At 35.8% G+C, this 72,089-nt stretch overlaps 2 pseudogenes; both read right to left on the bottom strand.

The window, feature by feature from the left end:
* Positions 1-12,534: 12,534 nt before the first annotated feature.
* LOC118597639 lies at positions 12,535-26,696 on the bottom strand (annotated as a pseudogene).
* Positions 26,697-59,734: 33,038 nt separating this feature from the next.
* The window catches only part of LOC118572968, a 12,528-nt pseudogene continuing 173 nt past the window's right edge, over positions 59,735-72,089 (bottom strand).

Here is a 72,089-nt window from a genome sequence, read left to right as displayed (position 1 = left end):
TAACTAACATGGCTATGAGTATGATGTTATCTACTTCTTCTGTCTTAAATTAACCCATTTCTATTAGTTTATACTTTGCCATATGGCTTGTGGCTTACCAGTGTCTTTACATGTTGCTTCTCATGGCGGCGGCTGGCAGTGTCTCTCTCCAGCCTTCTACTTCCCAGAATCCTCTTCTCTCTTGTCCCGCCTATACTTCCTGCCTAGCCACTGGCCAAACAGCATTTTATTTGTACAGATCTTACATGCACTTCTTGTTTTTATTTTTTATTAGGTAGTATTATTTTCTTCTTGGGTCTCTGAGGGAGTTGAAGATCAGTTAGTTATAGTTATAATTATCTTTGTTAAGGATTTCAGAAAAAGTCACTAAGAGCTGTAAGTGTATAAATTTGAAAGACGTTATAAGACAGTTCCGTAAGCTATATAAGTTAGGATAAAAAGTGAATCAGGTACATTCTGGACTTACCAAAATAGGATAGATAATGGAATTATTTTCTCTGAATTTGTCAAATACAAATGGACTAGACATTGGTTTAGGTATTTAATGTTTGTATATATGGTATATATAATTATTGTACTTTTGTATATAGTTTTTCTTATATTAGTTATAACTTTTTCCTTTTTTTCTTTTTATTAAAATAGAAAAGGGGAAATATAGTGATATTTTATTTGTATTGAAATGTGATTTTATTTGTATGTCAATAAAGTTGCCTTGAGGTCAGAGCAAGCCAGAGCAGAAGCTGAGGTGTAGTGGGGCACGCCTTTAATCCCAGAACTTGGGAGGCAGAGCTAGGCAGATCTCTGTGTGTTCAAGGACACAGCCAGCATGGCAGACACATGCCTATAATCTCAATACTAACCATAGAAGACCTGGAGGTCTGTACAAACAGGCAGTGATGGGGAGGTCATGTGGCTGGGTTTTCAACCAATGAGAAAACAGAACAGAAAGTCTTTAAATAGACAGGACACACAGAAGTAGGTCTCTAGCAGAGAGGAAGAACAGCAGAAGCAGTGAAGGGTAAGATTTTCCACTCTTGCTCTGACCTCGTGGTTTTTAACTCTGCAATCAGTTCTGTGTTTCTTATTTAACAAGCCAGTTACATCTACAAAGTGTAAATAAGCAACTTACAAAAAATGTGAGGAATGACAGAACTAGCTGGCTGCCTGAACAGTCACCCATGGTTACTCAACACTGGGCATCCATCTTTAGCCTGAATGCCTAGAATATCTCACAGACTCATCTGTCACACAGGATTTTCTGAAGGACTGCCATACTTTGTCTTAGCATATTTTGGCTCTCCTTTCTTTTGTGTCCTGCTTCTCCCTTTTGAACAGCACATTGTCAGGAGTTCAGACAATGGCATTTTCTTGTCCACTGGCTAACTTGACACAAAGAAAGTGAACTCCTTAAAGCATTTCTTTGATACCTATCATCTTCTCTGAAGTAGACTGATGCTGCCTAGAGTAGACATGTATCATATTCATAAAAATAATCTGTTATTAAAACACCTTAAATGCCATATCTGTAGATCTCTGAAGTATTGAAGAGTATCTATCTAAAATATTTTCGAACTTGAAAACATACCTAACCTTACTAAAAGTTCAGTGTAATGACTAACTACTATCATTTCTTTATATCCTAGTTAGTTTGTAATAATAACTTTCAAGGACTAGCAAATTACATTACATTGTTATATGAACTGTATATGAACTGTATATGTAAAAAAAAAAACTTAAATAGGAGAAGAAATACATATATAGTAGGATCCAACAAAAATAGTCTCAAATTTGTATCAATATACTAAATTTGTATACAATATACAAAAGTTCAATCCAATGTAAAATATTCAAAAGTAGTTTCTTTTTAAAAGTAGATTCAATAATGTACTTTTTATCACCATAGACCATAATGTAGATTAGCAAATACTGTAGCCATATTTGAATGGAGTTCTGTCTGGATGTTTTAATCCAGATAATTTAGAATAGTGATATAAAAGAGTAAAAGTCCCATAGAAGAAATTAAGAAGAAATCTCTCATTGTCTGGGATCATATCCCACTGTGAGGAAGTGACTCAGATTCTCTGAAGATTTTCTGGTTTGTGGATTCTAAGATTCTATTGCAAATGAGAATCTCCATCTCCATAAAAGATAACAATTTTGTTGGTAATATTGTGATTTCCTTACAATATATGTATGAATTTTTCCAGAATAATGTTATGTACTTCATGCAAGAATACACATAAAGACTAAACACTCACTATTTCTCTGCCTCTCTTCTCTCAATTTCAAGAGAAATTGAAGTCCGAAGTCATCATCTGAATTGATTGCTCCCATCCAGTTCCAAATAATTTGAACCACCAGAGATAACAAGGCAATGTCCAGAGATGTGTCCTTAGGAGCCATCTTGTTAAGATGTGGAAACTATTTATGGCTTCTAACGAGAGGAAATAACAGCCCATGGTGAAGCTTAAGATCATAGATCACAAGCAATAACTTAAAGCAGATGGAACAGGTACTGTTCAGTAAAATATCCAGTGTGCTCAACTGAAGCTGGGAGTTTTAGGATGAGGGGACTTTTAATATCACCATTAAAAAATGTCTTATTCCTTGTGAATATCTTAAAAATTACAGATAACCTAAGTCTGCTAGCAAACCAGTTCATTTTTTCTGCTGTCCTTCACATCTCTGTTGCATAAGTAGAGGTATATGCATCTAGAGCATTGGTTCTCAAACTTAATAATGCAATGGACCATTAATAAAGTTCCTCATGTTGTGGTGACACACAACAATAAAATAAATTCATTGCTACTTCATAACTATAATGTTGACACTCTTCTTCATTGTTATGTAAATACCATATGCAAGATGATATATCAGCTCCAAAGTTATCATGACCCACACGTTGAGAACTGCAGCTCTAAACTTTCAAATTATTTCAAGTTTGAATTCTATGAATAAAAATAATCACATTTTCTTCCTTTTATTTTGGTATCAGAAAATCAGGATAAAAAGGGAAAATATTTAACTAAAACCAACTCAACCAATTTCACATGTTTCTTTCAGAGATGTACTTTACAGGTCCAAATATAGCATATAATATACACATTGGTTCTGTAAGGACAATTAAATATCTTCTCTGATTTATACAACATATGTTAGGAAAAAATTACCTATTTTGAGAACAAATTTATAATTTACAACAATTGAGCATGTCACAATGAAGGATAACTAGCAGAGATATGTTGGATAAAATATAAATTATCTTTTTTATTTCCTTGTGACGAAACAAAATCAACTGGGTGTCCAAGTGCCATCCTAAAAACAGCAAAAGAGATCATTAGAAATTAGTCTTCAAACGTGATAATATTAAATCAGACTAATTGTGTTTATGTACTTAACACTTGTTTTCTAGACCCATTCCTATAGTAACACAAGTTCTATAATTGTGTTGTCTGAGAATGTGAAATAAAAACATCCAAGAAAGAAATTAATCAGAGAGTTAGATACAACATATTTTAATAAATATCATTTATGTGTAGATAAATTAAGGAGATAATCAGTATCACAGAAAGTTTTGAACATCTGTGCAATTTATGCCTACATAATCCATTTCTTGCCTTCGAAAGTATTCTAGTTATCTAAACTAGAAAGATCATATCACTGAGAACTGCTCAGCCATATAGTGGTAAAATTTAAGTACCAATAAAGAGGGAATTACAAATTGTCTCATCTTACCTTACAAGAAGACAGATTCTTTCCAACTTCTAAAACTCTAGAGCCATGTAATAAGGCTTTGCCTAATTAGAATCAATATTTTTTCCTTCAAACTCTACTGATGCTTCCCTCAGATATTTCTCATATTTGTCTGATATTTTGGACTCCTGTGCAATCTCTGCTGTGGGATGCTGTGAATATGTGTTGCTCTGATTGGTTGATAAATAAAATGCTGATTGGCCAGTAGACAGGCAGGATATATAGGTGGGGCAAGAAAACTTGGAGAATTCTTCAAAGAGGAGGGCTGAGTCAGGAGTTCATGCCAGACACAGAGGAAGCAAGGTAACAAAGCAGAACTGAGAAATGATACCAAGCCACTTCGTTAAACATTAATAAGTATTATGGTTTAATTTAAGTATAAGAGCTAGTCAGTAATAAGCTGAGCTAATGGCCAAGTAGTTATAATTAATATAAGCTTCTCAGTGTCTGAGTGATGACTTAACAAGCAGCTATGGGACCTCAGTGCCAAGCAAGACAGGAAAAATCCTCCAAGTACGAGTCTCTCTCTCTCTCTCTCTCTCTCTCTCTCTCTCTCTCTCTCTCTCTCTCTCTCTCTCTCTCTCTCTCTTTCTCTTTCTCTTTGAATTTTACATCCAGACCACAGATTCCCTTCTGACTTCTCCTCTCATTCCCATCCTTCACCTAACTTCTGCATGGTCCCAATCAACTGCTTTTCTATTTCTGTCCATAAAAGGGCAGGACTCCAATGGGTATCAACAAAGCATGACATATTATGTTGCTGTAGGACTAAGCTCATCCCCTTATATGAAGGCCCCAGGAAAGGCAACCCAGTATTAGGAATAGGTTACCAAGAGGGAGACAAGGTGCTAGGGACAGCCACTACTTCCTTCCTCTCTTCAGCACGATTCTCTGAGTTCTGCCTAGAGTTTTGTTGTGGGTCTCTTAATCTCTTCCAATAAGTAACTGGATGAAGCCTCTCTGATGACAACTGAGGTAAACACAAACCATGAGTATAGCAGAATATTTTTCGGCATCATGTTGAATGTTTTCTGTTGTTCTATCCTTTATCTCTGGGCCATCCAGCCTCTGGGTCCTGGTACTCCAGGCAGTGTCAGGAGTGAGCTCACTCTTGTGTCATGGGTATCAGGCTGGACCAGTCATTGGTTGCCCACCACAATCTCCATGTCTCCCTTACTCCAGGCACAACCCAAAGGCAGGAGAGAATGTGTGTCAAAAGTTTTGGTCCTGGGTTGGTGTCCCAATCCATTTACTGGAAGTGCTGCCTAGTCAAGTGGCAGTTCAGACTAGGTATCCACTTTTGCTAGGAGTCTTGCATGGGTTCTTCCTTGTAGATTCCTGGGAATTTTCCTATTACCAGCTTTTTACCTGAGCCCAGAATTTCCCCCTCCACCTTCTAGTCATCTCTTTCAGTACCCTCCCTTTCCACCTCCAAAAAGAATTCCTCATGTTCCCATCCCCAAACTCCCCCAGTTTACTCATTATCTCTCTTTTCTTTCCCCTCCCAAGGAGGACCATGCATGCCAACTTGGTCCCTCCTTCTTACCTAGATTTTCTGGGGCTGTGGATATAGCATGTTTAACCTTTGCTTTACCTCTCATTGCCACTTATAAGTTTTGTCTTTCCGACTCTGAGTTACCTCACTTAGGAAATTTTTTCTTCTTTTTTCCTTGTCTCAAATCCCATTTTATTCATTACATTAAGTGTTCAAAAGCATATATACATAATTATCATATGAAACCACAATTTTTGGCTTTTGTAGAGGCAGAAATATGTATTATACAATAAAGAGCAGAAAATCATGCCTATAAGCACTGAGTTTACACTTTCACTATATATAGTTTTAGTGATATAGTTTCACATAGACATTCTGCTAACACTAGTGACTTCAATTGTGGAGAGGTTTGGGAAAGTGATGAGAGTCAGGGTAGGAGGAGGGGTTGTAGGTTTGATGGCTGTGATAGAGGTATTGCTAGATCTTGTAGTCATATTGGAAGAATAGTGATATAGTTGTTGAAAATGATGGATACAATGATTGGTCTGGAGAGTAAATGGTGATGGACATGATAGTGCTGAGGAAGGGGTGATGCCGAACAAACATGGTAATTGCTGTGATAGTGATGTAAGGGTGGTAGAAATGATGGCAGAATTGGTGGAAATGATGGTTGGGATGGTGATCAATGTATCATGGTGGCCATGCCTAGGTTGTAGTATTTAGATGTCAGGATAGTTGTGCTGACATCTCATGGTGGGGAATGATGTTACATTGACTGTAAATTAATAACAATCATTTGTGCAAAACTATTGTCATTATCTCATGCATGTGAAATAATGTCATATTGTAGTGATATAATGTGTCCCCCAATATATTGTGCATTCTAATAAACATATCTGGGTCAGAGGCAGAACAACCACTAGATACAGAGGCCAGATAATGGTGGCCTTTAATCCTATCACTTGGGAGGCAGAGTTTCACCTGGATCTCTCTGAGTTCCAGCCACACTGGGAATAGCCAGCCATTGTAACAAGAACCTTTAATCCCAGGAGTTGATTCCAGGAGCAGAAAGGTATATAAGGCATGGAGACCAGGAACTAAAGCTGATTAAGATTTCAGGCTTTCAAGGAGCAATTCATCTGTGACTCATTCTGGATGAAGACTCAAGAGGTTTCCTGTCTGAGGAAGCAGGATCAGCTGAGGAATTGGCAAGGTGAGGTAATATATTCTTCATAAAGACATTATGTCAGGGATCCTACCATTATCCTCAATTTGTTCATGAAGAAGAAAGCAGAAAGAGATTACTTCCTTTTGTCTAAGATCACCCAGCTGGGAGGCTTTGGAAATTATACTCTGAACCAGACATTTTGCCTTTATCCTTCCTTCCTTTCTTCCTTCCATCCTTCCTTCGTTCCTTCGTTCCTTCGTTCCTTCCTTTCTTCCTTTCTATCTTTCTTTCTTTCTTCCTATCTTTCTTTCTGTATGTATGTATGTTAATTAAATTTATTAATTTATTTTACATCATAACTGAAATTTTCATCACTCCTCTTCTCTAATTATCTCCCCATAACTCCCATCTGCCCCCCTGAAATCTACTCCTCCTCTGTTGCTCTTCAAATAGGTGTAGGACTTCTATGGATACCAACAGATCATGGCGTATCAATTTGAGTTAGTACTATGTTTTTTCCCTCATTTTAAGGCTTGGTAAGGCAACCCAGTATGAGAAACATGTTTGCAAAACCTGCCAAAGTAACAACAGGCCTGGTTCCCAGTTCTAGGAGTCCCACAAGCAGACCAATTTATACAACAGTCACACATATGTAGAGACCTTAGGGTCTCAGCATGAGGGCCTGTTTGCAGTTGTTTCAGTGTCTATGAGTTCTTATGTGCCCAAGTTAATTATCTCTATGGGTTCCTTTTTGATGACCTTAAGCCCCCTGGCTCTCACAATCTTTAAATCCTCTCTTCAATAGAATTCCCATTGCAGAGACCAGTGCTTTGCTGTAAATCTCTGTATCTGCTTCCATTACTTACTGGATGAAGGCTGTCTAATGGCAGCTAGTGTAGTCACTAGTCTGATTATAGGAAATGGCCAGTTTAAGCTACCTATCACTATTGCTGGGAGTCTTATCTGGGGTTTGCTTGTAGATTCCTGGGAGTTTCCATTCAACCAAGATTCTACCTTATCCCAAAATGTACCCCTATCAAGACATCTCTTTTATTATTCACATCCAAACTAGATCACTTATGTTCCAATTCCCACTCTTCCCTTCTTTACCCAGTAGATCATTCCTAGGAAAATCTATGCATATCAGTTCTCTGTTGGAACCTCCTTGTTACCTAGTCTCTCTAGGGCTGCAGATTGGAACACGGTTATCCTTTACTTTCGAGCTAATATCCATTTATGAGCAAGTACATACCATGTTTGTCTTTCTGTGTTTGGGTTACCTTACTCAGGATGATTTTTTTCTAGTTCCATCCATTTGCCTTCAAATTTCATGATGTCATTGTTTTTAGCATCTGAGTAATATTCCACTGTGTTAATATACCACAACATACCTATGGACATCTGAATTTTGACAGAGAAGCCAAAAATGTATCAATGGAACAAAGGAAGCATCTTTAACAAATAGTGCTAGCAGAACTGAATGTCACATGTAGATGAAAGCAAATGTATCCATATTTTTGACTCTCTACAAAACTCATGTCCAAGTGGGTCAAAGACCTCAACAAAAATCCAGTTACACAGAACCTGATTAGAAGAAAAAGTGAGAAACAACTTTGAATGCATTGGCATTAGCACAGGAAATAACTTTCAGAATATAAGACTAGTAGCACAGACATTAAGATTAATAATTAATAAGTGGGACCACATGAAACTGAACAGAGTATCTAAGGCAGCAGACACTGTCTATAAGACAAAATACCAGCCTACACAATGGTAAACAATCTACACCAACCCCATATCCAACAGGTGGTAGATTTCCAAAATACATAAATAACTCAAGAATCTACACATCATAAAACTAAATAGTCCAATTGAAAAATGTGGTAGAGATCTAAATAGAGAATTATCAAGTGAAGAATCTCAAATGACAGGGAAACACTTAAATAAATTTTCAACAACCTTAGCCACCAGAGAAATGTAAATCAAAATCTTACACATGGCAGAATGGAGAAGAAAACACACACACACACACACACCAAGTGGCAGCTCATGCTGGAGAGGATGTGGAAAAAGATCACTCTTCTAACCTGGTCGTGCCTTTAATCCCAGCGCTTGGCAGACAGAGCCAAGCAGATCTCTGTGAGTTCAAGGCCAGCTTGGTCTACAGAGCAAGATTTAGGACAGGAACCAAAACTACACAGAGAAACCCTGTCTCGAAAAATCCACAAAAATGGAGACTCTTCTATTACTGGTGGAGTGCAAATTTATACAGCTACTTTGGAAAACAATATGATGGTTTTTCAGAAAGCTGGGAATTGATCTACTTCAAGACTCAACTAAATCACTCTTGACCATATAACCAAAGGATTCTCAGTCATACCCCAAGGACACTTGCTTAACTAAGTTTATGGCAGCTTTATTCATACTAGCCAAAACTTGAAAACAACCTAGATGTCCCTCAATTGAGGAATGGGTAAAGAAAATAGTTTTAATGGCTATACTGTTGAAGTATGAAATTTCAGTTATTGCATACTTTGCTTGGTTCATGTGACACAGATACACAACCTCAACAACAAGATCATCCAGATGATTACAATTTAACAGAAAGAGAGAGAGTATTATGGGAAGAAACTCCCCAGTGACTGGTGAGACCAGTGATCCTCTTTCACTAGGCTTCATCTTTCTATGTTAGACCCATTTCAACATGATTACCTTAAGAACCAATCCTTTAAACCACTAGAGTTTGGAAAGAATTGACATCTAATCATAGCAATTTAAATCTGCATCTCATGTACAAAGTTTGGTAAAATGGTAGAAGGAAACATTGTCCCATTTTAATAATTTATATAAAAATTCATTCATTTTCCTTCAAAAATTTATATGCATAATAGTGTTTGGTGCTTTTTAGACAACATATGCCCATCGTTTTCCAGTTGTAATAAAGGCAATAATATTAAGCAGAATATCTACTCAGCAGACAAATCCTTAACAATGCCTGAATTAGTTTTCAGTCTTGTTTGAAATTATTTGACAGAATTTACTTAAGCATGCAAATGTTTACTTTTTTTCATAGCTTGAAGGTAAAATCTATCTTGGTTGGAAGTCATGGGACATAATCTTGGGTCAACTGGTTCCACCACATCTGTGAACAGGAAAGCAACAAATAAGAATGCTATTGTTTAGCTCATACTTTCCGTTGTATTTCGTAAAGAAACATAACCAAAAAAAAGGATTGCATCTGCATCATTCAATCCAAAATAATTCAACAAATTTGGAATAATCCCTGATAGATATTCTTTGATTTTTGTTATCATATTTATGGTAACTGATATCAAATTGATAATTAACATTTTGCACTACAATGACCTTGGTTTATGAACACATTTCTGTGTGCCTAAACAAGATCCTTCAATCTACTTTGCAAGATAACTTCCCATGCTATATACCAGCTGTACAAACTTGCAGACATTTTTTGATTGGAGTCTGTTATGTATCTGGGATGTGAAATCCCACATTTAATGTTTCCATATATTCTGTTCAGGCTCCATTGTAGATCCTGAGTAGGAATGTTGCTGTTAATATCCGGGCATAACAAAGGAAATGTTGGAGAAATGATGTGCTAGGATTATATGATAAGCAGTAAGCAAGAGGGAATGAGTAACTTTATCATTAGAGTCATTGACTAGAAAATGTTAAGGGAAATAACCCTGAGGCATCCTCAAGACCCATGTTTTCCTTCTGTCTCAACAACTTGATAGCATGTGCAAATATACTGGGGGACACAGATGGTTGGAATACCATTCCATTCTGGATGTCAATTTTACAAGCCCAGGCATCCTGATAACAGCTAGTAATTCAAACTGTATGCTAGGGACACTTGACTCCTTTAAACACATTTTTACATACGATGTTAAAGAAGTTATTTAGAATCTTGAGTCCTTGATTGAAAAAAAAAGATGGAGGATCAAATAGTACCCACAAGCTCATATGATGTCTATAGAACTGTGTATTTTCTGTAAATCTCATGAAATACTAGAGCTCTATATAGAAGACACCTTGTTTCATCTAAGTAAACCAATTCATCTTCAAAATGAGTGATGCTTTACTTTGATGATGATTATGATGATGATGATGATTATTATTACTATTATTATTATTATTATTATTGTTATTATTTTGGTTGCAGCCAAAACAGAGGAATCAGTGTGTAGTATCTTCAGAGGCCAGGTCCAGTCTTCAAAATGAGTATCTAATATAAGTAAGAATAACTCAAATTGAAGCGAGGGGTCCTAAACTAATAGCTATAATATACACATAGATGACATGGAACAGAAGTGTGTAGACCCGGTACCTGCTGCTTCCATCTATCTGAGCCTATAGGCACCCTTCTCTTATTTGATTATGAAAACAATAGTCTCCTAACGTCCTCCAACCCTTCTGGCTCTTGGAATCTTTCTGCCTCCACTTGTGTGGAAATCCTTGAGCTCTGAGGAGAGGGATTTGATATAGATCTACAACTTAGCCGTTCTCTCTACAAAATGTCTGGCTGTGGGTCTCTATATCTTCTCCCTTCTGCTTCTGGAGGAAGCTGTTCTGATGATGATTGAATCAGGTGCTGATACATAAAGATAGATTATCCACAGGAATCATTTTATTTGTTTTCTTTTAGACCAATAGTCTTTGGTTTTACCCCTGGTTTCAGGGCTATCTAGTGTCAGATCCTTGACTATCCATTCAGTTATGAGTGTGAGTTCCATTGCAAAAAGTGGACCTTGGTTAAATTAGACATTGGTTTTCTATATCCAAAATTTCCCTTCCATCCTTGCCCTTCCATATTTTGTAGTCAGGACACAATGTAAATCAAAGGACTCTTTATTGTAGGAGTTAATAGGTCTCTGACACTTATGCCTGTTTGGGGGATATTTCTCCAATGTTAGGTTGCCCTGTCCAACTTCAATGCAATAATTTTTCTCTACCCTATTAATTTTTTTTATTTTGTTCTTTGCTCTTAGATGCCTTCTTTTTCTGATGAGAGATATTGGGGGAATAGTCTGGAAGGAAGCATATGTAGGGAGAAACCAGGAGGAATAGAGTGAGGGGAAATCATAATCAAGATACTTTGCATGAAAAAGTATCTCTATTCCAAAAAAGAGAAAGGATAACCAGAAAAAAAGTAGTAAAAGATGTGTGCATCCTAATGTAACGTTCTACATCATCCCATAAATAATGGCATAATTTATGGAATAGAGTCTCTGTTTTCTCATCATTTCTGAATTTCATTTGTAATTATTGTGGATAGTAGGACAAGTTGACTCTTCTTTAATACTCAGGTTGTTATGGAAGAAGGATTTTTCAAACCTTAAAGAATGGCTGGGTTAGAGAACAATGTGTGTGTCTATGTGTTTCTTTGTAAATGTGCACATGTATGTAAATGAGTGTTTATTAGCAGGGGTATATGTGGGATATGAAGGGCATGATATATAAAGAAGTAGGAAAATGAGAAAACTTCCTTTTCTTAACATTATGTTTTTAGTGAAACTGAATAATATCTGGACCCTCTCCCTATTCTTCCTACAGTCACTGTCACTTCACAAGACATGATTTTCAAGTTAAGTGACTCTTAATTCTTTATTATTTTTGTTGTATATCAATGTATATATGCCACATAAACACAAAATACTTGGTCCAAAAATGAAATAATTAATTTATGCAAATTCCTCTTCATCCCATATCAAATTGAATGGAGTCATCACTTAAATTCATGTCTATATACTCTCCATTGTAGTGATTTAGTAAGGAACACAACCTTATAACTGTATAAGTTATACTGGAAATGCTATATTAGATGTTAATATATAAAATTCAGACTAATGCATAGCTATTATCCAATTCAACAACAAGCATGGCTATAAGATAGGAAACCAGCCTTATAGGTATAGTAATGTCAGGTCACCAAAGTCCATGAGAATTGAGGTCTGGGCCAAATTTTATACCTCTACTTTGTAGTTTATTTTCTGCTTTGACTCATGAGACAAAGTATATACTTTGACCTAAAATTTGACAGTCACAATGTCAGTGTAGTCTTGTTGGGAAACATGTTCTAATGATAAAGGTTAATTTAATCCGTATTTTTAATTTTAAAATGTACTTTCCCAAACTTTTGAAAAGAATTTCTCTCAGGTCTTAAGAAAATAACGAAGCACTTTGGAGCAAAGATGCAAAGAAGCAGCCCAGCACTAGAGGCCAAGATACAGAACACCTCCACTGCCACCATAGCCTTGCCCTTGGTGCTGTGGTAGACAGGGAGGAAGGTAACCCATACACTACAGAACACCAGCATGCTGAATGTCAGGTACTTGGCTTCATTGAATGTGTCAGGCAGATTTCTGGCCAAGAAAGCTACAGTGAAGCTTCCCATGGCAATGGAGCACAAGTATCCCAGAACACAATAGAAGGCAATAATTGACCCTTTGTTACAGACAATCAAAATGTGGTCTTTTTCAACATGTATGTCAACATCAACAAATGGTGGGGAAGTCCCCAACCAGATTCCACATAGAATCAGTTGAATCACTGTGCAAATTGGAATGATGAAGTTAGGTGCCCCTGACATCAGCAGCCACCTCAATCTAATACCTGGAGTAGTAACCTCGAAGGCCAGTACTACTGTAATTGTCTTGGCCAAGACTGTAGAAGCAGCCACAGTGAACATCACAGCAAATATGCTCTGCTGCATGAAGCATGTGGCCTCATTGGGTTGGCCAATAAAGAGCAAAGAACAGAGAAAGCAAAGGATGAGGGAGATGAGTAGAACATAGCTGAGAGTTCTGTTATTGGCCTTGACTGTGGGAGTGTCCTTGTGCTTCAGAAAGACACCCAGTACAAAAGCTGTGAGAATAGAAAAACATAGAGCCAAACAGGCTAGAGACATTCCCAAGAGGTCTTCATAACCCAGGAATGCCACCACTTTTTTGAGACAGTGATTTCCTTCAGGGTTGGGATAGTGATCATCAGGGCACTTCACACACTGATCCATGTCTGGTACAGGAATAAATGTATCATTAGGTTTAATATTTATTTTATTTTATAGGATATATTATATGGATAAATTTTAAAAAATCTCCAGAAATTAGCCTTTTTTTGAGACAGGGTTTCTCTGTGTAGCTTTGGAGCCTGTCCTGTAACACACTACGTGGCCCAGACTGGCCTCAAACTCAGAGATCTGCCTGCTTCTGCCTCCTGAGTACTGGGATTAAAGGTGTGCACCACCACAGCCTGGCAATTAGCCTTAATTTTTGAGGTAGACAGAAAGTTATGTTTTTATTTAAGAAGTAATAGCAATAACAAAATCTACTATTTTAATGCACAATTTTGAAAATCTGTCATTTATCATTTACAGCCAAGACCTTTTAGTTATTTGTCAAAATTAACATGTGACAGCATATTGTTTACACAATAAAACACTTTTTTGAGTACAATATAGAAACACATATTTATTCTTAACAATTCTGTAGGTTACAAAGTATTAAATCATAAGAGCATATTCTTCCTTAGATACATTTGTCTTTCTATCAGCTGCAAGGCAAGTACTATATAACAGTGCCCTTTTGTAACTGCTTGGGTACTGAAACATGAACAACCCATATATTGCTTAAAAGACTACATGAATAATGTCAGGGAAAGCAGAAGATTCATGAACCATTTCCAACGTAAAGTCTTTACATGTTAAATATATCACGTTTATTATTAGGTTTCTTATGTATTTTGGTAACAAACAGAATCTACCCATTTACTAATTTCTATAAGTTTGGACCATAATAGAAAAATGTTTATTGAGAAAGCAACATGATGAAGATATTTTCCATATTTTTAAATTAAGAAAATTATTCATTTATTTCACTTCCAGAACAGTTTCCCTTTCCTTCTCTATTCCCTTTTACTTCCCACAGCTCTCGTCTGCACCATAATCCATGTCTCCTCTGTTTCTCTTCAGGAAGGGACATGCCTTCCATGGGTACCATGGAAGCCTGGCATATCTAGATGAGGTAGGACTAGGATCTGCTCGTAACAACATAGATAGGGCACACAATAAAGAATAGAAGGAAGAGCTTTCTTCCACCCATATCAGGTAGTTTATAACATCATATTTTTCAACTGCATTCAATTGACTAAATCAATAGAGCAAACTTTAAAGTAACAATATTATTCTTTTTAAGAGTCTTTCCATTTGTGACTGTATATCCTTACCAATTACTTCTGTTCTCTCATATTTTAGAATGTGATATTGTCCAAACAATTGGACTAAAACATTCATATTCTTTTATTATTCTAATAAATTTATAATTATTATTTTCTATAAAATCGTTTATTTTCATTATTTCGAAAATACACATAAGCAGTTACCAATTTTTTTAAAATTGGTACATTGTTTTTATTTTCAATTACTCTAAAGTTAATATATGTAAAACATAGTTTTCATCAATTTGCTTTTTACTTTGTATTCCATGAAACTGTTTTTCCCATTATTCACTTGGTCCTCTACAAAATATTTTTAATATTTCAATAGAATTATTTGTATGTAAATTCTGCACGAATCTCCATGCTAATGTTGTTTAAATTATTTAGAACAATTTACATTCTCTTCTGCAGATTAAATAAAACAGCAATTTTATTTCTTAGGTTTGTGTTATTACTCCCAAAGCAATTAATTCCTCTTTTCAGTTACCTGCTATGGTACTTATAACATCCCTATTAAATGTTCCATGGGTGCCCTGTCACTAAAAAAATATCCCCACCTATTCAGTCTGAAAAGTTTCCATGCATACTTGTTTTCAACATTGAAATGTTAAAATAAATGTTTCAATTTTGAATTCTATATGTTGTCTATAAACTCACCTGTGAACTAGTCTACAAATGAAAATACAACAAAACAATTGACAGCATGATCTACATAGGACACATAAGAAAATGCTTGCCTCTTAATCAGGAGGCATCATCCATGAACATCTACAAATTATCACAAATCTCACATATGCTATGTAAATAAGAATTTACAGCTCCCATGTCTTAGGAAAGAAGAAAAAAAATAGATATATTATGAAGGACTAGATTCCAGGCTAAGATAAATGCGACAGTGATATTTAGTACTCTAAAACAGTTACCAAATGAAACTACTATGTGAATAGGTGCTGGAGTAATGATTTAAATATGTGTTTCAGCACATGGGTTGTGATGCTCAAAGACAGAATTGCTGCTCATATGATTACATGATGGATTTTATCTTTTCAGTTCCCAGAAGGTATCATTGAGACAACCGTAATTGACTAATCTAATGAATCTGTTGGTATGTTGTATATTTACCTGACATATTGGAAATTTCATTCTCTGGGCAAGGGATGCAATCAAAGCAGCACACAGCCTTTCCATGTTGAGGGGATTTTCTGAATCCTGCACTGCAAGGCACACTGCATATTGAGGATGGAATCTGAGTAAATATCAAATGGAATATAATGAAAAAGCCTTATATACCTGGGAATAGTGATAAAAATTTAGAAAATGGTACTGTTGTAAAAACCTTTTACAAATATGCAAATAAATTAAAAAGTAACATTTATTTTATATTGTAGTTATATATTGTACATGTATTGTGATTTATATAATATGAAACTTATATGTGTATGTGTGTGTTTCTATTTAATCTATATTTATCTATCTGTTGTAGACATAGACACATAGACATAGTAATATGTAGCTATGAAGTTGGAAGACATTGGTGGCTAGTAAATGTCCAAGTCTCCCTACGGCTTGGCAACTTATCTCAAAAGCTCTATAACATGTGGCTCCCTTCCTCCAGAAGAATTTCCTGCCCCTACCTACCCTTATTTAGGGAATGTATCTGAGACGGCAGGATTGAAAAGCTGTGTCTAAACCAGATGTCTCTCTCTAAAACAGATGCTGGTTCATCTTCGGCTTGAACTTTGGCACAGATTCCTTCTAGAAGATTCCTGCTAGGATTTCTGTATAGGACCCTACTGCTACAGAATAAGTCTTGTGATGACAGTTTGACACTTAATGTAAATTATCACTTGTCCCCAGTCTCTCCAGTCATATACATATATATATACATATATATACAATATATATATATATATATATACACAATATATATATATACACACACACACACACATATATATATATATATATATATATATATATATATATATATATATTTCCTTGTATTCTAGAATAAATTTTGGCTGATTCATCGAAGTCTGTCTCCTGAAGGGTTGTCTCTGCTCATGCTCAAGGACCATGTACAAAGCTTTCTGTCAGAGCTACTGACTTTACCCTCTCAACTTTGTGGCCAACAAGCAAAGAGGAAAAGAAGACCCCTCACAAATTATGCATATTCATACTACTGAAATAAAATGTGTCCTGAAAGAAAAATCGAGAAATGTAAGAAAGAAGTTAGTGACTATATTTGAAAATACTCTATCTCAGGAGGGTGCTGAAGTCAACCTAGAGATTTTGGTTACTTATGTTGCTTATAGAGTAGTAGTACAGGTAAGTCCAACAAACCTGACTACAGTCTATGGTCCACTTTATCATTTCTTCAGAGATATACAATTGTTGACCATGTAGCAAATGTTTGGAAAACTTTCCTATTTTCACCTTCAGTCCAAGATTAGGCAAAAACTCAGTGCTGTAGTGAATGTCATACTCCACATCTTGGTTTACTTTCTGATTCATGTTTACTTGGTCTCCAACAGGGTTTATAAATTGTATGTTCTTCAGGAAATGGACCATCTGAAACATTTATTATGTTAGTTTCAAGTATGCCTACACATTAGAAGAAATATTTAGAAGTGTAGATTGCCATTAATTATCATTAATCTTTCTAGAAATGTGACTTAATACCAAATACTCATGTAGTAGATGGAAAAATCCAAATAGGGATAATAACAACATTATGACTTGGAAATACCAACTTTTTAGTGATATTGATTATTTAACAATTGCACACCTGAATGATATTCATGGAGGGTAGAGAGATAATACCCACAGTATTTCTTCTAAATGTTACCTCATAATTAGCTAAGGAAGTGAGGTCATTGGTATGTTAAAAAAACGTGTTGAAGAATTAATTGCTGTTATTTATAATCTATTTACTTAATTGCTGACATACATTTTGATCACTTAAAAGGACATTCAGTTTCTTGTTGGCTTTCAAATTTTGATGGAAAGAAATAGATTACTGTTTCAAATATATATATGTGGAAGAATTATTATGGGAAACATTCTTGGCATATATCATGAATATCTGTCTGAATGTCACTGTTGCCAGGATTAAGGTCTATAAACAGTAAATTTCCCATGAAATTCTGTCTAAAGGATACACAATTGTGTATGATAGAAATGATCCTGGAATTCTTTGAGAGAACAAACATTAACCATTATGAAATTATATTTACATCACTACATTACATTCATTGGAATACTTATTACCTTCCAAGAGTCAAACTCCAGTTTTTCCACAGAATACTTTGACAATGTATCAACTTCTTTTAGCAGCATCTCATGGAGTGCATGGGCCACAGCATGCACAGTATTGTATAGGACATAACCTGTATGACTCACAGACAATTCAAAATGGTGCTGGAATAACCAGTGAATTCTTTTTTCTAATGAGTAATTTTTAAGGTTCATTGAATTAAATGAAGTCAGAGAACAATTAAAATAAATCCACCATAATTTGGTAAGGGAAATTTCACTACTATACTTGGAATCATGTACTGTCTCAATAAATGTTTCAAAACCAGATAATTCAGAAAAGTGAAGTAAAAATGTAAAGGTCCCATAGAAGGAAACAAGAAGGAATTTGCCATTATGTGTGATCATATCCCACTGTAAAGTAGTAACCCAGATCCTCTTGAGGTTTGATAATCTGTAGAGACTAAGGTTAAGTTGTAGATGAGAGTCTTTGTCTCCATAAATGATAACAACTTTGGCTGATGATGTTGTGATCTCATGATAATAGATATTTGTATTTTTCTGGAATAATATTTTATCTCCCATGACAATATGCACAAAGGCTAAGCAAGCACTGTTTCTTTGCATCTCTCTTCTCAATTCTGAGAGAAATTGAAGTACTAGGTCAACATCTGAAATGATTGCTCCAATCCAGTTCCATCTGAAATATACCACCAAAGATACAATGGCCAAGGCCAGAGAAGTGTCCTTAGGAGCCATCTGGTAGAGATGTGGAAACTGTTCATGGCTGCTCAGGAGAGGATGAAATGGCATGTGGATTTTCATGTCATTATGAAATCTTATGTAATTTCTTGTGAATATTTTAAAAAGTACAGAAGAGCTAAGTTTGCTACTAAAATACTTCAAATTTCTCCTTGTCCTTGGGTCTCTTTATGCTAAACTACTGGTATGTGTCTATGCTTTCTGAGTATATATGCTTTGAATTCTATGTATCAGAATACACATATACATACTTTTTTAAAATCTGGCTTGGTATCTGAAAATCAGGATGAATGGTGCCAATATTTATTAAAACTAACTCACCCATGCTTACCTCTGGTCTATTTGTGATGTACAGGAGTGGTCCAAGCATACCAGATGATAACCATATTGGACCTGTAAGCATGATTAAATATCTTCTCTGATTTATACAGTAGTAGTTAGGAAGAAATTCACCTATTTTTGTGGAAAAACTATTCATTTTCCAATCATCCAGGAGGTTACATTCAACTTTAACTAACAGAGAAATGTTGGGTAGAATGTGAGGGTCTTTGTTGATATTTTCAAGAGCAAAATAAAGAGACAAAATCAAGTGGATTTTCTTATATGTCAACCTGAAAAGAGAGCAAAGAGATCATTAGACAATGGGGTCCATACATGATAATATTAAATTAAACTAACTTTATTTTTGAGAAAGTATTTATCTGTGTAGTTTTAGTGCCTGTTCTTGATATCTCTCTCAGTAGACCAGGCTGGCCTCAAACTCATAGAGATCTGACTAGCTCTCCCCTCCTGTGCAGGGATTAAATGTGTTTGACACCACTGCCCAGCCTTAAACTAATAGTTTTCATGTATTTAATGCTTGTTTCTTCCCATTGCTTTGGAGACATAAGCCCTGTTACTGTGCTGTTTGAGAATATGAATTCTCTGAAATTAAGTAAGAATTCTTAAATGTTTAGGAGGTGAATCTCATTCATGTTGGATGCTTTGATTTTTAACTTTCATACAGCTTTATTTTTTTGTCTGTGAGCATGGTGAGAATAAAGTCTTAGAAGACATTTAATCTGCTCATCCCTTTATTGCAGAACTATAGTAAATAATGTAAGTGGAAAATAAGTGGATATTATCTTCTATCCAGATTGTGAAGGATTTTTACAAAAAGCAAATGTTGACAATGCCCTGACTTAGTTATGAATATAAGGAATTGCTAACAAAATATATCCCTCTGTATCACCATCTCTGGGATTCTTTAAATTTATAAGCAATATAAATACCATAATCACTTACATTTTTTCTCTTTATTTCATGCACCTTTGTCCTTTTCCATTCCATTTGATGCTCTATAATCTTCAATAACATATTCTTGTTTATAACAATGACTTTTACTACAAAGAAAAAACCCTCTTCAGATGGGCTCTTGCTATGGGATGTCTTTCTGCATGCTGTGAATATGTTTTGCTCTGATTGGTTAATAATTACAGTCATTTGAACTATGGCAAGTCAGGTGTTAGGTAGGCAGAAAATTGAAGAGAGAGACAGGAAGAAGAAAGGCAGAGAGGAAGAGCCGTCACCCAGCATTCCAGAGAGCAACATGTAATGGCACATAGGTAAAGACACTGAACACATGGCGACTTATAGATTAACAGAAATGTGCTGAGTTTAGGTATAAGAACTAGCTTATAATAAAATTATGTCATAGGTCATGTCCATATAATTCATAATTAATATAAGTCTCTATGTGTTTATTTGGGTCTGAGTGACTGAGGTACCAGGCAGGACACAGGAAAACTGCCAGCTACAGCCTCTCAGGTTGATGGTGAACAATTTAATTTTTATTTGTTCATCGGAATATGTTAGTCTTATTTCTAGATTCCTGTTGCTTTGTGATAATTGTCAAAACATTGTCCTTCTCTAATATCTTAACTTTTAGTCTCTATGCTGTTCATCTGATATTAATAGTGGAGAGGGTGAGTGAATTGGCTTGCATCAATAATCATATTGGTAAATACCCTAACTGATAGAAGCAGATGCAGAGATCCTCGGCCAAGTACTAGGCTGAACATCAAGAGTTCAGTTGAAGAAAGAGAAGAGAGATTCCTTTATCAAGGGGCATCAAGATCATGATAGAGAAATGTACAGAGACTATTTGTGGGATCTCATTAACTGTGGACCAATAGCTGTGGATCTCCCATGGGATTCGACTAGGTGCTCTGCTTATGTAAAGGAGTTGTGTAGCTTTATCTGCTTAAGGACCTTCCTGCTTGTAAGATCAATATCTATCACTGGTGCATGTGTGTGCTTTTTTGGAGCCCAGTGCCTCTGGTGGGACACATTACACAGCCTTGGTGCAGAGGGAGGGGTTTAGACACGCTACAACTGAGTGTACCAGGCTCTGCTGACACCTTACTGTAGGCCTTGTCTTGGAGGGGTGAGAATGGGGGCTGTGTTGTGGCAGAAGGCTGGCAGATGCAATGAGTAGAGGAGGGGAATCTGTGGTAGATATGTAAAATTAATAGAAAATTTCTTAATAAGAAATAAAGAAAATCATATGTAACAATTTGTTAATAATTTGTGTCATTTTCTGTTTTCCTTTGATTGTTTCAGCCATTGTTTCCTCTCATGTGTATTCTCTTGCTTTAGGACAATGATCCATATCTGAGTGCACTAGCCTATTTTGTTGCTCTAAAGCTAATATTCAGTTGAATGAATAGTATAGTTTCCCTATAATTTGTGTTGCTAATGCTTGAATAATTTTACTCTGAAGTTTCTAGTCTTTTATTTCATAAAATTTTCAGTTGGATTCAGAAATGACCAAGCCTGAATTGTTTTTAGTTTTAGTACTCTGCCATTTGGAATGGATTTTATTTAAGTATGGTATTTCCAGTTTTAAATTTGAATTCTCTAGTTTAAGCAACAAAGTTACTATTATATGACATTAATATCTAAAATTACTAAAATCATTTTTCCAAATAAAGTTTCAGAATTTATAATTCTTATTCTTATGGATTTAAGTCATCAGTTTCCATGAACACTTACTATCCATTCATCTTTCATTGAAAGTTTTCACAATTTTGGAGATTTAACCTTCTGTGAATGCAGTTCAATTGCTATTCCTGGCATTGCTATGCATCTAGATTGGAGAGAGTGAAGGCCAAAGCATTCACATAATGTCTTGGGTAAACAAGAGAAAATAGTAGAAAATAAATTAGGATTCTACAATTCCAACAGAATACATTATCTCCATATAAATTGTGCCAAAAATAAAGTGTCAAACTGAAGTTTCATTCATTATTGTTCAAGAATTTTAGTGACCATCAAATGAAATCTATAATAATTCTTAATATATAAAGAAATAGAATACAGTCTCCCAAATGTGTTTGGACCAATAGAGCCTTTATCCAGTAACAGATGGAAGCAGATGCAGAGAGATCCACAATCATGTACCAGGCCAAGCTCAGAGAGTCCAGTTGAATAGAGGAAGAAGGATTATAAGAGCAAGGGTGGGGGTCAAGATCATGATGAGGAAATCTACAGAGAAAACTGAATCAAGCTCAAAGTAACTCATGAACTTTGGACAGCTGTAGAACCTGCATGGCACTGGACTGTGCCCTCTGCTTTCCAGAGACAGTTGTGTGTCTAGGAATGTTTGAAGGGGCCCTAGCATTGTGATTAGGGTCTATCCCTGGTGAATGAGCTGGCATTCTGGATCTCATTATCTATGGTCAGACATCTTGTCCACCCTTGATTCAGTGAGGAGAGGTTTGATCCTGCCTCTACAAAACGTACCAGGCTTAGCTGTCCCCATCATGGGAGAACTTACCCTGCTAGAAGATGGGATGAGGGATAACGGAGGGAAGGCAGGGGTGTGGGGAGTCGAAGGGGTGGGGAGTAGAGATATGGGGGAAGAGAGGAAATGGGAGGAGGGGTGACAAGGGGACCTGTGATGAGTATGTAAAATGAATAAAAAAATTTAAAATACATACAATTTACTACCTTTCTCTCATCAATCAATCCAATCACAAGTTCTAATGAATTACTGAAGCCACAATGTAAAAAGCCTCTGATTAATCACAGAAATTCTGATTATGTCTGTCATAAAAAAAGTTGGAATATGTGAAATCTAATTTATGATATTCTACATCAAAAATACTGATTATACTCTGAAGTAACCTGGACAGACAGACAACTAATAATCATTTTTAGTGATGGTATTTTGAAAGCTGTGATGTATAAACTGAATGAAAATATTTCTTAATAAAAATAAGAAAGAAAAACCAAACCAAACAAACAAAGAGAGATTAACTCTAAAACTGTTCGAGAGACAACATGAAGTTCAAAATCCAGTAAAGCATGTAACTTCATTCCTACAGGCATCATAAAACATTTTGGAGTCATTGGTAATTTTGAGATGTTTGGCCAATTCATGAGTAAACAGGCAACAGAAGAAAAATGCCTGGTTTATTTCATTTTAAAACAAGGGTACTCCACTGAAGATGAAGAATATGTGACCTGTGTGTTTTTTCTGGTATTTTCTAAAATCTCCTGTATACAAATTTATATCCTGTTAAAACAAAAAGTTTTTGGTATCATTTTTTCAACCAACTTTTTTTGTTTGAGAATTTCATGCATGCATATAGGATGTTTGTATATCCCTTTAACTCACATGTTCCTTTTAAGTTGGAATATGCCATCTATAATTGTTTGAAATTAACAACTATCTCAATATAATAATATAGTTAAATTAAAAATTTTAAAAAGGAAAACTGTGGGTGCTGAATATTGGTCTGGTATATTGAAGCAATTCTTCAATTCAAGTTTAAAATGAACTCATAGCAAACATTTCATTCTAACACTATAATTTGTCACAATATCAATTACTGATGTTCTACAAGGCCCATGAAAAGAGGCAATGGCTAGTGTTGTCACATATTGACATATGCTACAGTCAAACATGTTTTCTACAATCAATAATCACATGAACATTTCTTCTGGGAGCCAATACAAATCAAATTTAAATGACATTTGCCCATCTTGTAATCTGTCTTCGAAAGGAAAGTTGTAAAATAAAACAGAGAGAATGTTGGAGAGTGTTTCATGCAGTATTAGATTATAAAATTGAGGAATAAACACATGGATTTCAAATATATTTTAGCAAATTATAAATGCTAAATGTTTGAAGTTGCTAATGAACAACAAAGGGTGAAAAAATTTTAAATTCAGTTCATAGGATATAGGGGTTTTTGAAAATAATATAAAATATCATAAAAATATTATTAATAAGTATTTAGTCAGAATGCCTACTCATAACACAAAAAATTAAAATAGATAAACATTTTGAAATGTATATGAATATATATTGCTTGTATATATGTGCATATATGTATATGTTTATTATATATGTTTAATAAATTACTTGTATTATACTTGTGTTTTAGAAATGCATAATTTATTGCCTTCACTATAAAATTAGATCTCAACTCAACTTGTCAAACAAACATGTAGGTAACTTTTGCTCAATTTTTTAATTTTTACAACATCATTTTCTTCATCAACTATTATGTTCGTTTTTTATGATACACCTGTATGCTGTGTTGGCACAACGTATAATCAGAAATAACACATTTAGAAACATTCTTCTATGACATTTTATGTAATAAAAATATAATTCAAAAAGTATCAGATAATTCAGTGCCTTTTTTGTATGAATGTTTATTTACCTCTAGCATAACAGGAATATGATCAGTACCATCTAGCAACTTTTGTATTTCAGTTGCTTTTATGCCTATGTTCTCCATTTCTTGCCTTAATGAATATTCTAGTAATCTTACTGAGAGAGAGCTGTCATTGAGGAGTGTTTAGCCATAAACTGATGAGAATTTAGAACGAATAAAAAGGGAAATTGCAAGTTCTCTCCTCTCTACTTCCAAAAGAAAGTTTCTCTCCAACTACAAGAACTCTAATGACTGATAGAGATCTGACAAATTGTGCCTAACTTAAGTGAAGATTTTCTCATTCATGCTGTACTGAAACTCCTCTTAGATATTTTTTAAATATGTTTGGTATTTTGGACTCCCAAGTCATCACTCTTTTGATCCCTTTCACTGTGAAAATTGCATTGTCAGTGTGAAAAACATGTGATGTCACATAATGTCATTCCCCATTGTCCTTCATCACTATGGTTTTGTTTTTCACTGAGACCAGGTTTATTGTTGTTCTTCATTATTTCCTTAATCTCTTGAAAATTTCTCACATCTGTTCCATGATCCCAAACATCATCCTCTGCTTTGAATTGCATTCATACATATTTATTAATAAATGAATACAAATTGTCTCAAATATTAAAACTTCATTGTGGTATTCCCCACAGAGAGTACAATGCTCACTTTGTACATGTTTATTACCAGATATTTAGAATGTTACTTGTGACAATTTGCTTAGCATGCTACAGGAGACATTGCTACAATTATCCTAACCAAATATCAAATCCAGTACATACCACCAATCCAGTTTAATTATGTTCAAATGTACAAATCTACAGTATGTTGCACATATTCCCACAACATAGGAACACACTCTTTATAATTGGAAAAAAAAGGAAAAGAGAAAAAAATGTGGAATAAGTACAAGAGATTAAAGTTATGGAACAGAGAATCAAAACATGAAAATATAAAATCAATAGTAAGAAATGTGATCATATTGTGTTTAATAAAGTTCTTTCAAATTGTGGCATATGCTGCAGACAGAAACTTTCATTCTAGCAATTGACAAAGAAAATATAAAGTCAATATTTAAGGTGATATACTATAGTTGTGTTTTTCTTTGGGCTGCCAGCTTAAAAAAAATTACAGGGTGACATATAAATTATAAAAGCTCAGCCTTAACTTAGGCTTATTTCTAAAAGGCTCTAATAACTTTAACACATTTCTGTTAATTTACTTTCTGCCTTGTGGCTTTATAACCATATCTCTTCACTGCCTATCTTGCTTGCTCTCCATCTCCTGTCATGTCTGTCTTATTCTTTCCAGCATTCTGCCTACCCAAAAATCGTGCCTAGACATAGTGGACATTCTGCTTTTCATTAAACCAGAGTGATACATCCTCACAGCATACCCTCTTTATCAAGTACACAAACTGTCTCCTGAAATTGTGTAGATGGGGATTATACATGAACAACATAGAACTTAAAAGAAAAAAAAACCACTACAGATATTGCCATTAAAAAATATCTGTCTGTACATGTGCACAACTAATACAAAATTTAATGCAACAAATAAAATTACCACAGTGAATGATTTTTAAGTTTTTATGCTTGATTTCAGCTGCAGGAATCATACAACACAGCAGTTTTTAAATGATGGCATAAACAACATTTAATAAAAATGCAGTATACTTTTAAGAAATGCACCCATGAAGCATTTAAGAAATACCAATTTGGGCATTCCAACATGATTGAAAAAACACTAGCATAACACTTACAGGAAAATTTACTCAGCCTCAAAGAAATGGACTCCTGTCAGTGCCTTGGATTTTGTTTTTTTGGAAAAATCACTTGCCATTATAAAGGAAATCTCTCTAGAAGAAATATAGACAGGGTGTCTTTTTCAGCTTTCAGCCTGGACAATCTGACTCTATAAAGGTTAATCAGATAACCATTAAATCACCTAAAATAGGGTAAAAATCAGCATAAAAAAGAAATTTTGGTCATGTCCTAGATAGGAAGGTAGGGCAAAACAAACAGAAAACATGAAGAATGATGTTTTGAACATACTTGGGCCTTCTAAGTACATATATTGATGACCAATCAAAAACAAATAAATGAAAGGCATTTACTTCTTATCTAGATTCCTGGTTAAATATTCGTTCTTGATGTGACCATGCTTTGTGTAAATAGAAAAAAAGCAATCAGTGTCTTTATCTTCACCCCAGGTATGTGGATCTTTTAAGTCTCAGAAAGCACCTGGAACGCATCAAACTGCAGAATAGGAAGGAAAGCTTCACAACCAAGAAGAAAAACATCAAATAGAACATGTTTATAATGTTACCAAGAATGGAACCTAGGTGAAAGTGTAAATATGCAGAGTTTCACAGAAAATACGTTTCAAATGTGCCTGCACACACATATGTGTCTCTTTTACCACTCTAGTAGTTAGAAGTGCATTTTATTTCCTAATATAATTCTTCTCAGCTTATTATTCTCTGGAGAACTCTTAAACATTATCACTTCATGGTCTGCATCTGAGTTATTATGCTCAGGTGCAAGAAAATTTTATTTAAGTAATTATCTTCATTTCCAACTATGATTCCCTCCACATAAGTAGACATGAAGGCCCCAGGCTAGCTCCCTCCTGAGATATTTGTGTAACAAACCTAATCCACATGATCTCTTTTCTTATCAACATGTGAAATATTTGAAGCACATAGCATTTGAAATTCCAAAACACCTGGAGCTCCACCTGGCCAATGACAGAGAAATGGATGACATCTACATGAACAACCTGGACTACACTGGGAGTAATGAAGGGCAATGTTTGAGGGAAAGAAAGCTTAAGGGAGCAGGAGATCCTAGCTGGATGAAGAACAGAAAGGGAGAACAAGGAATAACAGACCATGATAAATGAAGACCACATGAGAACAGTAATAGGCAGAGTACTGGAGAGGTCCCCTGAAATCGACAATGATACATCCTCTGTAGATTGCTGGCAATGGTCAAGAGAAAGCCTGATCTGACCTAGTCTGGTGATCAGATGGCCAAACACCCTAACAGTCAAGCTGGAACTCTCATCCAATAACTGATGAAAGTGGATGAAGAGATCTTGGGAATGGACGGGAGTGGATGGGGGAAAGGTGGGAATGGGGGTGGGAGAGGGGAGGACAAGGGAATCCATGGCTGATGTGTTAAATTAAAACACAAATATAATAATAATAATAATAATAATAATAATAATAATAATAATAAAATTCCAAAACAAGTATGATAGGGAACCCATTCTAGACAGAGTTAACTACAGATTAACAATTATTACATCTACACATGCTTATGGTTTGGTATATTTTATAACTATTTGGTTTCCTGACATCCACAGTGCATGCATTTTACACACACACACACACACACACACACACACACACACACACACACAGAGTATCCACAGGCAGCACAAAATCCCCTACAGTTGCAGAGATGAGAGAACCAATAATCATCCTGAAATCATAAATTTCAATCACTATCTCAATATCAATGCAGAAACTAAACAGCTTTTTTTATAGTTCTATTCATTGGCTGAGCCTCACTTCCTGTTAATTGATGTCTCATGATCATGCACTTCTGTATCTACAATATTGGTTATCCACCTTATTTATTCTTTGCATTGTCTAGTACCCTAATTTACTCCATATTTTTGAATGACTTCTATGTGAATAAAATAGTACAGAACTTGATTTCTTTTTGTTTCCTTATTTGTTTGGTGAGTTGGTATTTTTAATTTATTTGAAAATAACTCCTTTTCTTAAAAATATATACTGAACTGGTTCCTCACCATCTACTCTTCTATTTCCCCGCATCCTTGTAACCAGATATTTCCTGTTTCTGTTTTTCATTAGAAAAAACACAGTATTTAAGGGATTAAAATATAAGAAAATGTAACTTAATAAATTTAATCTGAAACCAACACATAGAAATTAAATAAAAAGTAGAAAAGGAAGAAAAATAGCTCAATGGAAGGGACATGAATCAGAAGTTCTGTTGATTTAACACATAGACTCTTATAAATACAAATCTTATCTATACAAAGGAAATGTAGCATAAATATAGGGAAAACAAATAAAAATATAAAAGACAAAAAGAAAGTGTCAAACTTTCAAAAAAATGTAAAGTCCTGACATGACATTGTGAGACAAATAATTTTCAAGGAGGACATGGAGTATGTTTTCTGCTGGCCATCTATTGCTGTGCATGCAACCAAGCCTTAAAATAGTTTGCACAGTGATGTCCCCTTGGAAGTAATTAACAAATTAAAGATTGATTTTGGCCTAGGAATGGGGGCATGTTTCTACATCTTCTTTTAGCTCTAGGTCCCCATTTGGTGGAGACTCATGAAACATGCATGCATGCTCTGTCAGTGAGTGCATATGTTCATCAATTAAGTTGAAATATAGGTTCTTGATTTCTTAATGTCCTTCATCCTCTCTAGCTTTTATACGTTCTGAGAGGAGGCATTTGATAGACTCAATACATTGAGGACCAAGTCTTTCAATGTTTCTCACTCTCTACTAATGTCTTGCTTTGGGAATCTGTATGAGTTACAATCTGCTGCAGGAGAGGAACTTTGGATGACTGTCCAGGCTGCCAGCTGTCTCTGTCTACTCTTGCAGGACTTCTGAATGTTGCTTTTATCCTTTTCCCATTTCTCAGGTAATAGTATATCCTTGTGAGGTCTTTGGTTTAGTTGAAGACTACATAGTTACAATTTTCCTTTGTTATGATAAAAGATAAGTTAGATATGAAACCTTAGACTCACAAATATATGATAGACAGGATATCTTCTTTAATTTTGCCAAATACAAATAGACTAGATATTATAAATAGACTAGATATTGTAACTGTAATTCTTGCTTGATAATTGTGTTATATGTAATTTTAGTATGTAAAAGTTAAAACCTTCCTTTCTGAATAAAATGAAAAGGAGAGTGCTTTGGATATCCCTCTGTATAAATAAAATGCCAATTGGCCAGTAGCCAGGCAGGAAGTATAGGCAGGACAACCAGAGAAGAGAATTCTGGGAACAGGAAGACTGATTCAGGAGATACTGCCAGCCACCTCCATGAGTAAGAACATGTAAGACACTAGTAAGCCATAAGCCATGTGGCAAGGTATTGATTTATAGAAATGGGTTAATTTAAGATGTAAGAACTAGATAGCTAGAAGCCTGAGCCATTAGGCCAAACAATTTAAATAATATAAGCGTCTGTGTGTATATATTATAGTGGGATGCAGGACTGCACACCTTGGAGGGAGTTGGATAGAATCTCTCCAGCTACAGGAGGAAGTTTCTTTGATGATGGCTGAGAAAGGTGTTGAACCCTGAGTATAGAAGATTGCCATTCAGAATCTTTTCATTAATATAGACTTTGGAACAGTTGTATTTGGCTCTACTCTAGGTCCCTGGGCTATGTAGTCTCATGTTCTTAGTCATGCAAGCAGTGCTTAGTATGATTACTATCTAGTGGAGTTTGCCTTAGTCAGATTGGGTATTGGTGGGTGACTACCACAACATTTATTCTACCATTGAACTAGCATGCACTATAGGCAGGATAACAGTGTAGATTAAAGTGTTTCAGGTTGTGTTGTTGTTTCCCCTTTGATTACATGTAGAATACTTTCCTGTACTGAAGATTCTAGCATATCAGAGTGAATGTTCCATGTAGACACCGGCTTAACATCTCCATTTTGAGTGAGTTGTATAGGTGTTGTCTTCAGCAATGGGACTTTGCTATCAGTGTGTGAAGAACACTACTTGATGACAGATGGGTTGTATTGGGTTTGCTGTGGGACCCCATTGTTTAATGCTTCAATTAAATGTAACCTAGTCCTGGGACTGGAAGCTTCATTAATGAACAAATTATGTCCAGTTGAGGCTCTATCTTCCTTATTATTGGCTGATTTCATTTAGATAACATTCATGGATGTGTCTATTTTAGAAAGCTCCTATTTTCTTAGATTTCCATATAGCAGCAAGATAGCCTCAAGTTTAATTGTTTCTCTGTGTATACCCATCCTAGTCCCATACTCTGTCTCTTCTTGCAATTTGATATTCCCATTCCAGCCCCTTCCCCATTCATCTGTACATATCTAATCTCCATCCATTTCCTAGGAAAATATATCTGGCCTTCCTAGTCCATTATTTTGGACTTGGCCTTTCTATGTCTGTGGATTCTAGCTTGCTTGTCATTGACTCAAAAGCTAATATCTACATATAAGCTATTGCATGCCATAGTTATGTATTGTATCTGGGCTACCTACTGAAATGATGTACCTGTGAATTTTATAATTTTTTTTTTTTTTTAGTTAAATGGCTGAGTTATAGTATATTGTACAATTGTACTACATTTTATTTATCCAAGTATTTGTTGAAAGCCATCTAGGTTAATTCCAAATTTCTTATTATGAATAGAGCAACAATGTGATTGGTTGAGACAGTGTCAGTGTGGTAGGATGAAGCAAACTTTGAACATCGGCTCAAAAGTGTTATAGTTGGATCTTAAGGTAGACCAATTCCCAACTTCCTGATTAACTACTAAAGTGAATTCTCTAGTAGGTATACAAGCTTGCACTCCAACCTATAATGGATGAATGTTTTCTTTAGTGCACATTCTTTGTAGTGTGGGTATCACTTGTTTTATTCATCTTACTTATTCTGACAAAACACATAGAATGTTGAACATATCTTTAAGTGTTTTTCTGTCATTTGAGTTTCTTCTTTTGAAAATTCTCTGTATTTGTACTTCTTTATTTCTCATGTTTATGTTTTCTTGATATATACCAACTTGGGGCTCTGTCCCTCCCATTATTGAGTAATTTTATTTAGGTTACCTTCATGCATGTATATATTTAGGAAGTACTTATTTTAGTAGATTTCTTTTTTTTTCATTTAATTTAATTTTACATATCAGCCATGGGTTCCCCTGATCTCCCACCTCCTGCCCCCGACCCTGCCTTCCCTCCAGCCCACCCCCCCATTCCCATCTCCTCCAGGGCAAAGACTCCCCTGGGGATTCAGCTCAACCTGGTAGATTCAGAACAGGCAGGTCCAGTCCCATCCAACCAGGCTGAGCAAAGTATCCCCACATAAGCCCCAGGTTCCAAACAGCCAGCTCATGCACTAAGGACAGGTCTGGGTCCCACTGCCTGGGTGCCTCCCAAACAGTTCAAGCTATTCAATTGCCTCAATTATCCAGAGGGCCTGATCCAGTTGGGTGCTCCACAGCTTTTGGTTCATAATTCATTTGTTTCTCTTAGTTTGGCTATTTGTCCCTGTGCTTTTTACAGTCTTGGTCTCAACAGTTCATGCTCTTACAATCCCTCCTCTTTCTCACCAATTGGACTCCTGGAGCTCCACCTGAGGCCTGGCTGAGGATCTCTGCAACCACTTCCATCAGTTATTGGATGAGAGTTCTAGCACCACAGTTAGAGTGTTTGGCCATCTGATCACCAGACTAGGTCAGTTCAGGATTTCTCTTGACCATTGTCAGTAGTCTACAATGGAGGTATCATTGTGGATATCTGGGACTCTCTCTAGCACTCTGTTTCTTCCTATTCTCATGTGGTCTTCATTTATCATGGTCTGTTATTCTTTGTACCCCCTTTCTGTTCTTGATCCAACTGGGTTCTCCTGCTCCCCTAAGCTCTCTTTCCCTCAAATCTTGCCCTTCATTAAATCCACTCATGTCCAAGTTGTTCATGTAGATCTTATCCATTTCTCTGTCATTAGCCAATCCCTGTGTTTTTCGTATGGTCCTGTTCTAGGTGGCTTCCTTAGAGTTGTGAGTAGCAGTCTAGTCATTTTGTTTTATTTTTAGTATCCTCCTATGAGTGAGTACATACCATGTTTTTCTTTCTGAGTCTAGATTACCTCACTTAGGATGACTTTTTCTCAATCCATCCATTTGCCTACTAATGCCATGATGTCATTGTTTTTCTTTGCTGAGTAGTACTCCATTATGTATATGTACCACATTTTCTTTATCCATTCTTCAGTTGAAGGGCATCTAGGTTGTTTCCAGGTTCTGGCTGATATCAACATAGTTGAGCAAATGCCCTTGTGGTATGATTGATTTTCAGGGAATTATTTTAGTTTTTCAATTTAAGTTAAGGTTGACTATGGTCTTTCTGTAAACTGCCTTAGTCAATTTGAGATATGTACCTTGTACCCCTAATCTCTCTATAGCTTAAATCATGAAGGAATCTTGGATATTTGTCAATGTTCTTTACTACCTGTAATGTGATGATCATGTATTTTTGTCTTTGATTATGTTTTTCTGGTAGAATACATTTATTTATCAATTTATTTATATTGAGCCACCTGTGCATCTCTGGGGTTAAGCTAAATTGCTCATGGTGGACAATCTTTTTGAAGTGTGCTAGAATTCAATTAACAAGTTTTTTGAAGCTATTTACATCTATATTCATGAGGAAAATTTGCCTCTACTTCTCAATCTCTATTGCATCTTCATATAGTATTGGTATCAGGAGAAACAGAGTTGTGGTGATACTTTGTTTGTACTCTAACAAATAAAATTTGTTTGAAGATCAGAAGGTAGAGCCAGTGAGTAGATTAGCCAGAAGACAGGCATTGGAGGCACACACCTTTCATCCTTGCACTCAGGAGGCAGAGAGCCATCTAACTTGTTTGCACTCTCAACTCTGACATGTTTTTACTCCCTTCTTCTATTTGCTCTAATTTTGGAGATTGGGGGAGGATGGGGAAGCATTATTTCATGAAGTCAGTGACTAATCTCCTAAACTTTAAGAGCATGTGACTTTCAGTTTATATTTCCTTGCTTCAACTTGAGATATCATCAGAACAATAGATTATTTCACTCTTTTATACAGAATTACATATTCACTTGATACCAGACTCTTGCAAAGGGAATTATGTTTTCAAATTGAACCATAGTATCAGTCCTTGGGCATACATCTAGCCAATTTTTTCAGGAATCAGAGAAATGAAATCCCATAGAGGCAATATAATATATATATATATATATATATATATATATATGCCCAGATCATGGGGAACCAAAAAAGACCACCTCAGAGACCAATTCCTACATGTAAAAGCAAAGGGCCTTTATTTCAAGCCCAGAGCTTGGCCCCTCTGTCTGTCAGAACAAGTGATGAGAGCAGAGAGCCCTAAACTTGGATGAGGCAGAGTTTTTATCATGGTAGAGGTTGAGGTGAGGGGATTTCCAGGGTCCAGGACCCTGATTGGCTGACAATTGGCTAGGGGTATCTGTAAAACAAACAAAAAAATAGATATGTTCTAGACTCTAGGACATCTGGCCACCTTAACTAATGATTGGAATGTTTGGGATTTCAGGTAGTTCCTCACCCCTGGGTAGATCCCTGGATGGTATCAGCTTAAGGCTTTCCATGGATCTGGGTGTTGCCTGCCAGTAAACTTGTCAGAGAAGCTGTATCTGGGCCCCTACACCTGTCATGGCTGCTGTGTGGTCAAGCTATTTTGGGTCCCATTCACCTACACTATCAGTGAGATATCTAATGCAGAGACACAATCATGAGAAGAGATCTCCTATGATGCAATAAATGGTTCTTTAGTTAATTTTTCTCACTCTGATAATTTATGATAGATGTTACAGGTTTTCCATTCTTCTTTGGTTTACCATGTTCCCTATTATCTTCCTGGGGAAGATATTTAAAAAATGAGATGTGATTAAATGTTTCCCCACTACACTTCTCCCTTATATTTTCTAAATGTTCTGTCAACTTCTTTACTTAGTTTTTGATACACCCCATATCCTCTTAATATTGCTAATTTGTGGATGTATGTGGGATCATTCATGGAACATTGGAATATTCCTAGTGTTTAATTAAATCAGAATGTAATTAATTGCTCAATAGTATCATCATTTAAACCTTCTCAAGTTCTAGGACACACCCAATCTCATGTAAAAATATTTAATTAATTTATGTAACTTCCTGGTTGTTCCATATCAAAAAAAGGATCTCTTTAGTTAAAGAGATATATTCTCCCACTGTGATTACTCATTATAGAAAACCACAATAACAATTAATTTCTACCTGAAAATAGAAGTTAATTTATGCCAAGTGGTGGTGGTACACACCATTAATCCCTGTACTTGGGAGTCAGAGCCAGGCAGATCTCTGTGAGTTCAAGGCCAGCCTGGACTACAAAGTGATTTCTGGGAAAGGCACAAAGCTACACAGAGAAACCCTGTGTACAAAACCAAAAAAAAAATTTAATTCATAAAATCTATTTCACAGCTTTTACCAAACTCAGCTACAAACAGAAATGAAGAAGACAACCAACCTTACAGATGGAAAAATGTCTGATCATAAAGTTTGTTCCATGAGAACAAAGTCTAGGCCTAGTATTAGAACTCTAAACATAGTTTATTTTCTGCATCTGCTCATGAAATTCAAGTACCAATTTTCACATAAATTTTGAGACTAAAAATTGTTAGTATACACTTGTTGAGATAAATGATCCTATGAGCAGGTCTGGAAAGTTTAATGAGCATTTTCAACTTTAAAATGCATATTCCTGAACTTCTGAAAAAAATTTCTCTCAGGTCTTAAGAAAATAATGAAGTACTTTTGAACAAAGTTGCAAAGAATTAGGCCTGCATGGGAAGCCAAGATAGAGAAAATCACCACAGCCACCATAAGCCTTTCTCTTGGTGCTATGGTAGACTGAAAGGAAGGTGATCCAAACAGGGTAGAACACTAGCAGACTGAATGTCAGTACTTGGTTTCATTGAATGTGTCAGGCAGACACCTTGATAACAATGATTCAGTGAAACTTCCCATGGCAATGGAACCCAAGTATGCCAGGACACACTAGATAGCAGTGATTGAAACTTTGCTATAGACAATCAAAATGTGGCCTTTTCCAACATGTATATTGGTATCAAGTAATGGATAATTTCCCAACCAGATTTCTCAGAGAATCAGTTCAATCAAGATGCAAATTGAAATGATGAAGTTGGGTGCTCCTGACACCATCAACTTCTTGATCATTCTACCCAGAGTAGTAAACTTGAAGGCCAGTACTATAATTTCAAGATGAAGTTTCAATTCTGAACATTTATGCTCCAAATACAAGGGCACCTGCATATGTAAAAGAAACATTACTATTAAATCACATATAAAACCCCACACATTAATAGTGGGAGACTTCAAGACCCCACTTTTGCCTCTGGACGGTGGTGGTATTGTGTTCCCCAAAATATTGTGCACCCTAATAAATTTATCTGGGGTCAGAGAACAGACAACCACTAGATACAGAGCCAAAAATGGTGGCTACAAAATGGGTCAGAGCAAGCCATAGCAGAAGCTGGGTGGTGGTGGTACACACCTTTAATCCCGGCACTTGGGAGGCAGAGTTAGGTGGATCTCTGTGTGTTAAAGGATACAGCCAGCATGGAGACATACACCTTTAATTCCAGAAAGAGAAAGATATATAAGGCATGAAGACAAGAAGCTAGAAGCAATTTGCTGGTTTAGCATTTGGCTGGATACGCATTCATGCTTTCGAGCAACAGTTCAGCTGAGAGCCATTGGCATGAGGACACAGAAGCTTCAAGTCTGAGGAAACATAATCGGCTGAGGAACTGGAGAGGTGAGGTAGCTGTGGCCAGTTCTGCTTCTCTGATCTTCCCAATAACTGGACTAAGGTTTAATTTTATTAAAAAGAACTGTTAAGATTCCTGTTACACTGGACAGATCTGCCAAATTGAAACTTAACACAGAAATAAAGGACTTGACTGATGTTATGACTCAAATGGACTTAATCAATATCTAAAGAACATTCAATCTGAACAAAAAAGAATATACATTCTTCACAGCACCCCCATGGAACCTTATCTAAAATCAACCACATACTTGACCACAAATCAAATCTCTATAGATTCAAAACAATTGGAATAACCTCCTGTGATCTATCAGAACACCATGGTTTAAAGTTAGATTTCAACAACAACAACAAAAAAAAATCAGAAATTCTACAATGTCATGGAAACTGTATAATGCTCAACTGAATCAGCAATGGGTTAAGGAAGAAGTAAAGAAAGAAATTAAAGACTTCCTAGAGATCAATGAAAATAAATGCACCACATACCCAAACTTATGGGATACTATGAAAGAAGTGCTAAGTGGGAAATTCGTAGCACTAAATGCCCACATAAAGAAGTTGGAGAAATCTCAACCTAGTGACTTGACAGCACACCTGAAAGCTCTTGAACAGGAAGAAAGAAAGTCTCCCAGGAGGAACAGATGCCAGGAAATTATCAAATTGAGAGCTGAAATCAATAAAATAGAAATAAAGAGAACAATACAAAGGATTAATGAAACAAAGAGTTGGTTCTTTGAGAAGATCCACAAGATAGACAAGCCCTTATCCAAACTAACCAAAAGACAGAGAGAGAGCATCCAACTTAACAAAATCAGAAATGAAAATGGGGACAAAACAACAGACAATGAGGAAATCCAGAAAATCATCAGGTTATACTTCAAAAACTTCTCCACAAAATTGGAAAATCTGAAAGAAATGGATAATTTTTTGGATAGGTACCACATACCTAAGTTAAATCAAGACCAGATAAACCATTTAAGTAGTCCAAAAATACCTAAGGAAATAGAATCAGTCACTAAAAGTCTTCCAACCAAAAAAAGCCCAGGACCAGAAGGTTTCAGAGAAGAATTCTACCAGATCTTCAAAGAAGACTTAATACCAATACTCTTTATATTGTTCCACATAATAGAAGCAGAAAGAATATTACCAAACTCCTTCTATGAGGCTACAATTACACTGATTCCTAAAACAAACAAAGAAGAAACAAAGATAGAGAACTACAGACCAATTTCTCTCATGAACATTGATGCAAAAGTACTCAATAAAATACTGGCAAACAGACTCCAAGAACAAAACAAACAATTATCCACCATGATCAAGTAGGCTTTATCCCAGGGATTCAGAAGTGGTTCTATTTACGAAAGTCTGTCAATGTAATACACCATATAAACAAACTCAAAGAAAAAAAAACACATGATCATCTCACTGGACACAGAAAAGGCATTTGTCAAAATCCAACACCCCTTCCCAATAAAGGGCTTGGAGCAATCGGGAATACAGGGAACATGCCTAAACATACAGCAAGCAAACAGTCAACAGCCAACATCAAATTAAATGGAGAGAAACTCAAAGCAATACCACTAAAATCAGGAACAAGGCAAGTCTATCCCATCTCCACATACTTATTCAATATAGTACTTGAAGTTCTAGCCAGAGCAATAAGACAACATAAGGAGATTAAGGGGATACAAATTGGAAAGGAAGAAGTCAAGCTTTCCCTATTTGTAGATGACAAGATAGTATACAAGTTTGACCCCAAAAATTCAACCAAGGAACTGATACAGCTAATAAAAACCTTCAGCAACATTGCAGGATACAAGATCAACTAAAAAAAAATCAGTAGCCCTCCTATATACAATAGAAAAACAGGCTGAGAAGGAAATCAGAGATATATCATCCTTTATAGTAGCCACAAATGATATAAAATACCTTCGGGTTAGTCTAACTAAGCATGTGAAGTACCTAATGACAAGAACTTTAAGTTCCTTAAAAAACAAACTGAAGAAGATGTCAGAAAATGGAATGATTTCCCATGCTCATGGATAAGCAGGATTAATATAGTAAAAATGGAGATCTTACCAAAAGCAATCTACAGATTCAATGCAATCCCCATCAAAATGCCAACACAATTCTTCACAGACCTGAAAAAAATAATACTCAACACCATATGGAAAAACAAAACAAAACAAAACAAAACAAAACAAAACAAACAAAACAAAACAAACAAACAAACAAATAAAAAAACCCAGGATAGCCAAAAGTATCCTGTACAATAAAACAACCACTGGAGACATCACGATCCCTGACCTCAAGCTCTACTATAGAGCTACCGTAATAAAAACAACTTGGTACTGGCATAAAAACCAACATGTAGAACAATGGAATCGAATTGAAGACCCTGACATTAACCCGCACACCTATGAACATATAATTTTTGACAAAGAAGCCAAAACTGTACAATGGAAAAAAGAAGGCATCTTCAACAAATGCTGCTGGCATAAAGGGATGTCAATGGGTAGAAGGCTGCAAATAGATCCATATGTGTCACCGTGCCCAAAATTTAAGTCCAAGTGTATCAAAGACCTCAACATAAATCCAGTTACTCTGAACTTGATAGAAGAGAAAGTAGGAAGTAGTCTTCAATGCATTGGCATAGGAGATCACTTTCTGAATATAATACCAGTAGCACAAACACTGAGAGAAATAATCAATCAATGGGGTCTCTTGAAACTGAGGAGTTTTTGTAGAGCAAAGGATATAGTCAACAAGACAAAGCAACAGCCTACAGAATGGGAAAATGTCTTCACCAACCCCACATCTGACAGAGGGCTGATATGCAGAATTTAAAAGAACTCAAGAAATTAGACATCAATGAAAACAAAAGTACAAATACTCAAACTTATGGGACAGCATTTAAGCAGTGCTAACAGGAAAATTCATAGCTCTAAATGCCCACATAAAGAAGCTGGAGAAATCTAACCCTAGTGACTTAACAGCACAATTGAAAGCTCTAGAACAAGAAGAAGCAAAATCACCCAGGAGAAACAGACACCAGGAAATTATCTAATCGAAAGCTGAAATCAATAAAATAGAAACAAAGAGAACAATACAAAAAATTAATGAAACAAAGAGTTGGTTCTTTGAAAAAATCAACAAGATAGACAAGCCCTTGTCCAAACTAACCAAAAGACAGAGAGAGTGCATCCAAATTAACAAAATCAGAAATGAAATTGGGGATATAACAACAGACAATGAGGAAATGCAGAGAATCATGTGGTCATACTTCAAAAACCTGTCCTCCACAAAATTGGAAAATCTGAAATAAAAGTATGATTTTCTGGATAGATACCCCATACCTAAGTTAAATCCAGAGCAGATAAACTAATTAAATAGACAAATAGCCCCTAAGGAAATAGAAATGTTCATTAAAAGTCTCCCAACCAATAAAAGCCCAGGACCAGATGGTTTTAGTGCAGACTTTTATCAGATCTTCAAAAAAGAGTTAATACCAATACTCTTTACATTGTTCTACACTACAGAAACAGAAGGAATATTATCAATCTCCTATGATGCTACAATTACCCTGACTCCCAAGCCACACAAAGATGCAACAAAGAAAAAAATTATAGCCCAGTTTCCCTCATGAACATTGATGAAAAAATTCTCAATAAAATACTGGCAAAACAAATCCAGGAACACATTAAAAAATTATTCACTGTGACCAAGTAGGCATCATGCCAGTGATGGAAGGATGGTTTAACATATGAAAATCTATCAATGAAATACACCATACAAACTAACTCAAAGAAAAAAAAAACACATGATCATCTCAATGGATGCTGAAAAAGCCTTTGACAAAATCCAACACCCCTTAATAATAAAGGTCTTAGAATCATCAGGAATACAAGAAACATACATAAATATAATAAAAGCAATTTACAGCAAGCCAAAAGCCAACATTAAATTAAATGGAGAGAAACTCAAAGCAATCCCACTAAAATCAGGAACAAGATAAAGCTGTTCACTCTCCCCATATTTATTCAATATAGTACTTGAAGTTCTAGCTAGAGCAATAAGACAACTAAAGGAGATCAAGGGGATCCAAATTGGAAAGGAAGAAGTCAAACTTTCATTATTTGCATATGATATGATAGTGCACATAAGTGAACTCAAAAATTCTACCAGATAATTTCTATAGCTGATAAACAGCTTCAGTAAGGTGGGAGGATGCAAGATTAACTAAAAAAAAATCAGTAGCCATCATGTATACAAATACAAAGGGGGCTGAGAAGGAAATCAGGGAAATATCACCCTTTCCAATAGCTACAAATAATATAAAATATTTGGGGTAACTCTAACTGGGCAAGTGAAAAAAGACCTGTATGATAAGAACTTTAAGTCTCTGAAGAAAGAAATTGAAGAATATATCAGAAAATGGAAAGATCTTCCATGTTCATGGTTAGGAAGAATCAACATAGTAAAAATGGCAATCTTACCAAAAGCAACCTACAGATTCAATGCAATCTCTGTCAAAATCACAACACAGTTCTTCATAGACTTGGAAACAAAAATACTTAACTATATATGGAAAAACAAAAAACCTAGGATAGCTAAAATAATCCTGTATAATATAGCAGCCTCTGGAGGCATCATGATTCATGACCTCAAGCTCTACTATAGAGTTATTGTAATAAAAACACCTTGGTACTGATATAAAAACCAACATTTTGACTAATGGAATCAAATTCAAGAGCCTGACATTAATCCACACACCTATGAACATATGATTTTTGACAAAGAAGCCAAAACTGTACCATGGAAAAAAGAAAACATCATTAACAAATGGTGCTGGCATAACTGGATATCAACATGCAGAATATTGCAAATAGATCCATATCTGTGGCCATGCACAAAACTCAAGACCAAGTGGATCAAAGACCTCAAGATAAACCCAGATACACTGAACTTGATAGAAGAGAAAGTAGGAAGTAATCTGGAATGAATTGGCACAGGACAACTTCCTAAATATAACACCAGTAGCACAGACATTGATAGCAACAATTAATAAATGGCACCTCCTGAAACTGAGAAGCTGTTGTAGAGCAAAGGTCAGTAATACCAAATGACAACCTACAGAATAGGAAAAGTTCTTCACAAACCCCACATTGGAAAGACGCCTGATCTCCAAAAATATATGAAGATCTCAAAGAGGTAGACATCAAAATACTGAACAATCCAGTTAAAAAATGGGCTACAGTGCTAAACATATAATTCCCAATAGAAGAATCTAAAATGGCTGAAAAGTAATTAAGGAATTGCTCAACATCCTTAGTCATCAGGGAAATGAAAATCAAAACAACTCTGAGATACCATCTTACATCTATCAGAATGGCTAAGATCAAAAACACTGAAGACAGCTTATGTTGGAGAGGATGTGGTGCAAGGGCAACACTCCTCCACTGATGATAGGAATGCAAGCTTGTACAGCCACTCAGGAAATCAACATGGTGGTTTCTCAGACAATTAGGAATAAGTCTTCCTCAAGACCCAGTTATACCACTCTTGGGCATATACCCAAGGAATGGTCAAAATTACCACAAGGACACATGCTCAACTATGTTCATTTCAGCATTATTCATAATAGAAAGAACATGGAAACAACCTAGATGCCACTTAACTGAAGAGTGGGTAAAGAAAATTGGGCACATATACACAATGGAGTACTACTTAGCAGTAAAAAACAATGACATCATGAAATTTGTAGGCAAATGGATGATGGATCTAGAAAGTATCATCTTGAGTGAGGTAACCCAGACTCAGAAGGACAAACATAGTATGTACTCACTCATAAGTGTATACTAAATGGGAGAGAAGGGATGGCCAGATTGCAATCCAAAACTCCAGAGAGACTGCCTAACAGGACAAGACCCTAGGAGGGACACATGTATGATCATGTGAAGGAGAAGTGGGAAAGATGTACATATACAGTGTGGCAGGGAGTGGTGGTGGCAGAAGGTGAGGAGTGGGGGATGAGAACATAGGGAAATGGGAGGGACAAGCTGGAACAGGGACAGAATGGGAGGGCATGGAGGAAGATACCATGATAGATGAGGACATCATGGGAATAGGAAGAGTAGGGTGCTGGGGAGGCTCTCAGGAATCCACAAGATTGAACCCACCACCTTGGTCTGCTGGCAGTGGTCCAGAGGGTACCTGGACCATTCTACTGTGGTGACAAGCCCATCTGTCATCATAGAGCCTTTGTCCAGTGACAGATGGAGGCAGATGCAGAAATCCATGGCCAGGCACCAGGCTGAGCTCCAGGAATCCAATTGAGGAGAGAGAGTGGAGAGATAGTATAAGCAAGGGACATAGAGATTATTATTTGAGGATGTGTAGAGATGACTGGCCACACTAGTGGAAGCCCATGAACTGTGGAATGGTGGCTGTGGAGCCCCCTTGGTACTAGGCCCTCTGGATATGGAAGAATTTTGGTTGGCTTGAACCTTTTGGGGGCCACGTAGGCAGGGTGATCGGGATCTGCTCCTGGTCTATGGGCAGGCTTTTGGAATCTGGTGCCTGTGGTGTGACATAGATGAGCAAATGCCCATGTTGTATGATTGAGCAAGCCTTGGGTATATGCCCAAGAGTGTAATAGCTGCCACTCGGGGGAGATGGATTCCCAATTTTCTAAGGAAGCACCCTATGGATTTCCAAGAGGCTGTAGAATCTTGCATTCTCACCAGCAGTGGAAGAGTGTTCCCCTTGCTCCACATCCTCTCCAGGATAAGGTGTCTTCTGTGTTTTTGGTCTTAGCCATTCTGACAGGTGTAAGGTGGTATCTCAGAGTCATTTTGATTTGCATTTCCCAGATAATTAGGGATGTTGAACAATTCCTTAAATGTCTTTCAGCCATTTGAGCTTCCTCTGTTGAGAATTCTGTTTAGTTCTATAACTCATTTCTAAGCTGGACTGTTGGGAATTTTGATGTCTAATTTCTTGAGTTCTTTATCTATTCTGGATATCAGCCCTCTGTCACATGTGGTATTGGTGAAATCTTTTCCCATTCTGTAGGCTGTCATTTGTCTTGTTGACCATGTCTTTTGCTCTACAAAAGCTTCTCAGTTTCAACAGGTCCCATTGATTGATTGTTTCTCTCAATGTCTGTGATACTGGTGTTATATTTTGAAAGTGATCTCCTGTGCCAATGCATTCAAGACTACTTCTTACTTTCTCTTCTATCAGGTTCAGAGTAACTGGATTTATGTTGAGGTATTTGATACACTTGGACTTTAGATTTGTGCATGGTGACAGATATGAATCTATTTGCAGCCTTCAAAATGTTGACATCCAATTATGCCAGCACCATTTGTTGAAGATGCTTTCTTTTTTCCATTGTACAGTTGTGGGTTCTTTGTCAAAAATTGCATGTTTATAGGTGTGCAGGTTAATGTCAGGGTCTTCAATTCAATTCCATTGGATCACATGTCTGTATTTTTGCCATTACCATGCTGTTTTTATTACTGTAGCTCTATAGTAGAGCCTGGGGTCGGGGATCATTATGCCTCCAGAAGTTTTTTTATTGGACAGGATTCTTTTGGCTATCCTGGGATTTTTTTCTGTATGAAGTTGAGTATTATTCTTTCCAGGTCTGTGAAGACTTGTGTTGGTAATTTGAGGGGGATTGCATTGAATCTGTAGATTGCTTTTGATAAGATCACCATTTTTACTATGTTAATCCTGCCTATCCATGAGCACGGGAGATCTTTCCATTTTCTGACATCTTCAATTTCTTATTTCAGGGACTTAAAGTTCTTGACATATAGGTCCTTCTTCTGCTTATTTAGAGTAACCCCAAGGTATTTTATAACGTTTCTGGCTATCTGATGTAGCTATGATTGCCTTCTCAGCCTGTTTTTCATTTGTATATAGGAGGGTTACTCATTTTTTTGAGGTGATCTAGTATCCTGCTATGTTGCTTAAGGTGTTTATAAGCTGTCAGTTGCTTGGTTGAATTTTTGGGGTCACTCATGTATACTATTATGTCATCTGCAAATAGGGAGAGCTTGACTGCTTCCTTTCCAATTTGTATCCCCTTAATCTCCTTATGTTGTCTTAGTGTTCTTGCTAGAACTTCACATACTATATTGAATAAGTATGTGGAGAGGGGTCAGCCTTGTCTTGTTCCTGATTTTAGTGGCATTGCTTTGAGTTTCTCTCCATTTAATATGATGTTGGCTGTTGGCTTGTGGTACATTGCCTCTATTATGTTTAGGTATGTTGCCTGTATTCCTAATCGCTCCAAGACCTTTATCATGAAGGGGTGTTGGATTTTGACAAATGCCTTTTCTGTGTCTAGTGAGATGATCTTTTTTTTTCTATTAGTTTGTTTATATGGTGTATTACATTGCTGGACTTTCATATGTTGAACCACACTTGCATCAGTGGGATGAAGCCTACATGACCATGGTGGATAACTATTTTTGATGTGATCTTGGAGTCTGTTGCCACTATTTTATTGAGTATTTTTGAATCAATCTTCATAAGGGAGATCTATCTGTAATTCTCTTTCTTTGTTGCATCTTTGTTTGTTTTAGGAATCAGGGTAATTGTAGCCTCATAGAAGGAGTTTGGTAATATTCCTTCTGCTTCAATGTGTGGAACAATTTAAAGAGTATTGGTATTAAGTCTTTTATTAAGATATGGTAGAATTCGGCACTGAAACCATATGGTCCTGGGCTTTTTTTTTGGGGGGGGGGCAGATTTTAGTGACTGATTCTATTTCCTTAGGTGTTTTTGGACTATTTAAATGTTTATCTGCTTATGATTTAACTTAGGTATGGGGTACCTATCAAGAAAATTATCCATTTCTTTCAGATTTTTCTAGTTTTTGGAGCAGTGGTTTTTGAAGTATGACCTCATGATTCTCTGGATTTGCTCATTTTCTGTTGTTATGTCCACTTTTCATTTCTGGTTTTGTTAATTTGGATGCTCTCTCTCTCTGTCTTTTGGTTAGTTTGGATAAGGGCTTGTCTATCTTGTGGATCTTCTCAAAAAACCTACTCTTTGTTTCATTAATCCTTTGTATTGTTCTCTTTATTTCTATTTTATTGATTTCAGTTCTCAATTTGATAATTTCCTGGCATCTGTTCCTCCTGGAAGACTTTCCTTCTTCCTGTTCAAGAGCTTTCAGGTGTGCTGTCAAGTCACTAGGTTGAGATTTCTCCAACTTCTTCATGTGGGCATTTAGTGCTATGAATTTTCCACTTAGCACTGCTTTCGTAGTGTCCCATAACTTTTGGGTTATGTGGTGTGTTCATTTTCATTGATCTCTAGGAAGTCTTTAATTTCTTTCTTTATTTCTTCCTTAACCCATTGGTGATTCAGTTGCACATTTTTCAGTTTCTATGAGATTGTAGGATTTCTGAAGTTTTTTCTGTTGTTGAAATATAACTTTAAACCATGGTGGTCTGATAGAATGGAGGAGATTATTCCAATTGTTTAGTATTCATTGACATTTGCTTTGTGGTCATGTATGTGATGTATTAGTCTTAAGAGCTAATATGCTCAAAAGGATTCTGCTCTGAGTCTTTCATGTCCACTGATAGGATCTAATTATCCAGAATGGGGTAGGAAGGATGATTCTGAATGCCAATTAACAGTTGGTATATGCACTTAGACATGAAACCAGATAATCAGAGTCTTAGGAATGAGAACTCCACAGAACAGCAAACTGAGATGAAAATTATTTGGAAAAATCATTGTACTTCTTAGTGACTACAGTAACAAAAATAGACATATGTATGTGTACAGGCATATTTGACAAATGGTTTTCTATAAAGCTTTACTGTTGCAATTTTAACAAATGCTCCCTTCTTGTTGACATGACAAAAATGTTCTCTTTGATGTTCTTGTTCTTTGTCCTAAAGGTTTTTTGTTTGTTTGTTTTTCTTCAGTTTAAGCGCTCTAAAGTGTTTTTAGAGATAAAAAAAATGTGTGTGTGGGGGAATAAAGAAATTGTTCCTTTTTCTTCTGAAAACTAAATGTTACATTAAGAATGTAGATAAGGTGGCTGGAGAGATGGCTCAGAGGTTAAGTGCACTGACTGCTCTTCCAGAGTTCCTGAGTTCAGGTCTCAGCAACCACATTGTAACTCACAACTATTTGTAATGAGTTCTGTTGCCCTCTCCTGGTGTGCAGGCATACATGCAGACAGAACAGTGTATACATAATAAATAAATAAATAAATCTTTTTTTAAAGGAAAATAGATAAATTAGTACTTTGTATTTATTTTATTTTCATTAATTTTTTGTATAAAGAATATATAGTATGACTGTTCATAGGGTGGCCACCATTATTTGCTTCAATTTACACTCCCTGATTACACAGGAAATAAGCTAATTTATGTTATTCTACTGCTGATCACTTCCCTATTCATGGTGGTTTAGATGGTAACTTGAATATCATTCTAGACTCACTTTTTTTCTGACTGAAATCTGAATGACACATACTGTCTACTTTTCTTCTATATGGATACACGTGATAGTGGCAGTTCACACTGTATTGTGTCATTTGATGTCCCTGAGAAGCACAATCCAGAGCACTGCCAAGAGTTTATATCTTATAGACTCAGCAAATTTTTCTTTCAATTGTCTGCTGGCATTTCTAACATCACGATGGAATGTGCAATTCCTGTGAAGAGAGGACATTTATATTTCTGCCTTGTTTCATGGGAACATTTCTTAAGATAACACTATATTTTTATAATGAGGATATTTACCAATTGTGTAAATATCATTTGTATTTAAGCACCAAAAATGTTCCTGTGATTATTGTTTGTCATAAAAATCTTTGAGTGTGGCATATTTGTGGTAGTAATGTGACATGCTACAGAGAACAAAATATCATCAAATTGTTCCTGATTCTTTCTGCCAAACATACTATTCTATCACAGTTCACAAAGTAGATACATGATAATATTGGGCATTTCTTGTTCTTCACAGACCTGTATAAAATCAGGAATTTTTTGTGACAATAGAGTATTTAAAGACAGCATACAATATGAATTTATTCTAATCTTGAATTGAATTATTCATTCAATGTACAATAACAATATTTTGCACCCACATGTTTTACAAGTACAATCCCTCAAAAAACCTTTTTGTTTTATCTACTTTCTGGCCAAGTCAATACACTTTGAGTATTTCTTGGTGTGTGGTTTTCCAAATAAGATTTCACATATGCCAACTCCTCTGATGATTTATGTAATTAGAATTTCTGTGAATGATAAAACATTTTTCTTCAACATTTGTTATGAGTTAAAATGCATTCTTTAAATAATAGAAGAAAGAAAGTGGGGCTTATTTTATGTATTTCATTTATTTGTTTTTCAAGAATTTCTATAGATTGGATATGAAAGTTACTAAGGTGTTGGCATAATGAATGGCTGAGCTTCAGTTTGAAAGTCTCTGTACATTGTACATGTTATAGTGAATTAAGTTATTCACAATGTGCTCTTTTGATATTGGGATTATGGACCCCATATCTTCCTGACATACTCTTCTTTATCTATTATGTGATGTAATTAGTTTGGCTCCTGTTATCTCCCAACTAGGTGCAAAATGCTGTCATGAAAAACAAGCAAGCAATCAAACCCCATTCAGATTAATTCTAATTCCCAAGATTATGAGATTGCTAAAACCTGTCCTGCAATGGACTGGATTGTGTTGGGTACTCTTTTATCACTTATTTAATAGTTTTATACAATAAATTTTCATGACATTGGCTCTCCTGTGACTCTTTCTTAACTCATCAAATTCAATTTGTACTGCTGATATGTTCTTGGACATGTGGCCTGTCACTAGTCTCTTTTTGACTCTCTAGAATCCCACAGCCTTTCACCTTCTTTCAGCACTTTTCAAATGCCAAAATTGATCAATTTATAGTCATTTACTTATATAGGGAGGAAGAGTTGGGTCTAGTTTCTTTATTCTCTTTATAGATAATGAGTTTGTACAGTACATCAAAGTCATAAATTTGAATAAATCAAGGAAAATATAAATGTATTCAAGGAAATGCATCACAAAATGTTGAGGCATTAGAAATCAATTCAGGTTTGGGTGTCGCTGAACAAGAATAAAACTATTAGGAAATAGAGGAACAAGACATAACACTGCACAATGAAGTAATTCAGGCATGAGTAGGACAATTATAGGACACATACATTGTTCTGTCCTCTAGACACTAACTGCACAGCAACAGTGTGAGCTAGTGTGCTAAACTATGTTAACATGGCCATAAAGCAATAGCATACACATGAGAGGAAGCAAAAGCTGAAAGACTCATTAAAAAACAATAAAATAATACAAGCTATTGTTAAATACAATTGTCAGATTTAATGAGAAAATATATACCAAACCATCTACATGGACATTAAAGAGCTTGGGGGCAGAAAACAATATGGTATATCAAAGAGAACATGATCATCAGCTGAACTACAGCTTTTCCATAGATTAAAATTAATACCACAAACCAACAAGTAAAGGCTATCAAATTGATGAGGAGATATGGAAATATTGACTGTTACAAGGAAATAAAGATTCTCTTTAATGTGAACACTAAATATCAACGATTTGATATAGAATTTTTTAAGTACAAAATAGAGGAGAAAGTAAGAGTCTATGGGAATTTAAGGAAAACTCCATGAGTAGGACAAAAACAAATTCCAAAAGTTAATTTGGTAAAACAGTATGATTCTAAGTTCAGTTGGCTGAATCCAATTTAGTAATGTATAAAAACTCTCTGCAATAATGACCTAAGAGCCCCAAAAGCCTTATGCCATTTTTAGGCTTCTTTTTTACCTTTAATTTATTTATTTGTGTTTCATTTCCTTTTATTTTTTATATGGGTTTTCCCTGTGTATAACCCTAGATGATTTGGAACTTATTCTGTAGTCTAGTCTTCCCTTGATCTACAGAGATCTGCTTGCCTCTTGAGTTTTGGTGTGTTCCACTACCACATGGAAATACCATTTTTATTTTTATAATTTCATACTATTAACTTCATACCTAGATGACCTTCTCCTTTTTATGAATCCAATCTGCTTACAAGACCTGTTCTAACTTTACTATATCACGGCATATTTGCTCATGCCAGAACTGTCCAACACTAAGTATTGATGTAACCTTAGTTCTTAATTTTTTCTGTCCTGCAAGCTGCTCCCCAAATAACCACTCAGAGACTTAATATTAACTGTAAATGGTCAGCCCAAAGCTCAGACATGTTACTAGCCAGCTCTTACATTTTAAATTAACCCATACTTACATCTACCCTCTGCCACATGACAATAATTTCTTTCAATGTGGCACATTCATCTTGCTTCTCACTGCATCTGCTCAACTCCTGAAACTCCTATGACTCCACCTTTCTTTCTTCCCAGCATTCCTTATGCATATGTTTGGTTTTTCCACCTACACCTCTTGCCTAGCTACTGGCCACTAGGCTCATTATTAATCCAATCAGAACGTGCTTTGGCAAATAATTATCTTCACAGAGCAAAAAAAAAAAAAATTCATAACACTGATCTCTACCTAATCTTTGACTGTGGCACTCTGTATCTGCTCCCAGCAGTTGCTAGATAAAGTCTCTCTGGTCTCTCTGATGATGATTATGCTAGACTATGGCCCTAGGACACTTAGGTAAAAACATATATCAAATGTTTTGTGGCCACGATGGTATCATAATCACTTGAGTATTGGTAGAAATATTAAGGCAACTCCATGTAGTTAAAAGGGAGGTTTATTTGGGGGTTTTCCTTACAACAAGTAAAGGAATAGGTTACAGAGTCCAGGAGAGGTGAAGTGCAGACCAGCAGTGTTCTCCAGAGAACTCCACTCGGCCTACCATCCAACATCCAGAATTACCAGGAACCAAGAGAGCAGCACATCTGGATCTCAGGTTTTAAAAGCATCCATCATGGCCCCACCTAAGGGGCAGTTGATAGGTAAGCTTGACAGTTATTGGAAGCCTCACCTATGTTAGTACTTCAAGGTCAAAGCTAGAACAGCTAGCTGCAATATCAAACCCTTTTGTCTAAATAAGGAAGTTCGAACCCAATACAAAACTATATACACTAGGAAGGATAATAAAATACTGTCCAGGAGGAATAAGGTGAATTACCGATACAAGATGGAACTACAAACAATTTGAACAAAAATAAAAAAAGACACATACAAAAATCCAGAAAAGTCTGGAGCATAGGTAAATGGAACATAACAAAGATCATTTCAAAAGGTGTCCTATCATAATGAACCACCTAAATCTAATACTTAATATGTTCTAGGAAAGATACAAGAAGATTGTCCATTCAGAAAAAAAGTGAGTCTAAAATGATATTCAAGATACCATCTAAACCACCATGAATAGGGAAGTGATCAACAGTAAAATAACATAAATTAGCTTATTTCCTGTGTAATCAGGGAATGCAATTTGAAGAGACTAATGGTGGTCTCCCTATGTACTATGTATTCTTTATAACAAAAATTAATAAAAATTAAACAAATGAAAAGAACTTACTTATCTAAATCCTTTTTTTAAAAAAAATATTTATTTATTATGTATTCAGTGTTCTGTCTGCAAGTATGCATGTACACCAGGAGAGTGCACCAGATCTCATTACAGATATTTGTGAGCCACCATGTGGTTACTGGGAACTGAATTCAGGACCTCTAGAAGATAGTCAGTGCCCTTAACCTCTGTGCCATCTCTCTGGCCACCTTATCTATATTCTTAATGTAACATTTAGTTTTCATATGACCATGCACTTCATAAATAGAAGAAAAAGGAACAATTTCTTTTTCTCCACCCCACATTTTTTATCTCTAAAAACACTTTAGTGTAGTCAAACAGAAGAAAAACAACAACAACAAAAAACAATAGAACAAAGAACAAGAATATCAAAGAGAATACTTATATCATGTCAACAAGATGGGAGCATTTGTTAAAATTGCAACAGTAAAATTTTATAGAAAACCATTTGCCAAATATTTCCGTACACATACATATGTCTATTTTTTGTTACTGTAGTCACTAAGAAGTACACTGATTTTTCCAAATAATGTTCATCTCAGTTTGCTATTCTGTGGAGCTCTCATTCCTAAGGCTCTGATTATCTGTTTTCATGTCTAAGTGCAAATACCAACTGTTAATTTGCATTCAGAATCATCTTCCTTCCCCATTCTGGATAATTAGATCCTTTCAGTGCACATGAAAGACCCAGAGCAGAATCCTTTTGAGCATATTAGCTCATACGACTAATTCATCACATACATGGCCACGAAGCAAATCTCAACAGATACAAAACAACTGGAATAACCTCCTGCATTCTATCAGACCACCATGGTTTAAAGTTAGATTTCAACAACAAAAACTACAGAAAACCTACAATCTCATGGAAACTGAAAAATGCTTATCTGAATCACCAATGGGTTAAGGAAGAAATAAAGAAAGAAATTAAAGACTTCCTAGAGATCAATGAAAATGAATAGACCACATACCCAAAATTATGGGACACTATGAAAGCAGTGCTAAGAGGGAAATTCATAGCACTAAATGCCCACATAAAGATGTTGGAAAAATCTCACACTACTGATCTAACAGCACAAATAAAAACTCCAGAACAAGAAGAAGGAAAGACTCCCAGGAGCAACAGATGCCAAGAATTTACAAATTGAGAGCTAAAATCAATAAAATAGAAATAAAGAGAACAATACAAAAGATTAATGAAACAAAGAGTTGGTTCTTTGAGAAGATCAACAAGATAGACAAGCCCTTAACCAGAAGACAGAGAGGGAGCATCCAAATTAACAAAACCAGAAATGAAAAGGGGGACATAACAACAGACAATGAGGAAATCCAGAGAATTATCAGGTCATACTTCAAATATCTCTGCTCCACACAACTAGAAAAATGTAAAAGAATGGATAATTTTCTGGCCAGGTACCACATACTTAAGTTAAATCAAGACCAGATAAATCATTTAAATAGTCCAATAACCCCTAAGGAAATAGAATCAGTCATTAAAAGTCTCCCAACAACAACAACAAAGAGCCCAGGACAAAATGGTTTCAGTGCAGAATTCTACCAGATCTTCAAAGAAGACACAATACCAATACTCTTTAAATTGTTCCATACATTGAAACAGAAGGAATATTACCCAACTCCTTTTATGAGGCTACAATTACCCTGATTCCTAAACCAAACAAAGATGCAATAAAGACAGAGAACTACAAATCGATCTCCCTCATGAACATTGATGCAAAAAATACTCAATAAAATAGTGCCAAACAGAATCCAAGATCACATCAAAACAATTATCCACCATGATCAAGTAAGCTTCATCCAGTGATGCAAGGGTGGTTCAACATATGAAAGTCTGTCAATGTAATATACAATAAAAACAAACTCAAAGAAAAAAACCACATGATCATCCCACTGGACACAGAAAAGGCATTTGTCAAAATCCAACACCCCTTCATGATAAAGGTCTTGGAGCTATCAGGAATACAGGGAACATACCTAAACATAATAAAGTAAATCTACAACCAGCCAATAGCCAACATCATATTAAATGGAGAGAAACTCAAAGCAATGCCACTAAAATCAGGAAAAAGGCAACGCTGTCCCCTCTCTCCATACTTATTCAATATAGTACTTGAAAATCTAGCCAGAGCAATAAGACAACATAAGGAGATTAAGAGGATACGAATTGGAAAGAAAAAGTCAAGCTCTCTCTATTTGCAGATGACATGATAGTATATATGATTTACCCCAAAAATTCTACCAAGGAACTGATACAGCTTATAAACACATTCAGCAACATATCAGGATACAAGATCAACTCAAAAAAATCTGTAGCCCTCCTATATACAATAGACAAATAGGCTGAGATGGAAATCAGAGATACATCACCCTCTACAGCAGCTACAAATGATATAAAATACTTTGGGTATTCTAACTAAGCAGGTGAAGGACCTATAAGACAATGACTTTAAATGCCTGAAAAAAGAAATTGAAGAAGATGTCATAAATTGGAAAGATCTCCATGCTCATGGATAGGCAGGATTAACATACTAAAATTGGCAATCTTATCAAAAGCAATCTACAGTTTCAATGCAATCCCCATCATATTACCAACACAATTCTTCACAGATCTGGAAAGAATAATACTCACCGTCATATGGAAAAACAAAAAACCCAGGATAGCCAAAAGAATCCTGAACAATAAAACAAATTCTGGAGGCATCATGATGTCTGACCTCAGGCTCTACTATAGAGCTAACATAATAAAAACAGCATGGTACTGGCATAAATACAGACATGTGGACCAATGGAATCAAATTGAAGACCATGACATTAACCTGCACACCTATGAACATACAATTTTTACAAAGAAACCAAAATTGTAGAATGGAAAAAAGAGAGCATCTTCAACAAAGGTGCTGGAATAACTAGATGTGAACGTGTAGAAGGCTGTAAATAGATCTGTATCTATCACCATGCATAAAACTTAAGTCCAAGTGTATCAATATCAACATAAATCCAGTTACTCTGAACCTGATAGAAGAGAAAGAAGGAAGAAGTCTTGAAAGCATTGGCACCAGAGATCACTTTCTAAATATAATACCATTAGCTCAGACACTGAGAGAAACAATCTATCAATGGGACCTGTTGAAACTGAGAAGCTTTTGTAGAGCAAAGGACATGGTCAACAAGACAAAGCAACAGCCTACAGAATGGGAAAAGGTCTTCACAAACCTCACATCTGACAGAGGGTTGATATCCAGAATATATAAAGAATTCAAGAAATTAGACATCAAAATGCCCAACAGTCCAGTTAAGAAATGGCCTATAGAACTAAACAGAGAATTCTCAACAGAGGAAGCTCATATGGCTGAAAGACATTTAAGAAATTGCTCAACATCCCTAATTATCCGGGAAATGCAAATCAAATCGACTCTGTGATACCTACCACCTTACACCTGTCAGAATGGCTAAGATCAAAAACACAGAAGACAGCTTATGCTGGAGAGGATGTGGAGCAAGGGGACCTGTCCTTCACTGCTGATGGGAAAGCAAGCTTGTACAGCCACTTTGGAAATCAATATGCACTTCTTTAGAAAATTGGGAATCCATCTCGCCCTCAAAAAAGGCTGCTCAACCACCAGGGATGGATCCAAACAGGTCAAGCTAAACAACTGTCGCACATTTTCAAGTCCCATGGGCATTACACAGGTATTAATTCATGGTTCATGGTAGTCTACTTGTGTGTTTTGTCTTCTCTGTACATTTTCTCATCATGATCTCAATGTCCTTTGCTTACAGAATCCCTCCTCTCTCTCATCAATTGGATTCCTGGAGCTCAGCCTGGTACCGGTCTATGGATTGCTGCAACTGCTTCCATCAGTATCTGCATGAAGGCTCTATGATGATGGTTATATTATTCAGTAATCAGGTTACCTGAGTAGACCAGTTCAGGCATCCTCTGGACTATTGCCTAGTAGTCTAAGGTGCGGTCATCTTTGTGGATTCCTTGGAACTTCTCTAGTACCCCGTTTTTTCCTATTCTCATGGTATCTCTTTTCTTGCTCTCCCATTCTGGCCCTGTTCCAGCTCAAGACTCCTGTTTCCTTCTGTTCTCATCCCAAATTATTTTCCTTCCCTTACTACCCCCTCACTCCCAGTTTGCTCTTGTAGATCTCATCTATTTCTCTTTTGGTGTGCTATCTGTGTGTCCCAGTTAGGGTTCTTCTTCTTAGTTAGCTTCTCTGGAGCTGGGGCTTATAGTCTGGTTATCCTTTGCTATACATCTAGTATCCACTTATAAGTGAGTACATACCATGTTTGTCCTTCTGAGTCTGGGTTACCTCACTCAAGATGATATTTTCTAGTTCCATCCATTTGCCTGCAAATTTCATGATGTCATTGTTTTTTACTGCTGACTAGTACTCCATTGTGTATATGTACCACATTTTCTTTACCCATTCTTCAGTTGAGAGGCATCTAGATTGTTTCCATGTACTGGCTTTTAAGAATAATTCTGCTATGAAAACAGTTGAGCATGTGTCCTTGTAGTAAGACTGAGCATTCCTTAAGTATATGACTAAGAGTGGTATAGCTGGCATTTGTGGTAGATTGATTTCCAATTTTCTGTGAAACTGCATGCAATAATTTTTTAATATAACAGTAACATACATTTTGTAATGGGAAACTGACAGGTAATGAAATAATGTACAAAGTCCAGCACCAATTGTCAGATAATACTGAAATCAATAATAGATAATAAGAATAGTATGAAAGGTATAGAATTGGCTTATTTTAATATTATCCAATTGAACTGAGGTACAGGTTTTGTGTTGTAACTTTACAATACAGCTTATTTTCTGTAAGATCAAACTTCATATTTTTTAAATTGTATTTGGTTCCCAGAAAGGAGACTTGTTATTTTGTAGGCATGTCTGTTAGAGGATTTAAGTTAGTAAAATTTAATGGATATGTTCAGCTTTAGAATGTCTTTTTTTTTTCATTTTTCTTTATTAAGAAATTTTCTATTCACTCCATATACTATCCACACATAGCCCCTCCTCCCTCTTCACACTGCCCAGCCCTCTTTCCCAAGCCAACCCCCATTCTCACATCCACCAAATTGAAGTCTCCCATGGGGAGTCAGCAAAGCCCGGCACACTGAGACTAGGCAGGTCCAAGCCTCTTCCCACTGCACCAAGGCTGTGCAAGTTATCACACCACAGGTACCAAATTACAGAAGGCTGCCCATAGACCAGGGACCAATCCCAATACCCCAGCCTGAGTGCCCCCAAACAGTTCAAGTTACAGAAACGTCTTCTGTGTCAAGAGGGCCTAGTTCAGTCCCATGTGGGCTCCATATCCACAAGTCCACAGTTCATGGGCTTCCACTAGTGTGGCTTGTAATCTCTTCATATCATCCCATCATGGTCTTGGCATCCCTTCGCTGCAGAATCCCTCCTCTCTCTCATCAATTGGATTCCCAGAGCTCTGCCTGGTGACTGGTTGTGGATCTCTGTATCTGCCTCCATCATTTTCTGTGACAAAGGCTCTGTGATGACAGCTAGGTTATTTCTTAGGTCGGTCACCAGTGTAGACCAGTCCAGACACCCTCTAGACCACCACCAGCTGACCAAGGTGGGGTCAACCTTGAGGATTCCTGAGAGCCTCCCCAGCACCCTGCCTCTTCCTATTCCTATGATGTCCTCATCTATCATGGTATCTTCCTCCCTGCTCTCTCACTCTGTTCCTGTTACAGATTCACAATTTCCCTATTTTCTCCTCCCCAATCCTTGCCTTCTGCCACCCCCCACCACCCAGTCTGCTCATATAGATCTCATCCACTTCTCCTTCACAGGGTCACCCTTGTGTCCCTCCAAGAGTCTTTTCCTGTTAGCTAGCCTCTCTGGATTTGAGGGTTGCAGTCTGGCCATCCCTTTCCATCGCATTTAGGATCCACCTATGAGTGAGTACATAACATGTTTGTCCTTCTGAGTCTGTGTTACCTCACTCAAGATGATACTTTCTAGTTCCATCCATTTGCCTGCAAATTTCTGTCTTGTTCGAAATTATGTAACAGAATTTACTTAAGAGTGGAAGTGTTAACATTTTCCATAGCTTGAAGGTAAAGTCTGTCTTGGTTTGGATGTCATGTGACATGATCTTGAGTCAACTGGTTCTACCATATCTGTTAGCAGGAAGTCAACAAATAAGAATGCTATTGTTTAGCTCATACTCTCCACTGTCTTCAGCCCGAGAACCCAGACAAAAAAGGATTGCAATTGCATCATTCAATCCAACATAATTCTACAAATCTAGAGTATTCTCTGATAGACATTCTTTGAGTTTTGTTATCATATTTATGCTAACTCATATCAAATTGGTAAATAACACTAAGTACTACAATGACCTTGGTTTACCAACACATTTCTGTGTGCCAAAACAAGATCCTTCAATCTACCTTGCATGGTAACATCCCATAGTATCTAACAGATGTACACACCTCCAGAAGTTTTTTGAACGGAGTCTGTTATATATCTGGGCAATGAAATCCCACATTTAATGTTTCCATATATCCTGGTCAGGCTCTATTGTAGTTCCTGAGAATGGAATGTTCCTGGTAATATCAGGGCATAGCAAAGGAAATGTTGGAGGAATGATGTGGTAGGATTATATGATAAAGAGTGTACTAGAGGGAAAGAGTAACTTTGTCATCAGAGACATTGACTAGAACAAATTAAGGGAAAAAAAACAAGGTGTTCTCAGGACCCATGCTACCCTTCTGTCTCAAAAACCTGAAAGCATGTACAAATATACTGGTGGACACAGATGATGTGGAATATCATGTCTCCTTGATGTCAATTTTACAGGACTAGGTATCCTGATACTAGCTAGGCAATTCAAGCTGTAAGCTAGGGATACTTGACTCCTAAAAATACATTATTACATACAATGTTAAAGGACTTTAATAAGAATCTTGAGTCCTTTATTGAAGGGAAAATATGGAGGATAATATAGTAAACACAGTTCACCACATGGCTTAAGCAACTGTGTATTTTCTGTAAATCTCATGAAATCCTAGATATCTATATAGAAAACATATTTTTCTAGCTAAGGAAACCAATTCATTTTCAAAATGAGTGATACTTTCCTATGATTTTTTTTTTATCCCAAACATAGGAATCAGTATATAGTATCTTCAGATGTCAGTTGCAATCTTCAAAGTGAGTACCTAATATAAGTAAGAATAACTCAAATTTGGAGTGAGGGGTTCTAAACTAATAGCTATAATATACACAGAGTGTGTAGACCATGTGCTTACTGCTTCCATCTATCTGAGACTATATGCACCTTTCTCTTATTTGATTATGAGAACAAATGTCGCCTAATGTCCTCCAACCCTTCCAGCTCTTAGAATCTTTATGCCTCCATTTGTGTGGAATTCCATGAGCTCTGAGGGGAGGGATTTGATGTATATCTCCAACTTAGACTTTCTTTCCCCTAAATATCTAGCTATAGGTGTCTGTATCTTCTCCCTTCTGCTTCTAGAGGAAGCTGTTCTGATGTTTATTGAATCATGTATTGATCCATAAACATAGATTATCCACAGGAATCATTTTATTGGTTTTCTTTTTAGAGCAGTAGTCTTTGGTTTTACTTCTGGTTTGGGGGCTCTCTAGCCTCAGGTCCAGTGATGAGTGTGAGTTCCATTGCAGGAAGTGGACTTTGGTCAAACATAGGTTTGCTGTTTAAAAACTTCCCTGCCATGAGTGCCCTAGCATATTTTGACAGTAGGACACAATTTAGATCAAAGGCTCTTTAGTGTAGGAATGAATGTGTCTCTGACACTTATGTTTGCTTTTGAGTCTCCCCACTCCCCCAACCCAGTTTGGTTTCATTGTCCAAATTCAATGTAACAATCTTTCTTTACCTTATTATATATGGTTGTTAGCACTTAGAAACTTTTTTTTTTCTGATGACATATATAAAGGGAGTGGATCTATAAGGGAGGGTAGTGGGGAGAAACCAGGAGAAATAGAGTGAGTGGAAATTATAATAAGGAAAATTTGCATTAAAAAGTTTCTATGTTCAATAAAAGAAAAAAAAATAACGAGAATAAAACTACTAAAAATGTATGCATCCTAATGAAAAGTTCTACATAATCCCATATAAATGACATAAGTTATGGAATAGAACCTCTGTTTTTTCATTATTTCTGATTTTCATTTGTGATTATTGTGGGTAGTGGTACATGCTGACTCTTCTTTAATACTCAGATTGTTATGGAAGAGGATTTTAGAAACATTAAAGAATGTCTAGGTTAGAGAACCAAGTGTGTGTGTGTGTGTGTGTGTGTGTGTGTGTGTGTGTGTGTGTGTGATTGTATGTAAATGTGTATGTGTATGTAAATATGTATTCATATGCATGGATATATGTGGTATGTGAATGGCCTGATAGTACAGGAATGAGGATAATGAGAATTTTTTTCTTTTCTTAACAATATGTTTTTAGTGAAATGGAATAATATTTTCCCCCTCCCTTTCCTTCCTCCAGTCACTGTCACTCTTTTCTATATCTAAATTTCAATTTAAGACACTCTTAATTTTTTATTATTTTTGTTACATATCAATGTATAGATGTCATGTAAAATCAAAATACTCAGACCAAAATGAATTAATTAATTTTATGTAAATTCCTCTTCATTTCATATCAAATTAAAGTGAATCATCCTTTAAATGCATGACTATATAAGCTCCACTGAAATGATTTAATATGGAACACAACCTTACTGTATAAGTTATACTGGAAAAGCTATATTAGATGTTATTATGTAAAATTCAGATTAATGTGTAACTATTATCCAATTCTACAACAAGCATGGCTATAAAGAAGAAAACTAGCATTACAAGTATAGTAACACCAGATCACAATGTTTGGTCCATGAAAACTGAGGCCTGGTCCAAATTTTAAATCTCTACTTTGTAGTTTATTTTCTGATTTTACTCATGAGAAAAAGTACATATTTTTACTTAATTTGAGAGTAACAATGTCAGTGTAGTCTTGCTGGGAAGTATGTTCTAATGATAAAGGAAAATTTAATGAGAATTTTCAATTTTAAAATGCACTTTCCCAAACTTTTGAAAAGAATTTCTCTCAGGTCTTAAGAAAATAATGAAGCACTTTGGAGCAAAGATGCAAAGAAGCAGCCCTGCACTGGAGGCCAAGATACAGAACATCTCCACTGCCACCATAGCCTTGCCCTTGGTGCTGTGGTAGACAGGGAGGAAGGTAACCCAGACACTACAGAACACCAGCATGCTGAAAGTGAGGTACTTGGCTTCATTGAATGTGTCAGGCAGATTTCTGGCCAAGAATGCAACAGTGAAGCTTCCCAGGGCAATGGAGCCCAAGTATCCCAGAACACAATAGAAGGAAATAATTGACCCTTTGTTACAGACAATCAAAATGTGGTCTTTTTCAACATGTATGTCAACATCAACAAATGGTGGGGAAGTTCCCAGCCAGATCCCACATAGAATCAGTTGAATTACAGTGCAAATTGGAATGATGAAGTTAGTTGCCCCTGACACCAGCAGCCACCTCAATCTTCTACCTGGAGTAGTAACCTTGAAGGCCAGTACTACTGTAATTGTCTTGGCCAACACTGTAGAAGCAGCTACAGTTAAAACCACAGCAAATATGGTCTGCTGCACGAAGCATGTGGCCTCATTGGGTAGACCAATGAAGCAAGGAACACAGAAAGCAGAGAAAAACAATGACATCATGAGGTTTGCAGGCAAATGGATGGATCTAGAAAAAAATCATCCTGAGTGTGGTAACCCAGACTCAGAAGGACAAACATGGTATGTATTCACTCATAGTAGGATACTAGATGTAAATCAAAGATGACTAGACTGCTACACAAGTCCTGGGAGGCTACCTAGAAAACAGGACCCTAGAAAAGACCCAGGGATTGTTCAATGACAGAGAAGTGGATGAGATCTACATGAACAACCTGGATTACAGTGGGAGTAATCAATGGCAAGGTTTGAATGAAAGAAAGCTTAAGGAAGCAGGAGATCCCAGCTGGATCAAGAACAGAAAGGAAGAACAAGGAATAACAGACTATGAAAAATGAAGACTACATGAGAACAGGAATAGGCAGAGTGCTGGAGAGGTCCCCTTAATTCCACAATGATACACCCTCTGTAGACTGCTGGCAATGGTTGAGAGAAAGCCTGATCTGACCTAGTCTGGTGATCAGATGACCAAACACCCTAACTGTCATGCTGGAATTCTCATCCACTAACTGATGGAAGTGAAGGCAAGGATCCTAGGCCAGGCCCCAGGTGGAGCTCCAGGAGTCCAATTGTTGAGAAAGAGGAGGGACTGTAAGAGTCTGAATTGTTGAGGCCAAGATTGGAAAAGCATAGGGACAAATAGCCAAACTAATGGAAACACATGAATTATGAACCAAAAACTGTGGAGCTCCTAACTGGATCAGGTCCTCTGATAAGTGAGACAATTGAATAGCTTTAACTATTTGGGAGGCACCAGGCAGTGGGACTGGGACCTGTCTTTAGTGCATGAGCTGGCTGTTTGGAACCTTGGGCTTACACAGGGACACTTTGCTCAGCCTGAATGGAGATGTCTGGACCTGCCTGTACTGAATCTACAAGGTTGAGCTGAAACCCCAGTAAAGTCCTGGCCCTGGAGGATATAGGAATGGAGGAGAGGGGCTGGACAGAAGGTGGGGGCTGAAAGTGGGCATGGTGGTGGGAGGGGGTAGGACAGTAGAATCAATGGCTGATATGTAAAATTAAACACAAATATAATGAAAAAGAAAAAATAAACAAAAAAATGCCCATACACTTTTACTAAATTTTAAAATACTTGTACATTATTTTATTTTATTTTACTCTCAAGTTAATATATGTAAAGCATAATTTTCATCAATTCATTTTCTACTTAGTATTCCATGAAACTGTTTTTACCATTATTCATTTGGTCCTCTACAAAATATGTTTAATATTTTAATGGAATTGTTGTATGTAAACTCAACATTCATTTCTATTTTAATGATGTTCAAATGATTTAGAACAGTTCACATTCTGGTCTTCAGATTTAATAAATCAGCAATTTTATTTTTTTAAGATTGTGTTATTACTCTCAAAGCATTTAATTCATTTTTTTCAATTACCTGCTCCGGGACCTATAACATAATTATCAAATGTTCCCTGGGTGCCTTTTCACTAAAATTATATCCCTACCTAGTCAGTCTGAAAAGACTATCTGCATACTTGTTTTCAATACTGAAATATTAAAATAAATATTTCATTTTGGAATTCTATATTCTGCCAAAAAATCACCTGTGGACTAGTCTACAAATTAAAATACAACCAACCAATTGACAGCATGATCTACAATAGGTCACATGAGAAAATGCATGCCTCCTAATGAGGAAGCATCATCCAAGATCATCTACAAGCTATCACAAATCTCATACATGCTATGTAAATAAGAATGTGCAGCTCCCATGTTTAGAAAAGAAAAAAAATAGATATATTATGAAGGGATGAATTCCAGATAAGATCAATTCTACAGTGATATTTAGTACTCTAAATCAGTTTCCAAATGATAATACTGCATGAACAGGTGCTGGAGTAAGGATTCAAAAATGTGTCTTAAGACATGGGTGTGATGCTTCGGAGGTAGAATTTGTGCTCACTTGATTACATGATGAATTTTCATCTTTTCAATTCCCAGAAGATGTCATTGAGATGACAGAAATTAACTAATCTAGTGAATCTGTTGGTATGTTGTATATGTACCTGATGCATTGGAAATTTCATTTTCTGGGCAAGGGGTACAATCAAAACAGCAAACAGCCTTTCCCTGCTGAGGGGATTTTCTGAATCCTGGACTGCAAGGCACACTGCATATTGAGGATGGAATCTGAGAAAATTAACAAATGTAACATAACAAAAAATGTCGTATTTACTTGGTAATTGTGATAGAAATTTAGAACATGGTACTATTAAAAACATCCTTTTACAAATATGCAAAAAATTAAACAGTAACATTTATTTCATATTGTGGTTATATATTATAAATGTATTATGACTTATATAATGATAAATTTATATGTATATATGGTTTCTTAACACAGGGTTTTCTTTGTAGCTTTGCTTTGCTCCTTTCCTAGAACTCTATCTGTAGACCAGGCTAGCCTCAAACTCATGAGATCAGCTTGTCTCTGCCTCCTGAACACTGGGATTAATTGTGTTTGCCACCACTGCCCATCTTGTGAGTGTATATTTAATCTATATTTATGTATAAATACGTTGCTATGCTGTTGGAAGACAGTTCTGGCTGGTAAATGTCAAAGCCTCCCCATAGCCTGGCAGCTCATCTCAATAGTGCCATATATGGGGTTCCCTTTCTCCAGAAGAATTTCCTGTCCCTACCTGCCCCTATTTTGGGAATGTACTTGAGCTATAGTACTGAAAATCTGTCTCTAAACCAGAAGTCTGTCTCTAAAGTAGATGCTCATTTGTCTTTGGCTTCAACTTGGGCACAGATTCCTTCTAGAAGATTCATGCTAGGAGTTTTGTAAAAGGATCCTACTACCACATACTAAACCTTGTGATCACAATAAGCCACTGAATGGGAATTATTTTTTTTGCCAGGCTCCCAATATTATGTGTTCCCTATACTGTAGAATAAAGTTGAGCTGATTCATCAAAGTCTGTCTCCTGAAGAGCTGTCTCTGTTCATGATCATGCTCATGGGCCATGTGCAAAGCTTTCTGTCAGAGCTACTCACTTTGCCCTCTCAACAATTTGGCCAACAAGCCAAGAAAAAGTGGACCATTCACAAATTATGAATATTCATACTACTGAAATAAAACATGCCCTGAAGGAAAAATCTAGAAATGTGAGAAATAAGTTAGTGACTATATTTGAAAATACTCTATTTTAGGAGGGTGCTGAAGGCAACCTTGGGATTTTGGTTACTTATGTTGCTTGTAGAATTGTACAAACCAAAGGCTGTGGAGCCCCCAGCTGGATCAGGCCCTCTGGATCAGTGAGACAATTGAATAGCTTGAACTGTTTGGGAGGCATCCAGGCTGTGGGACCAGGACCTGTCTTTAGTGCATAAGCTGGCTGTTTGGAACTTTGGGCTTACACAGGGACACTTTGCTCAGCCTGGAAGGAGGGGACTGTACCTCCCTGTACTGAATCCACCAGGTTTAAATGAATCCCCAGGGGAGTCTTGGCCCTGGAGGAGATGGGAATGGAGGGGAGGGGATAGGCAGAAGGTGGGAGGACAGGGGAACCCATGGCTGATGTGTAAAATTAAAACACAAACGTAATAATAATAAAGAAAAGAATTGTTCAAGATAGTCCAACATACCTGACTAAAGTCTATATTCCACTTTATCATCTCTTCAGACATATATAATTGTTGACCATATTTCAAATGTTTGGAAAACTTTCCTATTTTCACCGTAAATCCAAAATTTGGCAAAAAATCAATGCTATAGTGAATGTCATACTCCACATGTTGGTTTACTTTCTGATTCATGTTCACTTGGTCTCCAACAGGGTTTATAAATTGTATATTTTTCAAGAAATGGACCATCTGAAACATTTAATTCTTTAGTTTCAAGTATGCCTCACTTTAGAAGAAATAATTAGAAATGTAGATTGCCACTAATTTTCATTAATCTGTCTTGAAAGGTGTCCTAATACCAAATACTTATATAGTAGATGGAAAAGTCCACATATGGATAACAACCACATTATGATTTGGAAATACCAGCTTCTCACTGACGTTGATTATTTAACACTAGCCCACCTAAATGATAATCCTGGAGAGTAGAGAGATAATACCCACATTATTTCTTCTAAATGTTACCAGATAATTTCCTAAGGAATTGAGGTTTTTATTATGTTAAATAATGTGGAAGAATTACTGGCAGTTATTGAAGATCTATCCACTTAATTGCTAACCAATATTTTTATCACTTAAAAGGACACTCAGCTTCTTGTTGGCTTTTAATGTTTCATGAGAAATAACTACATTTTTATTTCAAATATTAAAAACATGCATATCTGAAAGAAGTATTATGGAAAACATTCTTGGAATAGATCATTAATAATTGTCTGAGTGTCAGTGTTGGCTGGATTAAGGGCTATAAACAATTAATTTTCCATGATATTCTGTCTCAGTAACACAAATTGTTATGTATGAAAGAAATGAGCCTGAAATTCTAAGATAGAACCTATATCATCCATTATGAAATTATATTTATGACAGTTCATTACCTTCATTGGAATATATATTACCTTCCAAGAGTCAAACTCCAGTGTTTCTTCAGAATACTTTGACAATGTATCTACTTCTTGTAGCAGCATCTCATGGAGTGCGTGGGCCACAGCATGCACAGTATTGTATAGGACATAACCTGTACCACTCACAGACAATTCAAAATGGTGCTGGAATAACCAGTGAGTTCTTTTTTCTAATGAGCAATTTTTAAGGTTCATTGAATTAAATGAAGTCAGAGAACAATTAAAATAAATCCACCATAATTTGGCAGAGCAAACTGAATTGGTATACATGGAATCATGTGCTGTCTCAATAAATTTTGTGAAACCAGTTAATTCAGAAAAGTGAAGTAAAAATATAAAGGTCCCATAGAAGGAATCAAGAAGGAATCTGTCATTATGTGTGATCATATCCCACTGTGAAGTAGTGACCCAGATCCTCTGAAGGTTTGCTAGTCTGTAGAATCTAAGGTTAAGTTGCAGATGAGCATCTTTGTCTCCATAAATGACAACAACTTTAGCTGATGATGTTGTGGTCTCATTATAATAAATATTTACATTTTTCCAGAATAATACATTGTCTTCCATGACAATATGCACAAAGGCTAAGCAAGCACTGTTTCTTTGCATCTCTCTTATCAATTCAGAGAGAAATTGAAGTCCTAGGTCATCATCTGAAATGATTGCTCCTACCCAGTTCCATCTGAAATATACCATCAAAGACACCATAGACAAAGCTAGAGATGTGTCTTTAGGAGCTATCTGGTAGAGATGTGGAAACTGTTCATGGCTGCTCAGGAGAGGATGAAATGGTCCATAATAAAGCTGAATGTCATAGAACAGACAATGATTTAAAGAATGTGCAATACATAGTGATAATCTAAAACTAATGTGTTCATCATAAGCTGGAAATATTAGGGCATGTGGATTTTCATCTCATTATTAAATCATACGAAATTACTTGTGAATATCTAAAAAAGTACAGATGAGCTAAATCTGCTACTGATATATTTCAAATTTCTCCTTTTCCTTGGGTCAATTTATGCTAAAGGGGTAGTATGTATCAATGCTTTCTGAATATATATGCTTTGAATTGTAGGCTTCAAAATACACATACACATACTTTTTTCTTTAATCAGTCTCAGTATGTGAAAAATAGGATGAATGGAACCAATGCTCCATTAATACTAACTCACCCATGCTTACCTCTGGTCTATTTGTGATGTACAAAATTGGTCCAAGCATAGCAGATGATAACCATATCGGACCTGTACGTGTGATCAAAAATCTTCTCTGATTCATACAATAGTAGTTAGGAAGAAGTTCACATAATTTTGTGGATAAACTATTCATTCTCCAATCATCCAGAAGATTACATTCAATTTTAACCAACAGAGAAATATTGGGTAGAATATGTGGGTCATTGTTGATATTTTCAAGAGCAAAATAAAGAGACAAAATCAAGTGCATATTCTTATTTGTCAACCTGGAAAAGAGAGCAAATGAATCATTAGAGATGGGCCCCAAACATGATAATGTCAAAAAAACTAATAGTTTTTTGTATATTTAATGCTTGTTTTTCCCATTGTTATTATGACACAAGCCCTGTTACTGTGCTATATGAAGTTATGGGATTTCTTAAATTATGGAAGGAATCTTCAAAGTTTACAAGGTGTACATCACTCATGTGGTATGCTATTATTTGAACTTTCTTACAGTTTTATTCATTTGTGTGAGCACAGTGAAAAGAAGTTACCAGAAGACATTTAATCTGCTCTTTCCTTCATTGTAGAATTATAGTTAATAACATAAATGGAAAATAGGTGGATATTATCTTCTACTGAATATGTGATAGAGTTTTACAAAGAAGCAACCATTGACAGGTCCATTAATTAATTATAATTATAAGGAACGGAAATGTTTTTTAGTACTCTGCCATTTTGGATGGATTTTATTGGTGTGTGGTATTTCCAGATTTAAATTTGGATTCTTTAGTTCAAACAATGAAGTTACTATTGTATGATATTAATTTCTAAAATTACTAAAATTCATTTTTCCAAATAAAGTTTCAGAATTTAAAATTGTTCTTCTTATGGATTCCAGTCATCAATTTCCATGAACTCTTACTATTCATTCATTTTTTATTTAAAGGTTTCTATATCACATCTATGACCAATTAGTTATTTACATACTTTTAAAAAAATCATTTTCCAGGTAACATCATCAGTATTTCCACATTTCCTATTATGATTGAACACCAGTGTTGGATGTTCATTTTAAATCTATGGACAATCTGGAGTATAACTGAATTTTATTTGCTTTTCAATTCACCCCATTGCCTTCTGGTCCAAAGCATGAATGTGATAAAGTATTGTCAAACTTGAACCCTATTGGTTTTCAAGACCAAAACTTTGTTGCCATTTGTTTATAAGCTAATGAAAATTCCTTTAATGTCAGAATTTGTGTTGGTTAGTCCTACTGGGGGAATCCTCATTTCTTATTTTTTCCATTCCTCTGTGTTTTTGTAGGTATCTCTAGTTTTATTTGAGGTCATGAATTTTCTGATTTATGTAAACCCTTTATACATATATAACAAATAATCTAGACACAAATCTCATTCACCACAGAAAAATATCCATAGATAAATATAGAGCATTAATCCATTCTTGAAAAATAAGACTCAGTTTTCTTTAAGAGTATGACCCATAGTGCATCATTCATTACCCAGTGGAAGGACTCATGTTCAAAATTAATCAGAAGCACAAATTATACTTGATGGGTTAATAAAAAAGAGTAGTGAAGGAGAGGAATGAACGGCATCACAATGCATTATACCAAATTCTTAAACAACTAATAAAAATTGTACCTAATACAATTAGCTTCAAATCATGACAGTTATATGAGTTCACAATTTTGGGATTTAAATATGTGAATGCAGATCAATGGATATTCTTGGCAACACTTTGCATCTAGATTGGAAAGAGTGAAGGCCAAAGTATTTACATCATGTCTTGAGTAAATAAGAGAAAATGGTAGAAAATAAATTAGGATCCTACAATTCCAAAGAATATCTTATCCCCATATTAACTGTGCCACATATAAACAGTGTTCAAGAATTTTAGAGACATATCTATAATAATTTTTAATATGTAAAGAATTAAAATACAGTCTTCCTTCCCTAATTGGCCCAAGATATCCTGTAATAGATGGAAGATGCAGAAATCTACAACCAAGCACCAGCCTGAGCTCCATGAGTGCAGTCAAACACAGGGAAGAATTATATGAGTAAAGAGGGTCAAGATCATGATGGGGAAATCTGCAGAGACAACTGAACCAAGCTCAAAGGAGCTCATGAATTTTGCACAGCTGTGGAACCTGCATGTAACCGGACTGGACCCTCAGAAACAGTTATGTAGCTGGGTCTGTTTGAAGGGCTCCTGACAGTGTGATCAGGGTCTCTCCCTGGAGAATGACCTAACTTTCCGGATCCTATTACTTATGGTCAGATATCTTGTTCATCCTTGATACAGCAGGGATAGCATTCATTTGCCTCAACTGATAATACTTAGCTGTTTCCCTATGGGAGAACTTACCCTGTTGGAAGAGGGGATGAGATATATGGGAGTGAAGGCCAGGGTGTGGGGCAGAGCAAATTGGAGGAGGATTGAGAGAGGGATCTGTGGTTGGTATGTAAAATGAATAAAAAATAAGAAAAAAAGAAATAAAATACATTCATTATACTACCGTTTCTATCATCAATCAATCCAATCACAAGTTCTAATGAATAACTGAAGACACGCTGAAAAAAGTCTCTGATTAGTCACAGACATATTGATTATGTGTGTCATCAAAGCAGTTGTAATATGTGAAATCTGATTTATTATATTATAGATAAAAATGCTGATTCAACTCTGAAATAACCTAGGCAGACTGTTCAACCAATAATCAATTTTAGTGATTGCATTTTGAAAAATGTAGATGTCAAATATTGGTCTGGTATAATGAAGCAACTCTTCAATTCAAGTTTAAGATGAACTGTTACCAAAAATTTTATTTTAACACTATAATTTGTCAATATCAATTACTAATGTTCTACAAGTCCCATAAAAAGAAGCAATGACTAGGGTTGTCCTATACTGACATAAGCTACAGTAAAACATGTTTACTAAAAACACATGAATAATCACATGAACATTTCTCCTGGGATGCAATACAAATCATATTAAAATGACATTTACCTAATTTGTAAGCTGTCTTTGAAATGAAAGATGTAAATAAAAACAGAGAAAATGTTAGAGTGTTTCATTCAATTTTAGATTATACAATTGAGGGATAAATACCCTGATTTCAAAGATGATTTAGCAAATTATAAAAGCTAAAAGTTTGAAGTTACTTATCAACCACAAAGGTTGAAAATTTTTAAATTAAGTGTGTAATATATAGGGTTCTCTGACAATACTATAAATATTGTAAAACATTATTAATAAGTATTTAGGTAGAATGTCTATTCATAACACAAAAAAAATCAAAAAGATAAACATTTGAAATATATATGAATATATACTGTTTGTTTATATGTATATATGTAAATATGTAATATAATAAATTACCTGTATTAAGTTTGTGTTTTAGAAAGGCATAGTTTATTCCCTTCACTATAAAATTAGATCTCATTTCAACTTGACAAAGGACCATGTAGGTAACATTTCCTCAAATTTTTTATTTCTACAACATCATTTTCTATATCAACAATTATATACTTTTTCATGATAGAACCATCCCAATACTTGTAAAAAATGATGATAAAACCTATATGCTGTGTTAACATAATATATGAACAGAGATAACACATGTGTAAATACATTCTCCTATGATATTTCATGTAACAAATATTTACCTCAGAGATTATTATATAATTCAATGTCTTTTTGAATGAATGTTCATTTACATGTACAAAATCATGGAAATGATCAGTATCATTTAGGAATTTTGTATTTCTGTTATTTTTATGCCTACATTATCCTTTTCTTGCCTTAACAAACATTCCAGTAATCTTACCTAGAGAGATCACATCACTGAGGAGTGTTTAGCCATAAACTGTTGAAATATAAGAACCAATAAAAGGGGAATTGCAAGTTCTCTCATCTCTACTCCCAAGAACAGCTTTTTTCCAACTTCAAAAACTCTAGTGACTGGTAGAGATATAACAAAATTGAGACTAGCTTGGTTGACAATTTTCTCATTCAAGGTGTACTGAATCTCATCTAAGGTATCTTTTTTAATTTGTTTGGTAATTTGGACTCAGAGTCATCACTGTCATGCTCCCTTTCACTGTGAAAATTGCTTTGTCCATGTAAAATTACGTGATTTCACTTAATGTCATTCCTCACTGGCCTTCATTGCTAAGACTATGTTTTACACCAGACCTGTTTTATTGCTGTTTTTCATTATTTCCTTAATCTTCTTGAAAATTTCTTTCATCTATACCATGATTCCAAACATCATCCTCTGCTATGAATTTCAGTCTTCCATATGTTATTAATGAATGAATACAACTGTTGTCTCAAATATTAAAACTTCATTGTGGTATTCCTCACAGAAAATACACTGCCCATCTTGTACATATTTATTACCAGATATTTAGGATGTTACTTGTGACAATTTGCTCAGCATGCTACAGGAGGCATTGCTACAATTATCCAAACTAAATGTAGAATCCAGTACACATCACTAAACCAGTTAAATTATGGTCAAATATACTAATCTGTAGTGTGCTGTAAATATTCCCATAATACGTAAACACACTCTTTGTAATTGGGAAAAAGAGTAACAAATGTGGAATAAATGCCAGAAATTAAAGTTATGGAGCAGGGACTCAAAACATGAAAATATAAAATCAATAGCAATAAAAGTTACCAAATTTGTGAGTTTAATAGATTATTTTAAATTGTGGCATGTGCTACAGACAACAACTTCATTCTATCATTTTACAAGGGATATATTAAGTAAAATTTTACATTGACATGCTGGAGTTGAGCTTTTCTTTGGTCTGCCATCTCAAAAAAAATTGACACAGAGATTTATTAATTAGAAAAGCTCAGCCTTAACTTAGGCTTGTTTCTAACTAACTCTTATAAATTAAATTAACCCATTTCTGTTAATTTGCTTTCTGCCTCATGGCTTTATAACCATATTTCTGCACTGCCTATCATGCTTGCTCTGAATCACCTGGTATCTCTGCCTAACTCTTTCCATCATTTTGCCTACCCCAAAATCATGCCTAGATATTTTTGACAGTCTCCTCTTTAATTAAGCAAGAGTGACACATACTCACAACATACCCTCTTCATCTAGTACACAAACTGTCTCGTGAAATTGTATAGATGGCAGTTATACATGAACAACGTGGAATTTAAAAAGAAAAAAAAAACCCTACTGACATTGTCATTAAAAAGTTATCTGACTGTACATGTTCTCAACTGAAACAAAATTTAATGCAAAGAATAAAATTACCACAGTGGATGATGTTCATGTTTTTAGGCTTGATTTCAGTTTCAGGAGTCTTTTAGCACAGCAGTTTTGAAATGATGACATAAAATACATTTGAATAAATATACAGTATTCCTTTAAGAAATGTACCCATGAAGCATTTAAGAAATACCAAAGACCTCTTGTCATAGGAATTGGGCAATCCATCATGTTGGAAAAAGCACTAGCATAACATGTATAGAAAAATTTATATTCAGCCTCAAAGAAATGGATGCCTGTCAGTGCTTTGGATTATCTTTCTTGGTAACATCACTTGGCAACATATAGTGGGATTTCCCAATATAAAGGAAATTTCTCTAGAAGAAATATAGACAGGATATATCATTCACCTTTCAGCTTAAAATATATGACTCTAAAAAGATGAATCAGAGAACCATAAAACCATCTGAAATAGGGTAATAATTAGCATAAAAATAAATTTTGGTCTTGTTCTAGATAGAAAGGTAGGACAAAACAAACAGAAAACATAGTGAATGACAATTGTCCATACTTGGGCCTTCTAAGTATTTACATTGATCATCAATCAAAAAAATGAAAGGCACTTACTTCTTTTCTAGATTCCTGATTA

Source organism: Onychomys torridus, chromosome 1, assembly GCF_903995425.1.
Source record: "Onychomys torridus chromosome 1, mOncTor1.1, whole genome shotgun sequence".
NCBI classification, from domain to species: domain Eukaryota; kingdom Metazoa; phylum Chordata; class Mammalia; order Rodentia; family Cricetidae; genus Onychomys; species Onychomys torridus.
The sequence above is the reverse complement of the archived record's forward strand: the minus strand, read 5'-3'. Positions and strand labels throughout refer to the sequence as shown.